The 72,089-nt window shown below is 39.5% G+C and overlaps 2 protein-coding genes across 5 annotated transcripts; one reads left to right on the forward strand and one right to left on the reverse strand.

Annotated features, from left to right (window-relative positions):
* Positions 1-30,526: 30,526 nt before the first annotated feature.
* On the reverse strand, positions 30,527-49,681 carry RPAP3 (RNA polymerase II associated protein 3). Of its 3 annotated transcripts, none has more exons than XM_075148442.1 (17): positions 49,514-49,681; positions 47,087-47,245; positions 46,348-46,488; positions 45,737-45,859; positions 44,413-44,540; positions 43,689-43,810; positions 43,244-43,314; positions 42,173-42,304; positions 40,638-40,765; positions 38,836-38,957; positions 38,344-38,414; positions 38,090-38,206; positions 35,826-36,037; positions 34,364-34,559; positions 33,604-33,701; positions 32,137-32,237; positions 30,527-31,018 (listed from the first exon to the last, which is right to left on the reverse strand). In XM_075148442.1, exons 1-17 carry the CDS (start codon positions 49,679-49,681, stop codon positions 30,924-30,926), a joined length of 2,184 nt encoding a protein of 727 aa, XP_075004543.1. In that variant the 3' UTR covers positions 30,527-30,923. The 3 variants fall into 3 exon arrangements, 2 of the variants coding, with proteins under 2 accessions (XP_075004543.1, XP_075004554.1); XM_075148453.1 differs by lacking the exon at positions 49,514-49,681 and adding an exon at positions 49,016-49,373; XR_012673411.1 differs by lacking the exon at positions 33,604-33,701.
* On the forward strand, positions 49,665-56,285 carry ATP23 (ATP23 metallopeptidase and ATP synthase assembly factor homolog). Of its 2 annotated transcripts, none has more exons than XM_075148468.1 (6): positions 49,665-50,073; positions 50,797-50,842; positions 50,948-51,029; positions 51,311-51,448; positions 54,835-54,918; positions 55,889-56,285. In XM_075148468.1, the coding sequence occupies exons 1-6, from the start codon at positions 49,680-49,682 to the stop codon at positions 56,090-56,092; spliced, it is 948 nt and encodes a 315-aa protein (XP_075004569.1). In that variant the 5' UTR covers positions 49,665-49,679; the 3' UTR covers positions 56,093-56,285. The 2 variants fall into 2 exon arrangements, with proteins under 2 accessions (XP_075004569.1, XP_075004578.1); XM_075148477.1 differs by having other exon boundaries at positions 49,822-50,073; positions 50,744-50,842.
* Positions 56,286-72,089: the final 15,804 nt, after the last annotated feature.

A 72,089-nucleotide genomic window follows, 5' to 3' on the forward strand; every position in this document is an offset into this window, starting at 1 on the left:
ACTGGCTGGGCATCAGTCAGTTGGTGGTGAGCAATTGTTTTTCATTTGCATTACTCGTCTTTCTTGGGTTTTATTTCTCTCTCTTTTTGTTATTTTCCTTTTCATTACTTCTTCTTCTTCTTCTTCTTCTTCTTCTTCTTCTTCTTCTCCTCCTCCTTCTCCTCCTCCTCCTCCTCATCATTATCATTATTATTATATTTTATTTCAATTCTTAAACTGTTCTTATCTCAACCCATAAGTGTTCTCATTTTTACTCTTCCGATCTCTCCCCCATCCCACTGCAGGGGGGAGTGAGCAAGTGGCTGTGTGGTGTTTAGCTGCCTGCTGGGTTAAACCACGACAATTTGTCTGGCTATTATTTCTCTGTGTCCAGGTCCTGGACAGACAGTCCTGTGTCCAGTCTGACTAAAGATCTGAATAAAATATATTCCAGATCCTGCACAATCTGGAATAAAAATGCTCTGCAGAGAAAGATAAAGCTAACATCAAAAAATATCCTGAAGAGCCTCACATACAAAGCAGATAGGGCTCTTTCAATGCTTTTTAAAGAATACGTTGACATCCACTCCTAGGCCCCTGATTTTCTCTACGTGATAGCTGAGGGAGCGAAGGAACCTCACTTCAGGCTCCAAATGATGAAAGACCAGCAGCTGTATCCAAAGTTTTTCTGGAATTAATTAAACATTCTTTGGTTTGCACATACACTCTTTCAGTAAATTAGTGATATCATGATGAGCGATACAGTGATGTTGTTATATTCCAGTTCATGTGGACTCATTTCCTTGATTTGCAGCCTTATCTTTTTATCTCTAAGTTGAAGTTGAAACAATTCCTCCTGCCCCCTTAATATCTAGACTGTTTATTCTCTGTAAGGTTTTGCTGGGGGAAAAAAAATCCTTTCCTCTGAGAACAGCAATAATGTAAGAGTTTGATAGGGTCTCAAAGACCCAAATTGACCAAAGTTGCTTCTTGATGAGACAGCTCTGCAACCCATTTTATCTTCAGTTTGCAGGAGCTAATTAAACTAATTTGAAGGCAGAGAAGACAGCTCCAAAATGCACAGACAGACATGATTGTTCCCAGAGGAGAAGAGATAATATTCACAACGTCTTCAGCCAAACTTTGGTAATATTCAGATTGAAGCTTTGATTCAGACCCACCTAGAAATAACTAATTATTTCCAGAAAGTCTCTGCTTGAATACTGATGAAGGTGTCACTTTGTAAAAAGCCTTATGTTTTCGATTGAATTTCTTAACAATTGATTAACATTGTAGAAACTGTACACATAATAACAATTGATTCACAGAAGATTAATTTCTTTTATTGTATATTACTTCCTTGAATCAAATGTTCCAGTTGTGTGGGCCATGTCAGGCTAACAACATCTCCATTTTCTGAACTCAGTATTTTTTTATTTACCATAATTGATACACAGGTAATTGATTTCTGCCGAGAACAGACGTCAGCTTCAGAAATCCTCCAGTTGTCATTGGTCGCCATTGCCTTAAAGCAGTCATTAGCTTAGTAATATTGATGCTTGAAGACAATGGGAATCTTTCTATTCATGTCAGTAATCTCTTCATTAGACCTCTCTGTAAGTGATGAATACTGTGGATATTAAATCAACATTTTTGCATAATGTTGCAGCTTTTACATTTCCACATAACAATGAACATCTTCTCCTAAAATATGCTTTTGAGAAAATTACCTCAGCACGTTCAGTTGCACAAAAAGGAAAGAACATTTTGGTGACCCCCATCACACACCCTCCAGAGTGTTTCTGTTCAACATATACGTGACACCATACACAAAGGCAGCGAGGGATTCCTTTGCTTTCTGTGCCTGTTAGAGATCCCAGAGTCATTAAAATGCTAACTTAATACCCGTTTATTTTGTACTCCCATGCACAGCACACAGCAAACTTACATGCTGAGTAGGTGGGCAGGTGGCATTTCGAATCCACCCCAAGCAATCTTCCATGACTGGCACAAAGTGCTGTGATTAGACTCTGAATGAGAAAACGCGTATGTCACCCCAAGCACCTGTATGGTTATAAAACAAGCAGCCACTCTTTCTCCAGGGTCATTTTTTTCCCCCTAGAGGTTTCAACAACATGTGTTTTAATGTATTTGCTTTTCCATTTACAGGGAAGCCTCTGTAAAAGCTGTCACATGAGAGGGTCACGGTGTCGGGTTTGGAACAAAAAGATTGGGGCACTGTCTTGAAATATATCAGGAACTGGAAAATGGGGAACCAGTCAAGAGCACAGTACAACTGTGAGACAGATTCCCAAATTCCAGGGTGAGGGTGATACAGAACCGCATCTATCTAGATATCTGCTGTATAGTTAGGGCTAAACTGCACCATGAATTTTATAGATAAATAATTATTCTCAGTTGCACTCAGAAGTAAAAACAGAGCACAGATGTAATCTTCCTGCAAGACACTTGCTAATAAAGCAAGATATCTTGTTCAGCAGAGGAAGAGCTTCTGAATCGTCTATGAGCTTGACACACTGAAAAAGAAACATAACCCTCTTGCTCTGTGACCGTCCCTATCATGGGTTCAGCTGTCTGTCTTCCTATGGCTCAGGCCTATTTCTGACATGTCCCCCTTGTATAGACTTGTCCCAGACTTCTGAGCAAGTAACTAAGCTCTGAAAAAGGCCATAGGAAAACCTGTAGGGAGAACCATGCAAGATAAGAAGGGTAAAATTGCAGATAGGGATAGGGGATGATGTTTGTTGGCAGCTGACAGATTCAAAAGGAAAAATACCAACATAGAAAGGTATAAAACCCTAAATGGAGAAGGGTGGAGTCAGCAGATGACAACTCATCAGCATGGAGGATCCAATCCAGAGGCAGAGGCCAGCTCTTTCCTTCCCAACTGGCACCTTCTGACTAGCAAAGCCTCTTCAGGTGTCTCTTCAGGGAGGTGAGCACACTAAAGCTTAGACTTGTAGCATTTGGGAGTGATAGCCAACAATTGCTTTACACTACAAATTTGTGCATATCTTGCTTGCAGGGTCTCTTTGCACACAGCTCTTTAGCTGGCTCCTTCAAGCTTTTCTGAGCCTGAGCAAGATGACCCAAGAGAGGGTTGCAGAGGTGCAAAGTGAAATCTTGAGATAAATCCATCAAAGCTAGTTCACCACTAAGAAGGATGTATAGGAAGAGGAGACAAACATTTTTGAAGAATAGGTTGCTTCAAGTTTCTGCCATTAATCCTTGCCTCTTCTTTATCACGATTCATCCCTTTTCATTGACTGACCCTCACAAATGCTTGGTTCAAGCCTTTTTCTCACCCCAGAGGTCCATAAGGAGAACTTAAGCTATGACAGTCAGTAATGGGGTAATTTAGGTTGGAGAACTAGAACCTCTTGTGACTGTGGTTCAGGTGTAAAAATACTCCGGGCCAAAGTGTCAGGTATGAGTCTGCTACTGCTTTGACTGGGTCTGTAGAGAGTTTAGTCTCCTGCTGATCATGCAGCTAGTCCTTACCCAGGAGACACCTGGCAGTACGAGCCTGATGGAGAATAAAACTCCTTATATACTAAGATGTGACAAAATGGGTATATCAGAAGCACAGAGCCACTAAAAAAGCAATCTCCCCCTCTCTTTCTCTTCAGGAGTACTCCTAGGTACACAGCACTAACACAGATGGCAAGCCACAATCTGCAACCAAAGTCATGCTGTTTTCTAAACATTGAAAATATTCATGGCTTTTAATTTTTTTTTTTTTTAGTACCATTAAGAAAACGACAACCATGTCCAGTAAGTCTCTTGATAGTTATTTATATTTTCTTTTCTGTTCCAGTTACATGAATTAAAATGCATGACATGCCAAAGATATATAATTGGAAGGTCTTTTGAACGAAGTATTGTTAGCAGTGGGAGATTGTTGATATATTCACACAGCTCAGCTAGGTGTTATTAGACGTTTTTTTTTTTGTTATGAGTATTTAGTCATATGCCATTTTGTGAATCTCTGCTATGTCTTGAACATTTCATGACTTCCACTAGCTGAAGAGCTTCTGATTTTTCAGTCTTATTATTTGCAGCCTATGAGGTTGAAATGACATTCAGTGGCAATTAAAAGAAAGTTCATGTATCAAAAATTATGACTAATGGAGACAAATTAGACATTGTGTAGAGCTTTAAAATTAAAACCCACCAATATTAGTATAATCAATATTGTTTATAGAAAAATTACTTGCATACTACAAAAACCCCAACTTACAATAAGAGACATTTTCCTGGGGCAAATGAACTGTATATCAATAGACAAAACAATTGCATATAAAATATGCTACTGAAATGGCATTTTCACCATGAAAGAATAATTCAAGAACAAACAATTTTCACAAAACTCCCACTAACAGCAGTGGTTCATTATAATCAGTAAGTCAAACATTTACTTAGCATCACTAATGCTGACAATTAGTCTTTTGTCTTTTTTGCATCTGGTGCTTTTAGCAAGATTCATTTAATCAAGAAGTTTATCCAGATACTAATTTATTTACTGATACCCTCTTGGTTTATTTTGCAACTTCCATTCATGATCAGAAGATCCTAATTCTTTCCTTTTTAAGAGACTTTAATAATGACTGTATGATTTAAATAAGTAAGTACATGGATATACTAAATACATACATAAATTAAGAATAAAGGTTTGTTTACACTCACTTTAAAATAAGTGATATTAGGAATATATTGCAGGATGTGATTTTTAATTATTTTTCTCACAGATCAGAGCAAAACTCAATACAGATTTACAGGAGCAAAACAAGGTATGTCTTGATTAAGGACCAGATGTTGTTCTGCCTCATTAACTTGGAAAATAGCACGACTATGGGTGAAAGACTTAGGCTCATTATCAGTGCTAGTATTGTGAACAAATTTTTTTAATCAATGGCAGAAGAAAAATGCTTTAACATGAAGAGATTTCTTCTCTTTTTCTTATAAAATATCTTCTCTCTTCTCCCTGCCCCCTGGAAAATAATGATCAGGTTGAAAATGAATTGTCCATGGTTGCATAATTGAAATATCTTTTGCATTTTTCATAGTTATATTTAATTAGATTCAATTAAACAGGTTTTTAAAATGCAGCATCAAAAATATTGAATAAAATGTTTTGACTTTAAAAAAAAAAAACACTTTTTTCCTTCCCAATTAATAGAACTCAGCTCAATTGTATGAAATTTTGATGCAGACTGTATTGTACCAAGCAAGCTGTTTGTCCAGTGCATATTGCCAGTTCATCATCTGCAAAACTTTTCAGAATCGCTAATTCTCATGTCTGCCATTCTCCTAGCAGTGCCCCTTCAGAACACTATGCAGCAACACCTCTCCAGTAAGTGTGCAGAAACATTTTCTGCACTTACCCAAATTGCTTACTGCAGACTCCCAACAATGGTGGTAACCTGGACATCTCAAAATGTATCCTTTGAGTTTATATAGAACTTCACACAAATAACTACCTTTCATGATCAATAGTGCTGTAGTTTCCTTTATAAGAAAGCAATTTATGTAATTCAAGAAACTCAAGTGAAAATAAGCTTCCTTTAAAAGAAACACGTTGTTTGTAAGCCACAAAAGAAATAGAAATTGAAAGTCAATCTTCTTTTATTTGGTGCAATATCATTGATGCAGCTTTTGCTAGCAACTGGAATTATGGACTGAGACAGGAAATAAAAAGAGGAAAAAACTAAGCTTCTGAATAAGATGGTCCTCTCCAAATCCTAACGGTTCAAAGGCAGGAATAACTTCTCCAGACACGTCCGTTTTGCTGAGTGATTCTCATGCATATTAGGCAGGATAGGTGATTTTTTGTCAAGAGAGAAGAATTTTAGTTGAAAACAAACCAAAAAAGTCTGACAACCACCCTCGTGCTTGACATTTATCTATTCTATCACCTAGTAAAATTCCCAGTAAGATGTTATGTTCATTTATGGCAGTGAGATTTAAATTACCATGAGAAGAGATTAGGGCCTGTCCTGTAGCTTGGGTCTGTAGGACTACAGCTATAAATCTGCTTTAGTAAAACAGCAGCAAGGAGTAGGTGCTGTTAGACAGCGAGCATTGCTCCCGGCATGGTTTTGGTGCAGACACGGTAACTTCCATTGTCCCAAGACAGCACTGAAGAGAGCTGGCAATGGCAGCCTGCCTGCAGCCAGGCTACTGGGGAGAGGAAGGGAATTTAGCTGTCAAGTCGCAGTATCACCTGGCTGCACTGCAGGGAACAGTCTCCAGCTTATATTATTTAGTAACGTAGCTGTAACTTTCACCTCTGGCACGTGCTTGGAGTTTTAAACCGATAGGCTCTGCCCAGCTCCCTTTCAGGCTTCTGAATCCTACTCAACATAAACAGACTTTTCCTATACTTCACCACCCCTCAGGCACAGCAAAGTGAATTTTGTTTTATTTTCACCTGAAGAGGTATCCAGTTCTCAAAGGACAAAGCAAAATCTGTAAAGGAAAAAAAAAACAACTTTGGAAATGCTGTACTTGATTACCCTCCCTGGACATGCAGGAAGGTAGATGGAAGGTAGGTTGCTTTCTCTTTGAGTGCCAGAAGTCCCTAATGGGAGCTCTAGCAACAGAAGTATTATTGTGAAGCCAGCTCATATAACAGCTGCTATTTCTAAGGGTCCAGAGAGCAAAAGAGAGAGCTTAGCCTTGCCTCTTTTCTTAAAAAAAAAAAAAAAAGGAAAATAATGTTAGTTTTGTACTGACTTGCAGCCGTCATCACAAGGGTAACTTTTCGTTGCTGCCTAACTTAACTTACTCTTTCAAAACAGTAATGTAGACATCTAATTTTGGGGTCTGTAAGTTTGTATGTAGTATTTCATGGCATTCTTTTCTCAGGCATATTTCTTGTGTCAAAGAGGAAATGCCTTATGTACCTTGTGGCTATGTAAATGTGTTTTCTTAGTCATGTTGAGACTACGCACATATTCATACATTAAAAAATTAATTCCCCCAACATTGGCATAAACAAATGTAGGAAATGTATTCTGGGTGTTATAATGAGATATTCTTATCAGGATGATTCTTTTAAGAAGCTAATAGATGTTACATGAGACAGAAGAGGGTGTATGAAACGACTCATTTTCAGGGTTGGAAGGCTTAAAAAATAAAATTATCTGGGTATCCACAGGTTTCATGAATAAAGACAAATAACTTGTAAATTAGAAAAGTTTCAGAAAAGTGACTCCATTAACTTAAAGATTTCAGTGAAGTGTAATGAATTGGCTTTCTTCACAGTAAATAGAATTTGTAAATTGTAACCTGACAGATGCCCTTATAAAAGCTAGAGGAAGATTTAAAAATCACATAGCGAAATAATGTCTATATTGCAGTATCTTAAATTATATGAAAGCAATAGCACAACATTTACAGTTATTTAGATAATGACAGCTTATTAGGGAAAAACTGCCATTCTCTTTATCACATCTTAACTTGCTCCAAAAGTGTTAAGGAGCTTGTTTAATATTGACACAAAGCAGTAAAAAATAAATCACAGCAGAAGACATGAGCATATCTCTGGCTGGACAGGGCTGGGATTTTGAATGAAGACACATCTTGCAGAGCTGATACACATAGCGGGAGTACAAGAATGAATAATCACAATTTTAGGCAAAAAGTCTTCCATTAGATCAATCCCTCTATTAAATAATGGCTCTCGATTGCTTTTTTCAGTGAGTTCATGTCATGACATAGCAGAATAGATGCAATCCAGCCCGCATGCTGATTTAACTCTGTAAGAGCAATCAGCAATTTGCACAGAAGCGATGGAGGGCTTCCTCCTCTGTTGCCATCAGGTCTTGCACGGTGCTAGGCATGTCCCAGCAGATGGGAAAAAACTAAGGATCTCACTCTAAAAGTGCAATTTTCCTTCTTCTTTTTCTCTTCATTCTGTGGCTGTGGGTGGCGATTTGCACACACACAAGCAGATTAAAATGAGATGGCTGCGTACTGTGCCTGTTTACCCACCACCCCCTCTCACGGCCATGCCACCCCCTCTGTGGCAACAAATGAACCATGTGTGTAGTTCCTGACTGTCAGCCCACACAACGAAATCAAAGCTGCTTCTGGGCTGTGTGAACGTGCCATGCTGTAGGCTGAAGAGGTTCAGGAGCTGCTTCTTGTATGATGAAATGCTTCTGCTGCAAGACAACTTAGTCTAATAGCTTCTGGACAGATTAAAGCCTCCCATCATTATCTGAAGGCCTTTAGAAATAAGTTCTCCATCCTATAACTGTTGATAGTCACAAAGGTATCACAGATGTTGTCTGCATTCATAGAATCATAGAATCATAGAATGGCTTGGGTTAGAAGGGACCTTAAAGATCATCTAGTTCCAACCGCGCTGCCATGGGCAGGGACACCTTCCACCAGACCAGGTTGCTCAAAGCCCCATCCAACCTGGCCTTTAACATTTCCAGGGATGGGGCATCCACAACTTTTCTGGGCAACCTGTTCCAGTGCCTCACTACCCTCCTAATGAAGAATTTCTTCCTTATATCTAATCTAAATCTACCATCTTTCAGTTTAAATCCATTACCCCTTGTCCTATCACTACAGGCCCTCGTAGAAAGTCCCTCTCCAGTTTTCTTGGAGGCTCCCTTCAGGTACTGGAAGGCTGCTATAAGGTCTCCTTGGAGCATTCTCTTCGTTTGAACCAAGAGTTTAGTAGTTTGACAGCTCTGGTGATCTGACTGGAAGAAGTTTGGTATCGCATATAAAGTTTTCTGGTCTCATTTCTCACACTTTACAGGAGTGATATCCAAATATATTTTGTGTTGGCACAGCTATACATTACTTGAGAGCAAACCTGTTCCCCCTGAGACCATTAAAAATTCTGAGGTGTGGGGAGCAACTCAGGAATGACCTTTACTCCTTCAATAATAAGTTAAAGAAATTGCAATAAGAGGGAAATAACTTTTACAAAGTCAAATAAATGGCTATGACATTGCTCAGGTGTTTTTGGCTAATGTTGCAGATTTTCCATCTAGAAAACATACCGATTTTATTAAACCTTGCAGATAGTTTAAGGAATTATATAACAAGTTTTCAGTTTTCGCAGCACACTATTTCAGAATAATTTCTGTAAGATTCCCTTCACAATTTATTTTTGCAAGAATTAATTTTGCCATTAAAATATTATACAGAGCAGGTGTGTCTCTGATATGTTTTGGGAGCTGTTTATTCCACTCTGCAATGTGAAAATTGCTCATGAAGTGATCTAGCTATTATCACATATAACAGCAATGCAAAAACACATAAAATGGGTAAACTACATCTCATTGGTGAAGGGAAAGAGGTAAGAATCAGATTTGGTGACAAATATGAGCCTGTTCTCTGGTTTATTTTTATACCATTTATTGCTTGATCTGTGTCTGCTGTTCCAAATTATGTTATTTTAATTAAGCAGAGCTGTTCTGCCAGAAAGCAGAGAGTCCTCAGCTTTTCTTACAAACATCAGACCTAAAATAATTGAGGATGGCATGAGGATAGCAGGATGTTTTTTGAAAATACTCTCATGAATCATTTTCCTTTAGTGAGATTTTTTGGTCATTACTATATTATAGCACTAACCATATGGAGATGTCTTAGTGAGAAATTTGCTGTTGGAAGAAGACTTGAGCAAACGTATTCAGTGTTCACGTCTGGTCAGGGTGTAGTGGAACTTCTGACTGCAGAAATGCTTCAACCAGGTTGGGAACTATGCAAAAATGCACCTTATTTTTTTTTATTCAGTAGCTCCTTAATGAGAGGAGTCAATCAGCACGTGAAATCTCTAGGCTACTCCCTCTTTTCTCTGAGGAAGTTCAGTCTCCATATCTCACCTGATCACTGAACTATGAGCCACCCTAACAAACCGGGCAGAGAAAGAGGCTCTTTTGGTAACTGCATCCCATTTCGAACAGACTAATTGAAGCTTTATTAAATGAAAGGAAGAGAGAACAGTTCGACAACAGCTAGGACATCGGCCTGGGAAGTATGAGATATGACTTTCCATCCCTGCTTCTCAGACCAAAGGAAAGATTTGAACTTCTTCTCTACTCCTTGTTAAGCTGCTCCAGCCGTTAAAAGACTGTGTCTTTGCCTTTGGCGTGTCTTGTGGGAAAACTGCCATAGGCTCAGGGTGATGAACCCAAACCTTCGAACAGAGGAGAGCGGTTCAGAAGGGAAAACTCTTCTTGGTCTTTTCTGTGGTTCATGAGGCTCCCAACCAACCCTGTCTGTCCCATTTGTCCTTTTCCAGGCACTGCATAATAAACCCTGATTAGAAATAGGCTGTAGGTTTTTCTGATGCTAGCACAGATCCCAGTAAAGTGCTGTCTTTTTCTCGGTTGGTTCATGGCATCCGTAGGCTGTTTAATTGATACAGAATGTGTGTAACTTTCCAGTGCTATTTTCAGAAAGAGAGGCTGAAGGCAAAACTGCCACTTGTTATACTGCTTGTTTTATGGATAGGCAAAGTTAGGGTTACTAGAAATGTGCCTGCAGCGTGCAGGTTTTGTGCCTCACTTATTTAGTTTCCAAAAGGAAAAGGAGATTGCCAAGGAGGAACAGAGCTATGTAAACACAACTTTGGCTTTTGCAGTGCTCCCAAGGAAGATACAGAAAGAAGCCAAACAAGTCAAAGATGATAATGGATTACTTGTAGCAACTCACACTTCCACTTGTCAAGAGCACTCCAAACCGAGCTCTTGAATGAGCACAGCTGCTCTTTCTTGGACCATCACCTAAACCCAGGAGCACCTGAATTCAGAAACACCCCAGCCAGCACCAGCCCAGCTCAACACATCCACATCCATGTGGCACTCTGCAGTCAGACAGATTTCAGTCAGAACACTGTGTCCGTGCCAGCCGGCCGTTCTTGTCAGTGAAGTCAGTGGTCTGGGATGCAGAGGCAGCGCTACACAGTTTTGGTGTTTGCTCAGTCTCTGCTAACACGGGACTTGCTGTCCTGCCCTGGAACTTAGTGAACATTGTGAAATGGGCTGTGAAAATCTCTCCAGTAAAAAGGGAGCAAGCATTTTAACATATCCTTATATATCTGATAAGGTGGGGATAACTGTCAGTCACCCTCATACATACCCAAAGCTTTTCCTAATAGCTATTCACAGAAACAACATCCACAATTGTGAGATTTTTATGGACAGGAGACTATCACTCAAAGGCTGGGAACAGGAATTATCTCTGAATATGTAGGGCTGGTATTAAACTCATGAAGTTCAGGCGTGGACGCTTATGCCATCAGGTGTGGAAACAGACACCAGGGCTCTCTGTCTCCCAGAAACTGTCCTGGTTTCGGCTGGGATAGGGTCAAGTTTCTTCCTAGTGCTGTGTTTTGCATTCAGTATGAGAAGAATGTTGATAACACACTGATGTTTTCAGTTGTTACTAAGTACCCTCTTAGTTAAGGACAGCTCCCATGCTCTACCGACTGAGTTAGGTACACAAGATGGGAGGGAACATAGCCAGGACAGCTGGCCCAGCTGGCCAACAGGGTATTCCATACCATATGATGTCATGCTCAGTATATGAATGGTAGGCATGTTCCAGGAAGTAGCAATCATTACTTGGTTATCGGTCAGCGCGGGTGGTGAGCAATTGCATTGTGCATCACTCATTTTGTATTATTTTCTATTTTCTATTATTATTATTATTTTCCCTTTTCTCTTCTATTAAACTGTCTTTATCTTAACCCACGAGTTTTTCTCACTCTCACTCTTCCGATTCTCTCCCCGTCCCGCTGCGGGGGCGGGGGGAGTGAGTGAGCGGCTGCGTGGTATTTGGCTGCCTGCCACGTTAAACCACGACACTCTCTCAGGGAAAGTTTTGAGCATTACATTAAGAATTCAGGTTTTCTGTTGCCTACCTTCTCTCTTGGGTTCTATGAATCATAAAATCATAGAAAAAAAATCAACTTGTAAGGGAGCTCTGAAGGTCTTAAAGCCAGGCCAGATTTTAAGCTAGGTCAGGATGCTCAAGGCCATGTCTTGTCAGCTTTTGAGTATCTCTTGGGATGGAGCTTTCACAACCTCTCTGGGCAACTGGCTTTGGTGTTTAACCACCTTCGTTGTGAACATGTTTTTCAATATATGCAGTTGAAATTTCCCTTGTTACAACTTGTGTCCATTGCCTCTTACCCTATTAGGGAAGAGAACCTTCTTTGTGCAGCTATGAGAAGAGTATGGCTCTATCTTTTCTACAACTACCTTTTAGGCAGCTGAAGGCAGCAATTAAGTGCCCCCAAAGCCGCCTCTCCTCCAGGTGAACCAGCCCAGGTCCTTCAGCTTCTCCTCACAGGTCAAGTGCTCCAGCCCCAGCCAGCCTGGGAGCCTTCTGTTGAACTCGCTCCAGTTTGTTGATGTTTCTTGTACTTTACAGCCCACAAATGAACCCAGTAGGACACACGCAACCCTATAACTGCTAAATAGAGATGAAGAATCATTCCCTCGACCTCTGGCTGCATTCTTGCTAATACCTTATGAGACTGGCCTTCTTCACCACAAGGGCACACTGCTGACTCAAGGTTCAACTCGTTGTCCATCAGGACAACAATTCACAGGTCCTTTTCTGCAAAGTGCTTTCTAGCCAGCCAATGCAGAGTCTGTGCATAGGCTTATTCCATTCCAGGGGCTTTACATTTGTCATTGCTTAACTTCATGAGGTTCCTGCCAGTCCATTCTTCCAGCTTGTTGAGGTGTCTTCAAACAGCAGCTTTGCCCTTCAGTGTGTCAACTGCTATCCCCATTTTGTGCCATTCACTATCCTGTTGATTGTGCATTCCACCGTGTTGTCCAGGTGAAGACACTGAATAGTATTGGCCCCACTATCAGCTGTGGAGAAGAATTCTGGAATCGGGAGTTTCGGATAGGACTTTGGCAATGCTACAAAATCATAAACAAAAAAGGGGGAGATGTGGAGAAGAATTAAGAGGTGGCCTAATGAGTACCAGCTGATTCAAGAGCAGAAACAGGTGAAGGGAATTGTGAGCAGACGTGTGATCGTTGCCGGAAGGAAGATATAAGAGAGGCAATGGAGAGAGGTGCAATGGAGAGAGAGATGGTAGGGCTGCCCTGTTATGATAAAGGCTGTGCATGTATGCCACAACAATCAGCCACTGAGGAACACCAGCCACTCAGTAGACTTCAAGTGATTTATCACTACTTTTGAAACTTGAAGGCCCATCCAGTTATTCACCTATCTTGTAGCCTCCCTGTCCAGTCTACACCTCCTGAGTTTGGCTTCAAGGAATTTTGCATCCTTCCACATAAGGAAACCTGGCTTGAAGAGGAAGAATGGAAATTGCTTCCTTCCTCCTTTAATTTCTCCTGTTCCTTTCTGTCTTTACTGCAGATCTCTCACGGTGGGTGAGTGTTGTAGCCTCCCGTCTTATATAAAAGGTGAGTGGCAACACAGATTTTTGCTATAATTTTTGAATGAAAAAGACTGTAATTCTATACTGTTGCTGTGAATCCAGGGAGGTCTAAGTATGCCTACTGTAGTAAAGACATCTGCTCGCTGTGCTATATTTGAGCTGGCATTGAGGCTCTCCCACGCATTGAACGTGGCTTTGATGCCAAGGCATTTTCTCTCTGATAATTTATGTCTGTGCATGGATTCCTACTGTGCCTAAAAACACATTGGGCAACACATACTCTTGTCCCCAGCACATTGTCGGTTTTCTGTCAACCCTGTTCCTTCTCTGTTATCAGAGATAGATGTGGGAATCTACCCTGGGAATGTGGACTTTGTGCTACAACACAAGTGGAGACCTCAGCGATTTCCCTAAGAAAATTATTTATTTTAACAGGCTCTCCAGCAGAGGACCACCACAACCTGGTAGTTTGGGATTTGACCATCCAGACTGGAGATCTGCCTGGAAGCTGCTGTATGTTCTTTTTCCCCTGAATCTGGGTTTTATTTCCACAGGAGGAAGAAGGAGTGAGATGGGAGGGAAAGAGAGTGTGATACACAGCCAAGCCAGAAAGCCAGCATGCACACCAAGATCAACTGCTGCAGCTACAGCTAATATTGGGCAAGGGGATGTTCTGCAGGTAACATCATGTTTTGTTTTCCATCAGCAGCCTCATTTTTAGCACAGGACTTTACACGTGATATGGGGCCCACATGCTGGAGACTGCTGCTGTAGCAATCAATCTAGTATTTATGCAGTTGTAAACTAGTTATGAAACTTGTTCTCAGCAGCTGGACAGAGATCAAGTTTTGTATCTTTGTATTCTACCATATTCTTCCACATCTTTTCAAAATAGACAATGATCTATGCCCTGAACGTGCTTGAGGTGACTGGTAGTCCTATCTTCTTGTAAATTTGAATTGTAATGCACAATTTCCCCATGCAGACAGTATTTTCTGTGTTGTCTATTAGATGAGTATATACCAGTCTGTGTCCTGTCTGGGCAGCAAGAGAAGAGAAACTTCTCAAACAACTATTAAAAAGTGTAGAAAGTGGCACATCTTAAGCTCCACTTCCTTGAAGGCAGCACCACCTAACACTGCACTTGGTTGAGATTCCTGTCTCTGCCTGGGATTTACAATCATTATTTTCCTGCTAACGCTCAGTGCCTTTAAACCACCTTTATAGGGGTTCTTTCTCATTCTAAAAAGATGTCAGGGTAGGACGTCTTCTGTTTGACATAGTAAATAAGCCAATAGTCAGGGCAAACCTACCAGGGATGGTATAAAGCTGAAATCAGGTTTTCCATCTGCCCAAGTTTACACTTTCTGCTCTACCCCACCAGACTGTACAGTAATCTTCAGGTGGCAGGAGGAGAAAGGTGGCTCCAACAGTATTGCTTATTGAAGGTGCTGCCCTTTGCATGCAAAAATGTGAGTAAGAGAAATTCCTTTTACCAAATGGTAAGGAGGAGATCTGGGGCATTTCAATTCCTATTTTAACATAAACCAGGAATTTGATTGTAAAACATGACCTCTAATTAGGTCATGCAAAGTGGAATTTTCAGAGGGATTTAGGACCCACTGTCCCAGGATGTTCTAGGGCACTGGCTTGTGCTATATGGATGGAAAAAGGAACTTGAACCAGGATTTCCCATTTCGATGCTCATCCGCTGTGATCTTAGGGAGTACATAGGGGCATCAAGTTTTCCCTCGAGGTACGGTTAAACTAAAGGATCAGACCCTATTGGTAGGAGAGATGAAGGAATATCCCAAACTGATTTCAGCATCAGGTAAGTGCAACTCTATCCTGCCCAGGTTTTGGTGGTCTGCATGTATCCACTGTGAGGAACTTAAGATGATTGTGAAAATTCAGTAACAGAAAGTGATGTGAAGAAATTCTGCCTCGTAGGGGGGAAGAGAAGAAGAGGATCTGATACAGTAATTTGGGTCCCAAATCCTCTTTGGGTTGTTAGACCTCCAGAAAACCTTTCTCCCCATCATTGTTTTATGTGGAGGAGCCAACATGACTGATGACTGTTTATGTTTCCTCTACTGCTGAGAATACACATACATCACACCCTTCAAATCACCAACAAGCTGCTGCACTTACTGAATGTAGATTGCAATCTTTTCAATAATTAAACCACAGAATTATTAAACAACTTGAGAGACTCCAGCAGGAATATTGGAATTTTAATGCCTTGGGATAAAAAGCCCTCTTAAATAAGAATGTAAAATAGCAATAGTTGTGCTCACAAGTGCAAGTTGTACAAGTCGAGAAGGCTGAGTGTAGAACAGTTTGAAAAGGAAAAAGCCAGACTTTGTTTTTACCCTAATTTACTTTCAAAGCCTTGGCTATTGGGCACACTGCACTGTGCTCAGCCTGATTTACTTTTATTATTTTTGTTGCTGTTTTTGTTATGTCAGTTTTTCTGTGGGCGCTTTTATCCTTTTTTTTTTTTCATACTTTTTGTATATTTCTTGTTCTTAAAGATTATTTAGAAAAAAATTACAGGCTACAGATGTAATCATGAGGCTGGCAGTCAGGTTATTCTGACTAGATATTCCTCCCTATGTGTTTCTTTTCTAAATCAGGTTTAATGCTGGCTTTTGCAGCACAGCCTACCAATCAAACAGAAAGGCACAGTGTACTTTTTGGTGTGACCACACACTCTTAACCTCATCTTTCTTTTTTTCTTTGGCATAAAGACCCCTTTGGTGGAAGCTATTCTATAAAGCTATTTATCGCTTTGCTTTTCTTCCATTTGTGTTCACAGGAAAAATCAGTGTTGCTCTAACCTTGTTTTGCTTTGTGTCATGAACAAGAATGTAGTGTAAAGTCCAAAGAAGCACCGAAGAATCATGAAAGATTCATATTTGTCATGTTTTCACAAGGTGGATTTAACTGAGGAAAAGCGATTTTGAAACCACAGACGGGAAATACGTGTGTTGCATATGCTATTGGATACTCTCAGCTGGTGAGGGGAATGTGTGACATACAGCTCTGTGCCTGAAAGCCGTGTTTTTCATTCATTCTTTGTGTTTAGCAAACTCGCCTTTCCACAGGAAGAATCGCTGTGATTTCAACAAGTGTGGGGGTACAAAAAGTCAGACACTGGTCTGACAGCCAAGGAGGGGGTCCCGGTGCTCCTTTATACCCCACCAGCTCTCCCTTTCCCTCCTTGCTGCTGCATGGCACAGCTGCTGCTCTCCATACTGAAGAGCGAGCTCAGCCTGAGAGATGCTGTTTCTGGGTTTCTTCCAGGTCCTGTTCTGCAGGCAAAGTGGAAGAAACGGAGAAATTTAGGAAAGGCATTTTTCAGCCCCATGCAGCTTCATTCTTGCAGCTTTCCCCTAACCTATGCCTATTTTCATAGAATCGTTTAGGTTGGAAAAGACCTCTAAGATCATCAAGTACAACTGTTAACCTAGCACTGCCAAGCCCACCACTAAACCGTGTCCCTAAGCGCCTCATCCACACGTCTTTTAAATACCTCCAGGGACGGTGACTCAACCACTTCCCTGGGCAGCCTGTTCCAAGGCCTGACCGCTCTTTCAGGAAAGAAATTTCTCCTAATGTCCAATGAAAACCTCCCTTGGCGCAACTTGAGGCCATTTCCTCTCGTCCTATCGCTGGTTACTTGGGAGAAGAGACCAACACCCACCTCGCTACAACCTCCTTTCAGGTAGCTGTAGAGCGCGATGAGGTCTCCCCTCAGCCTCCTCTTCTCCAGACTAAACAACCCCAGTTCCCTCAGCCGCTCCTCATAAGACTTGTGCTCCAGGCCCTTCACCAGCTTTGTTGCCCTCCTCTGGACATGCTCCAGCACCTCCATGTCCTTCTTGTAGCGAGGGGCCCAAAACTGAACACAGTATTCGAGGTGCGGCCTCACCAGTGCCGAGTACAGGGGCACGATCACCTCCCTGCTCCTGCTGGCCACACTATTTCTGATACAGGCCAGGATGCCATTGGCCTTCTTGGCCACCTGGGCACACTGCCAGTCCATGTCCAGCCAGCTGTCAACCAGCACCCCCAGGTCCTTTTCCGACGGTTTTTACATAACATTCATTCTTGCTGCATGTCTCATTTAGCCTCTGGGCTAAATGGAGTGCATAATAGTTCAAGCCAGTTGAAGATTGTTCCTTCATGCAATAAAACTGCATTTGCTTCTTTTGCCATGAAGGATAAGCAGGAACTTCTGCAAATCAAACATCCTTTTTTTTCTTCTCTGTTACACATTGATCCATAACAACAATTCCACTTGGTATTATATTAAAAGATTTTAATTTATCCAAATGAAAGTCAATTTCTATTCTCTCTTTCCCATTACTTGTATTTATGCTAACACTGTAAAGACAGTCCAACATGGGGCCTTTCATCAAAAATGCATAAAAAGTAAGGAAACAGCATGAATTAGATTATTTCTTCCTAGTGCCATTTTTGGCTATTATGTTGCAGAATGTAAAAGAGCTATTTTGGTTTTGACTCTGCCTACAAAAGAAGGGATGGAAATGCAGACCCATCTCATTCGCTGTTAGTGTGGAGGCATTTCTCCCATTTTGCCTTTTCCCAGAAAGGACTAATCCTTCCTCTCCATTTAAAGTCTCCTTCATCTGAAGGCACTCCTATGCACCTCCGATTACATTAACTCCACATATTCCTGTTGAGCTGGCTCTTCCCTGCAACATTTTCCTATGACTCTGTCCTCAGACATTTTTCTTTTTTCTTGAATGTGGTGTATTTTCAGGCAAGGTCAGAGGACGATGTTGTGAGTTGGAGTCGGTGCAGCTTCAGCAGGTTCCTGGGAAGCACCTCTCCTCCTGGCACGCTCTCACCTGCGTAGCTCGCAGCAAGGCACTCGCCCCCTCGCTGCTGCCACGGCTGAGCACCGAAACGTTGCTGCTTGCAGGCTTTCTTTTAATTGCACAGCATCGGCAGCTCTCCAAAAGGCTGTTAAACGAAGCTGCTCTCTCCCTGTCTGGCTGACACGAGGGGATGTGCTGGGTTTGGCTCAGCTGGAAGCGGTTCTTTCCATGTCTTTTGAGGTACTTTCACAAAACCCATAGCTTGTTCATTAGGAAAGTGTTACAGCTCGTAGGCACAGTTAATTAGCACTTATGAATAAAAGTAGGAAGGAAAATTAGAGGAGTAAGAACAACAAAAATTGAACTGGAAGAAAAACAATATAAGTCTGTAAGAGCAAAGCACTCAAAAAATTAATAAAAAAATATATTGATGCTGTAGGTTTTACAGTTATTTTTCATTCCCAGTCTGTCCAACATAAAGCAAATACTATGTGGCGTGAAGTCCAGCTGAACCAGCACACCAGAGGTATGTCTGTCTGTCATACAGCTGCCTCTCTGGTGCCAAACAGCCAGGAAACAGAAGAGTACTTCAACAGGGAGAACAGAGTAACTGTGTGTGTGGGTGTCATCGATGCTATCGTGAAATTTTTAACAACCAGCTGAACAAGAGGCACTAGTCTCACTTTACTTTCCTCCCTGTGGCTGCAATTCATTGTTAGATTTTTTTTTTTGCGCAGCTGTATTATGAAAAGCTTAAAAGCATGAACCGTGCTGCAGAAGTGACAGGTTGCCCTCTCGACAGCTAAATACTGGCACCAAAAATCTTCCTGGAAAAAAGTTATAGTCTTTGAAAGAACCCACTGACTACAGGAGGATAAATACATTTTGAGTCCTGCTGCTAGAAGGTAAGAAATTGGGTGTAGCATGTAATTAAAGATTATACCATGATACGAAAAATACAGAAATGGGCTGAATAAAGGCTAAGTACCACTTAGGGCATAACTGCCATTTTGAGCCTTTTGAGTGCTCGACTTTGCAATTCTGCTCATACTCTGTTAAGAAAGAGCATTGTTTCCATGATTGAAGGATGATCCCAGAGGCTCAGGACAGCCAATGCATCCCATTTATCCATTAATCAATACACACACTTTACATTTTCTAAGAGGATGAATCAGTAATCAGAAAAAATCTCTGCATCGGCTATCGTGGCATCTCAATGATTCTGGGATAAATCAGGGCAGAAACAGCAAGGCGTTGTGGCAAACTTTGCTCTTCCTGTTGGAGCAGAAGGCTGTGGCTGCCTTTTAACTTTTTTTATTTCCTTTGACTCTGAATAGTGCCAGCAAGTCATTTCAGGGAAGAAAAGCTGCCCATGAGCCAAGGGTTGGCCACTACTGTCTCTTTCTATCTATCTGTTTATGCTGGTGTTCACACTCTCCAAGTGCCTAACCGTCTTGTGCTACTCTTTAATAGCAACAGCGGTGTCCCAAGGCATGTTAGCCTGGAAGACCTATTTCCAGTTTGTGCCCTAGCTGTCAGGGGTGATCATTTGCCCCTGATATTGGATTTCATGGCAATTCTGTGCCGTTCCAAAATTTCTTGTCAAAACACGCCTTGTCAGTAGGCTGTCGGGCAAGGAGGGGAGTTGAGCTTCTCATTTTTAGCATTAGGTTGAAGAGGAAAAGCAACCATGATTCTGTATGACAAGTCAGATGATCCAGGACTAGGTGATAGGAAATAAACATCAGGCTGGGACTGAAATAATTGAAGAGCCAAAGGTTTTCTTTGCTAGCAGAAATAATTCAGTGAAGATAAAGGCCTTGTGCTCTCTTTCCCTGCCAGCATTTCTTTGCCCCTGAGCTGGGTCAGACTCAAAGCTTGTCAAATAAATTAAACAAATCAAATACAGTTCATAGCTTTGCCTTCACAAAATTCACTTCATAAATAGTCTGTAGATATTCTTGAATCATTATACCAACTCTATAATTAGGAAGGGAAAAGGATATTTCATGCAAATTTCATGAAATACAATCATCTTCAATGAGTAGCACTCTTAGCTATAACATGAGCCCAGAAGTTGTCTGAGGTTTGTCCCTCTTAATTCTCAGTTTTCTGGCTCCTACGAGAACCTCCTGCCCCACTGAGAGGTTCAGCACACCTCCTTCCACCACAATTCTCCCCCAGACCTACAGCTGCCTTCCCCATCAGGAGAAAACATTTTTACCTTCTCTGGCTAATGAAGAGAATCTCATCTTTAAAGTCAGGCAACAGTCCTCCTAATTATCTCTGAAAGCCTCAGATGCTCCACCTCCTGTGTAGGGCAGAGACTCCAGCTCCACCATTGCATTGCAATTTCACACGCTGACGATTTGTTTCTTGGGCAGCAGTGACAGGACATGAGTGAGGGGTACAGGCATGTGACATGGTGACATGACAGAGGCTTCACATCAGCTTGACGCCCCGCACCAGTCCTCACTTTGGGAAACTTTTGATCATGTTTATCTTTCTGAGTGCCAGCAGCTATAGACCGAAGTGAGGAACTTAACGTGGAGAAAGACTTAAATTTGGGCTTGCACCTAAACAAACACTTGAGGTCTGTAAAAGGAAACTAATTTTATTTTTTTTTAAACCAAGCCTAGTCAAATTTGACGTGCTTAATAAAGATAAGTGTGTAGGGTGATGAGAACAAGAGACATAAAGAGGGTGAAAGGAGGCATCCCCCATCCAGTATGGAAGTGCATGTGTGCACAGCCTGGGAAACAATCCAGAGGGATGAGCTCTCCTGTGGGGTCACGGGGCTGTGGCATGACTGCAGGACTGGAGAGCTGCTGGGACTGCCCGCACGGGTATCAGCTCTGCAGGTAAGACAGGCAGTGAAGAAGAGGAGAGGAGATGCCCTCTGTGCAAAGCAGCAGCTCAGAGGTGCAAAGCGTTTCCATGGGATGGGTGATGGGCCGGGTGCAGGCTCATGGGTCAGGATCAGGAGAGACTGGTGAGGGTGGCATCACAGTGGGAGGGTGCCACCTCACCTGATCAGGGTGAGGGCAAACACAAAGACTTCTTTAAACAGCTCAACCTTCTGTATCACAGACCCTTGTTCTTTGGGGCAACACAGCAGGACACAAGGGTTGAAGAAGATTTCTGGAGGTGTCAGGGAGAACTTCTTGATACAGGTGCTAGGTGGGCCAAGCAGGGCAATGCTCTCCAGCATCTGCTATTCACCAACAAGGAAGAGCTGGCTGGGGATGTGACAGCCAGTGGCAGCCATGGCTGTAGTGACCACACAATAGTGGGGTCCAAGATCCTATGGGGAAGGAGAAAGGAGTGCAACACAGCACAGACCCGGAACTCCAGGCAAGCAGACTGCTGCTTGTTCAGGGAATTGGTAGGTGGAATCCTGTGGGGCAGCTCTGAAAGATACTCAGGAGAGCTGGCAAGCCTTTAAAGGACAGCATCCTCCAACTACAGGTGAGGCCCATTTCGATATTCTGAAAGACAGGTGGGTGTATCAGGAAATGCCTTGGCTAAGCAGGAGACTCATGGCAGAGCTCCAGTGCAGAAAGGCAGCATACAGGCGGTGGAAGAAGGGACAGGCTAAAAAAGAGAGCAATTATGGGAAAGAATGTATTTATTGGAAATATTAACTCTCTTTTCTCTAGCAAAGAGAGTATTTATAAAAATCTAGAAAGACACACAGGGTTGTCACATATCAGTCTATCTTCAGGCAGAATTATCTGAAAAATACTTCCTGAGGGAAATCACGTTCTCTCTTAAATGTCTCAAGTCATAGATGGCATATGGGAGCTCTTCTAATAATTCTTGGCCTGAGACACTGGGGTGGCAAACCCAGAATGCTTTCAATAAAAACAAAAAACTAACAAACTATCAACATTTGCAAATTAGCTCTTTGAGAAAGGTTTTATAGTTAGCAGAGTGACACAGCCAATTTCTGTTGAGAGAGAGACCTTCTGTGATGGTGTCTTTTCAATTTTCCACATGGCTTTCAAACTAATCAAATGTGCTTTGCTCCTTCATGAACGTAAGAGTTAGAGGAGGAAAAGCCTAAGCAGAAGGATAAAACAGCACAGCTATATCTTACCAATAAAGTTGAAAACAAATTCCAAATGTTGAATTTACAGGACAACTAATTTCTAGGAAGGAACTTGCCTGAGGCGTGGGGTTATGCACAAAAGTGGGGCAATTCTCAACATGGGATAATTCATTATAATCATGGAAGATAACAATAGAAGGGCTTGATCTTGTCACTCACTTCATCGCCTGGTTTCCCTTCTTTTCCCAAGCACCGATTAGTCCAAGTGTCCCTGCCGTCTGTAATAAAGCTGTATCTAGCACTGCTCCCGTAGGCTGTATAATGCAGCTGTTTTTTCCCCGATTCAGAGGCATATGGGCATCTAATTGTCACTTGTGTCTTTGGCAACCTCCCAACAGATGTTCATCAGTTTGGAAATAGCCAGTTTGTTAAGTTTTGAAATTTGTCAGTGTGCAGTACTGCACCTGGGGAAATCCTGTACACAGGGAGGTCAAATACATTGAGGCGCCTGAAAATGCTGTTTTGGTCTATTATTGTGATTTAATTCAACCCATTTAAAATGTCCCTCTTGCTCTGACAAACGCATGGGCTATATTCAGCCAGGAACTGGCAACGACAGAGAGCACAGCAGGCTGAAGGATGGCAAATATCAGCCTAGAGGAGGGAAAGGGAATGAAGATTAGAACAAGCTCTGTTTTATGCATTAGGCAACTGGGAATGATAAACAAACTTCCTTTATCAAGCTCTAAGGCTTGAGAGTCTTAAGATGAAGAGCCCTATATTGTTACCCCAGGCAGCTGAACAGGAACAAACAAGACCCCTAGTCAGACTCCAAACACAGCAGCTGATCCCTATAATGTTATTTTGCATTGGCATTACGCAGTTGGAGAAAGAAGCCTTATGAAATGACTTGAGGCTGGAGCTCTGGCGGTGTGGTACAGTGGCTTCATGATTCTATCAGCACAAACCAGGTAGGAATAGAGCTGAAGAGACTCTGGGTGTTTCATATGCAGCACATGGGTATCCTGATCAAGCCAAATTTCTTCTTTGCTTCTGAACCAGCAGAGCTGTTCTGACAAAATCTGATAATGGGAACATTGACCGCAGGAATCTCTCCTTAGTACAGCTAGCTTCACATAAACCCAGTACGTGACAGGCAAAAGCATGAAAGGACAAACACAAGGACAAAATTCTGAGAGAGGAAAGCTAGCTGAAGTTACTAAAAACAGACCTAGGGCTCAAAAAAGGGCAAGTGGGGTTTGTTCAGTTCCTAGCTTCTCCAAATCTCATGTTAAACATTAATGAATATTTTTAGATTTTACTGAAGAAGAAAGAAATGTTGAAAACACTGAATATTGAAATTGAGATATTGAAAGTCTTAAAAAACACGCTGATTTTGAGTCCTGTGAAATGGAAATTCATGTCTCCTACTCTTCACCCCCCAGTCACTGAGTTCCTGCATTACACTGGGAACGAGCTGGCACTCACACTGGTAAAACACATCCTCTTCTGCATCCCAGATGACATGATGTGTCAGCTGATGGCCCTGTCTCCATCACAGCCCAGACAGATGTACCACCTCTCATCCCTCTCAGCTGGGCTTCCCACTCCCCTTCAGGGAAAAATCATCAAGTCAGTTCAGACCACCCACTGAAAGGGTTTTACCGCAAAAAGGGAAGTCTCTCCTCAGCCTCTCCAGGCATTCAGTCCCACATCTCTAACAGTGGGGAGACTATGCTAAATGTCTATTTAGTTGTCTATTTAGATTGCAAACCCCTGGAGGGAGGACTTACTCTGTGCCACCACAAGTCTGTGACCACAAGCCGTTGGTACGAGTCCCTGTACAAGACCCACAGGGCGTTTGCCTCACTCGGGGCTCTGTGAAAGCCAGGAAGGCAACCAGAAAGCAGAGCCCCAGGGACTACCAGGGCTCTGTACTTCAAACCGCGCAACACAGGTACAGTTTGAACAAAGCAGGCGAACAGTTAATCAAGCTGCACAGCATTTGTTTTATCCAGATATCATCTTTGAAATTTAAGACAGAAATAAAGTAGAGGTTGCTCCTCAGCTCCTCAAAAAGGCTCCAGCCACGTAGGACCCCACTTGCTGTGGTCTGTACTCATTTTCAGGCAGCATCAAGTCAGTCGCAGCAGTATTTTAAGTGCAACTGGGTGTGGGATGCAGGACAAGGGCTCTCAAGGTCAGATCAAGCCAAAGCTTGACAGTTGCAAACCAGTGCAAAAAGTGAATCTACTTCTCTCTCTTACTTTAATTTTAAAGTCTAGGGATGATAAAAATTTAAACAAAGATGATGTTCTCCTTAAGCTCAATTAATGCTTGCAGATTTTTGGGTGAGATATGACAGCTTTACCAATCAATCATACAAGCTTGTCCATAGAAGAATGAAAGATGAAGCAGAAGAAAGTCTCAGAGATCTGGCAAATTCTTAAGCATTTCTTTCATGTCCGTCCTTTGTTACAGATTGTATGGAAAAATATTCCCTAAAATGTTTTTATCCATCTGTTGAAAACACACAGACATTTTCACTTAAATACTGCATTTAGTAATTTGTAACCGTGTAACAGCCTTCCTAGTTTTCACAACCACCAGAACCCAATCACAAAATGCAAAGAAATCTCAACACCAAGGACAGAACTGGACTCCTCAAGGCTCATGTGCTACATGGTGTTACACACAAGCTTCAGCATACAGCAGTAGCTCATTACTTATTTCAACAATCTGAACTCCAGGCTATTTTAGAAAAAGTTGGCAGCATTTCCACTTCCCAATGAAGACTCTGGAGTACACTTTTCTGAAGTCAGCAAAGTGTTCCTGATTTTTCTAAAAGTGATAGCAATTCATTATAAACCAAGTTCAAGCACCACTTGTCAAACTGAGTACTCAGCCTGGTATAGCCAGAAAGACACCAGACTTCAACTTAAGGAGTCAGATACTATTCTCCCATCACAATCACAGCCAGGCAAATCAACCATTTAACCCTTCTCTGCTTTTTGGTGATAGTCGTACAGACTGCTGATTCTTTAGGGAGGAAGCTGCCTCTGAGTATATGCCTTTGCAACCTGAAGTACAAGCAGTCATTCCTGTAATAAATATAAAAGCAAAAAATCTGGGGGTTTTTGCTTGGTTTTTGTTTATTTGGGTTTTTTTTGCGGGTTTCCTCACTTAGTCTCTGATCTGCTGCTCAGCTCATTGTGACAGACCTGTCCAAGTATGTAGCCGCAAAACAGGACTTTAAATTAATAGTTTATACATAAGATTAACCTGTCCTATCTCAGGCATCAGGACAAGGAAGACTTTCGTATACTCAGTTGTTGGTTAATGTATTCAGTATTTGTGCCTAATGGTACATCTCTTAATTTAAAACCCAGGACTTAACTTGGTATGAAGGAACAAGGAACCACATTTATCTTATACCCCATCACCTTAAACTTTATTAATGGAATAACTGTCGGAAGAGAGACTGGAAGGTCTGAAGTTTGAAGAGAAGTCTGGAAAGCAAACACTACTTTCTGCTACTATTAAGAAAGCAAAAGATTCCAGTGTATCTAACCACAACTGAACTCAGCAACCACTTGAATAGGAAGCAAGGAGAAAAAAAGAAAAAAAAAAAGAATTCCCTTGGTTTCTATGCTGTACTCGCTTTAGTTTATAAAGTCAGATATTAGAGTAGATTATTCCTACAAAATGGAGCCTGAAGACGCAGATCTGTTGGAAGGAGCCTTCGGAAACAAAGAGCCTCGAGCAGGAATTTTCAGAAAACTAAAAGGAGCCTTCAAATGACACTTTTAGAGGCTGAGCTGCTTGCAACTAATGACAGGGGAGAGAAGGCAGTGGAGAATACAATGTTTTGAACCTGATGGAAAACAGAAAGGGCACATTGAAAAGGAAGACTGAAATTCAGAGAGAGGGAATCGGCACATGGTGACACATGTAATGAGAAAGATCTGATACAAATGGTTCATGTGAAATAGTACAAAGAAAAAGGAACAGACAGATGCATAAAACCCACACAACTTGACTGCTGCAATCAGGCTGAACTGCATACTTAAGAAATGTGACAACAGTGCAAAATAGAATTTCACCTTTTATTCCAAAAGTTGTATCTTCCCTAAGTCTAACCAGCAAAGCAGATAAGGTCAGATTAATCGCTAATGCAATTCCAGGTCATTTGGCAGACTTGTACCTGCCAATATTAAATGAAGACTAGATTCAAACTTAGGATGTGTTCCTGAGAGGTCAGGCTAGTTTCCTGCTCTCTCAAGGATAATCAGTAACAAAGGATTTCGCAGAGTAATTTTGTCCTCTGAATAACACAACCCTTAGAAATAAACCTTAAGGAAGTTACGAAAGCATTACACAAAGGCAGCGGTGATACAATGCAGTTCATAACACCATTGGCTCTGTAAGATCCAAGAAAGAAAAATATAGTGTGATTGACAGCTGCTATGAAAGAAAAGCTACAGGGTGAATCTTACCCTGGGGGAAAATCAGAGTCAACAAGTGTGCAGCCCTACACTTTTATTACGGCCCTTCTTGCTACTGCTAGAAAAGCACTAATTTACTGAAAGCAAAAAGAAAAAACCTAGTGGTAGAAGACTGGCACAGCCTTACATTTGCCATCAGATGGGACATAGGTGGAGGAGAGAAAGGAGAATGTATATTTAATGCTCTAAATTCTTAGTTTCTAATACTGACAGCAGAGCAATCTCAAGCTGCCTAGACATCACAGCACCTAAACGCAACTTTGAAAGCTTCATGCACTTAGTCTTCCCTCTACTTTTCCTCTGTTCTAACACTGCTCTGTAAGGTTTCATGGGAGGAAAATCTAACGGTGGAAAAGGGTACAAGAGACCTGGCAGTTCCCAAATAAATGGTATCATGATAACAAGTTCAAATTATGCCAATGGAAAGAAAGGATAGAAAGTGTAAAAAGGGACCAACCTGACCAACAAAGAGCTCTTCAACGATCTCAGAATAGAAAAGCATATAAGTAATGGAAATGAGGACAGATTATTTAAGAATTATTAAGTAGGAGCAACAAGAGAACACAGGGACCATAACAGAACCAAAAGAGGAAAACAAAATAACCAGCAAGTTGACAAGAGTAAGAGATTGTTCTGTAAGTGCACCTGCATTGAAAGAAAAAAACCAAGGGAACTGTTAGTTATGCAAGATGGAAGAAAAACAACTGATGACGTTAGAAATGAACTGTTCAATGGATGTTTTCACTGCAGTATTACCTAGTGATGGCAACTACAAGCAACTGTATTCACATCGTTGACAAAGAAAGATCTCTGCCTAGTAAAAGAAAAGAATGGGTTAGAAGGTAAGTTTCCTGAAGTTCGATGTTCACAGGTTCTCTAGGCCTCAAAGACTTCTCTATAGGATATGTTAAAAATTGGTATGTTAATCTTATATTAATATGATGTGTTAACAAGTAGCCTCAAAAACAGTAATAGTAGTTATATTTGAGAATTGGCAAGCTGAAATGCCCATTTTTAAACAGAAAGACAGGGAAGAAGAGAAGCAGCAAAAACTTCTTGACCAGAATCAAGACCATGAATTTTTAATTCTAAAAAATATTTTGGAACAAGTACTCAAACTATACTTATTTATGCCTTCCACAGTAAGCGACACAAATCAGCCAAGAACAAGTTATGTTAAAATCCTTTCTTCCACAGTAGTGTAATGAAAAAGCAGTAGAAGTAGTAATCTTTATCTTGACATTTGACTATCACAGGACATTCTTATAAGCAAGACAAACGCAGCTCACATGTAACTATTACTGTATGAATGCAGAGCTAGCTAGAGTTATCAGAAAGGAAAAAAATAAAATAAAATAAAAAAAAGTCTACTGTTAAAACAGAAAGATGTAAGGATGTTCTGCAGAAGTGTATCCTAGGATCAGTTCCATCGATATTCTAACCACCTAGATGATGAAATCCATAGACAACATGGAGTTTTGAGTGTCTCCCATATCTACTGGAGGACAATATGCAAATTAAAAAATTATCTTGACAAGTTAAGAAGTCATCTAGAAAAATATCACATTTAATACTGATAAGTAAAGAAATCATTCAAAACTCAAGTCTGAATCAGTCACTGCAGCAAACATGACCTTAGATTTTTGACACCTTGAATGCCATAACATAGCAAAGGGCTATAAAGTATTCCACAGTTTAATTGCCTCACACTATTTACCTTAGACTGTTTTCCCCTGACACAACAGGGATAGAACCATTGAGAGGGTGTTGGATTTAAAAAAAAAATAATCCCCTTCTCTCCCCAAAAAGAATTCTTGACTTACTTCAGATCTATGAATTTTTTCCATGTTTCATTAAACTCTTCAATTCAGAGATCTGGCAATCTTCAACAGTTTAGAAGGGAAAGACACTGCCATCTCCTGGAGCAAGTAAAGCTAGCAGTTCTCTGAATGCCTGCTTTCTGCTCTCCATCTTGCGTTGTTTTCCATGCACTGAAAAGTAACCTCAGGAACTTAGCAAGTCACCATCAGATGTTGCATTTAGAAATAAAAGCAAAAGGCTACAGTAGCGTACCACTTGCAAGATAAATCTTGGTGGCCTAAGTTCAGTAGCAACATGAATCGGGTCCACCCATGCACCCCACCAAATTGTACATACTTGAACAGCTTCCTTTCAATCAGCCCTAAGTACAAATCCTGAACAGAAATCTTCGTAAAAGCAGGAGTGAGACCAGAAACCAAATATAGCAGTTTATTCTCATTAAAAGCACAGCAGACTAGATGAAGTGGAGTTGTACGTGACTCTTGGCCTACAGTTTTCAAATCCTTCTGCTATGATCTTGCTTTTACTGTCAAGGATCCATATTACAATCACCTGTTTTCATCCAACAGCCTTCAAGCAGCAGCTTCTGAGAATGTACCAAATGTTCTATTACTATAACCTAGTCAGGCATACACCTCTGCTCTACGCTGAAGAGCTCATAACAGTCCATAAGAAGGTATGCTGTACCTACAAAGATGTATAAAATTACTTCGGTAACTACTCCCCCCCGCTTCTATTAGTTACAGCGGTATCCCTGATACGTTATCAGAAGTGCTTTACAAGAAGGGGAAGAAATAGCCAGTTATCAACTAATTCGGGACACACCTAGTAGTAACAGATCATATTGTAGGTAAGCTGCAAGCAGTGTTTTATAAAGGCTCTTCCATCTCTCCAGTAACACTGGCTATTCTCCTAGCGCTCAGTTCCAGGGCTAATTGGAAGCTACCTTAGGGATCTAGTGCTCCATTCATGTCAGTTGCTACCCAGCCCAAACATGTAGCTCAGTTACATTTCTTTTCTAACCTGATTATACTTGAACTAGAACATTACACAGCTGCAAATGTTTTAAAATTAGTTTTCTAATACTGGCTACATACAAGGTAACATTCATACCTTTTCCTATTAATCCATCTTGGAAGTTTGAAGTCTTTTTGAATGCTATAGCTGTTTAATCATTCCTCTGAAAAAGAGCCCAACTACCAAAACAAAAGCATTAATGTCAGAAGGCTTCCATAGTCAGAGAAGCATCAGTAAAGCACAAGGGCTGAATCAGGATGAAAGCAAACTGACAGAATATTAGTATCAGCAGGATGAAAGAGACAGCAGTCAAGCCTAGAGACACAGGCAAATTTTTAGATGCCACTACTTGGATACTACAGTTAAATCTTACAGTATACTTGACAAGTGCTGTTATTTCCTTCTTCTGGTCATGTGAACAGTATGAATAGTTTATTATGCCTAACGCTATTTCTTATCTCAGTTTCAGGTGATTTCATGCCTTTCTCTTCTTCATACTGGAAAGGTATTCTGCTTAGCTTCCTGAGGCTTCTCAAGGGCTTTACCTGGTTAGGAACAACGAACCCAAAAGATAAGTTTCATCAAATTATTTTAAAAGTACTCTCCAAATAAGACAAAAAGTGTTTTTTCCTATACTTTTAGTTTAATTCTACAGTGTTTGGCTTCCTTCTGTTCTGCAATTACAGTTGAGGTTCACAGGAGTATCTCAGCTGTCAATGCTAAAACTCAGCTTTTGGGTAAACTCAAGTAAAGAATTCTGGAATTTTTTGGCCATCATACCTCAGGTTCGCTTTGCACATTACATGTTCTGATTTTGTGTATCCTTATAGAAGAATGATTTAGGCACCTTAATAATAATAAAAAAAATCCTTAAAAATTTAGTATCTTCAATTCAACATTCAGTTTATTTTCTAAAATAAAAACCATGCACATTTGTAATATACACCATTTGATTCTTACCAAAGACATGTTTATAAATATTTTTTTTTTCTTTTTAATAAAGATCTTTATCTACAGTTCAAATCCTGAATGCCAATCTGCCCAATTGTTTTTTAGGCAGATTCCACTGAAGACAATGCAGATCTGTATTGTTTCAGGTGCTAGAAAGCAAATGTACCTGCAGAACTATATAATTATCTCTTCAGGCACTTGCCATTTGGCTAAATCAAGTTTAAGAGTTCCATTACTTATACAAAGGCAACAAAATTCCAGTCTTTATAGGCTTCTTCAGCTGATTTCCACATGAAAGAAGTAGGGAAACAGAAATTTACATGTCAGTCATCTCACTGAGAGAAAATGCCATATTTCTTCTCCAATTCTTCAACAGAAGTACCTTTCAATCCCATGTGGTTCATGTGATTGAACAACACCTGTGTAACTGTAAAAGAAAATCCCAACACAAACTGTTATTTTTGTGATTCACACTCGTAAGGTAAATTAGTCTAACTCCTTCCTCCGTGAGAGTAAGGGTTGGATTATATAGCTGAAATAGGAGTAAATTTTTAGAACTACTAAGAGGATGGGAAAAAAGTCGCAAAGGGAAGCTCTCACTTTGTTTTGATGCCCACAAGCTGCCTAACAACATTTCCTTAAACAGGTATATAATCCTGACAACATAAAAAGACAGCTTTTATTTTGTTTACTATCCTGGCACTATGCCATTAAATGCAAAAGATAAACATTAATGCCAGATCACAGATAAAGCTTACATCAGGTTAAAAGCGTGAATGCAATTCATAAGTGAAATTTACTTGCACTTCAGTAAGTCCAACAAGCAACCTTATTTTAAGGAGATTCACATCAAAATTTTGAAAGTATTAGTGAAACTCAGCTGTAGAAAGTAAATTTGACATTATTTGGTCCCAGAGAAATGTTTTGCTTGTAAGTGTCTCACTGTTACATAGTCTGTCTGGTGTGCTAAATAAAGAAAATGTCTGAGACAGAAAACACTTTTATAAACCATGAACTCAAGCCAATGTCAACCTGAATTGCAAACTAATCTAAGTCATGCCTTTAGAACAGGACAGAGACAAACAGGCTGAGTGGTTTAGAGACATTTGCATTCTTTTTGCCAACAGTGAAGTCAGAATTGCCAAGAAATGGTCGTAAATTGTGAAAAATGTCTAATTTGGATACTTTGCATGTCAGTTATAAGGTTTCATACAAATTCATAAATTTGTAACATTACCAGCTACAAATTGAAATGCTACTGAACCTTACTTTATCAGAGTAAAATGCAGTGGTATCACTGATAAAAACAAAAGCATTTAGCTGTAGTTTTCAAGTCTTAACAATTAATAAGGAATCAAAAGACTAAGAAAAATTACTTGACATTCATATTAACTTCCAAAACAATCAAAAAGCTAGACAACTAACTAACCTTAACTGATTATTACATGGAATAAACAACAAGAATAGCACTAAATTTTACGTATTTCTTGCTAGATTCTACGCTATCACAAACTAAGTTTAAAAAGACCCTACTGAATTACTTACTTTTTTTCTCTGAGCCTGACATAAACATTACTGCCATATCAAATCTTTTTAGTTCAGATAGCCTCTGGAGGATTTCAAGGATGAGCGATGGCTCCTCTTTCCTGAAAAAGATTATTAGAAATATAAAAATAACTACTGCTAATTAGAAAGATTCAGTAGCTGCAAGCAATATTAAAGACTTCAGGAACATGAAATTAAAGGACCAATGGAACTCCCTTCTCTGTCTCTCTCACGTTCCCTGCCTTTCTCACCTTTCCTGTTCATTCTTCCACCCATGAAGCAAAAAGTCAACATCCAGAAATCTTTATGCAAGTATCTTTCTGATACAGAGCAAGAGTGAAGAAATATAACAACCTAGATTGATGCAAACTGACTGCTGTTCATGTACAGAATAGCTATTGTATGATTTAATGCTTACACCTTGCCGTAACTTCACCATTTTTATACATATCGAGGTGTGTGAGGGGAAGCAGCACCTGTGGTCATAGGAATGCTCAGCAAAAAGCACCACATTACAGTTGCCATCATTTTTATCCATACAGAAAATTCCTGGATTGTATTTGTGTTACATTCTTCAGGTCAACAGTAAACAGGCACTGTCTTTGTTACAAATACTAACAATAAATAGTATTTTTCTTTCATAACTTGTCCTGTCTCCCTCCAGAAGAAATGTATTTTACCTTACTGCAAACAATTTCAACTTCCTAGCCTTTACATGTCATACCACCAAATGTAGGACCCACATGATGGATATTTTCTTTTAAAGAAAAAAAAAGAAAGGCTAACATTTATTTACATTTGCTTTTCTCCATAAAACAACACCCTAAAAACATTCTGAGTGTGTGCTCTCAGGTAGAGTAATTCGGAGAAGCAGCACACTGCCTCTGACTGGCAAAATGAACTTTAAAGCTCAAATGGTAGCATGGATAGAAATTTCAAAAATAATTGTCAGGTCCTGTCTTATGAGAACTTCTAGCTCCAATACACATTTACTACTGGCTACTGTAAAATGCTAGCAGGTAATGAAAAATAAAAGTTGGAATGCATCGCAATAAGCATTACACAAAAATGAAATCCTCTGTATTTCTCCACTTTAGAAAGTTAATATAGAAAGCTAATATCGTGCAATTATATGTGATAACAGAATACACAGTAATATGAACAAAAATTATTTCATACAGTCTAATATTCAGCTTCTGATGCTATTTAGCAGAACTGAATTCAACAACATACAGTAAAACATATTTATTTTTTTACCTCTTTTCTATCTGATTTTTCAAGATATGTTTAATTTCTTAAGAAGGAACAATTGAATCATTCCAATTATTGCATCATGTTCACGTAATGCTGCATGCTGGAAATAATTTTTCAAGCCCAAGAGTGGAGCTAGGGAGGAAAAAAAAACCCCAACAAACAAAAACCAGAATAGCAATAAGCAATGTAAAACAAAGGAGGAGTTAAACTTACTCAATGTAGAAATCATGTAGAATTTTCAGTATCTGGTTAAACAAGTCTGGATCTAAGGATTTCTGGAACAGTTTTGGATAAAGCGAAGGCTCTATTTGCTTTGGAAAAAATAAAGTTATTTTTAAGCAAAAAAATACAGTTGAGTTTTGAGAATTAGAAATGAGTTTTTAGGACGTCTTGGACAATGATGAAGTGCATGAAAGAAGAAAGTGCATGCAAAAACCAAAAACAAATCACTTGCACTATTTGACGTTGAACATTAATTTGGGGGTTTTTTTGTTTGGTGTTTTTTTTGTGATGGTGATTGCTAACTTTTTTTAAAAGGGTTCTAAGCAATTTTTTTGGTTAATATATATAAGCAGAAGTACACATTAAGTAGACTGATGTGTTTCTAGCATTTCTTCAGTTTAAAGAGGTAAGAATGCTGCTATGTCTAATTACCCTAGAAGCATTCATTTGAAAATTTAGAATTTAACATTACTAATGTTTTTAAGTGTTTACAGAATCAGGGCCTATGTTTGAAAGAAGAGACAGATTATGCAGAGACTGCACTCAAAGTGAGGTAAGTGAAAAGTCAGGCACAAGAGGAGAAATACTCAGATGTGGATCAAGTTACTTAGTATTATGTGAAGGCAATCAAAGAAAGGGACTATTGTACGTGGTTAAAGACACTCTAAACATAGCTACCTTTTCCACCAAAGTTTGTGCTGTTTCTTCAATGTCAGTTTAAGAAACTGTCTGTCAATACTACGTGTCATACCTTCAGGTACAAGTACATATTTTCCGGGCAGTCCTTCAACTTCCTGAAGTCAGACTCAAGCTGGAAAGAATTTGCAGGAATGGTGGGGACTGGAGAAGCAGATCTAAATGACCTTTTGATTTCTTTTTCTCTCTGTTTGTTCACAGGTAAGGATGGATGCAACACTGACGAAATTCCTTTCACACCAGCAGGAAGCCTGCAGAGAGATTTTGAAACATAATCAAGAAAACATTTAAGGAAATCCTACACTGAGACTTAACTAGCGATCTTTTAATTCCTTAAAAATCTAAAATATTATCAAAATTTTTTAAAAATAATGTATTTTAGTGCAAGCAGGTATCTAAAAAAACCTTCAAATTATGGAAGCTTTATACTTGATTCACCTTTTCTAAAAAAAAAAAACCAAAACAAAAAAACAACAACAACAACAAAAACACACACAATAAACCACCACCACCACATCTGCAAATACTTACAAATATACTCAGCCTTTCTCTACTTTGTTTCTGGAAATAACTGCATTTTATGGTACAGATTTCTACCGTACACAGCTGCAAAAAAATATTACATTTTCCACAATTTCACGATGCAAAACAGTAACCATGTCAAATGAACAAACTATTTTCAACACTGATTACAGTGGAGCTATTTTTTATCCTATAATTTGTCAGTTAAGTCCATTTATTTTTTAGAAGTTATAAAATGGCTAAGAAATATACTTTCTTCTTCAACACTTCACAGTAAATCCATCTGACTGAGCTGGAAAAGGTGCGTGTGTGATGGTGTTTCTCATAGAAATTCTTCAATCAGAATTCCCTAAAAAGTATTTACTATTAACACAATGAGATGATGCCAATGCATACAGAGCTTTCCTAAGCAGACAACAAGTAGAGTTTCAACACTTAGTAGGGATAAAGTTAGGATAGTGGCTTGTATACTTCAGCGTGGTTTCAGCCAGCCAGGTTTTGAGTCTTCCTACCTAACACAGTGGAACATGGGAACTGTGAGGAAGCCTGAAGTTATTGGCTGCCTGCTCAGCAGAGGAAAAAGTGGTAACACTCTCATCTGCTCCTTTTCTCTCACACAACTGGTGTGCAAAGAATGTTTGAACTCCACTCAGAATCTGTCTAAAATATTACAAATAAAGATCACAGCTAGGGAAGATGAAGTGCACAAGGAAGACAGTATGGCATACAGGAAAATATTATGAATTTCTTTATATTTGAAATGTAAGAACAAGACTAGTTTTCCATCTGACACTAGAGAGATCACACTTGTCCCAACCACTACATGATCAAAGAGGCAGACGTGCAAGAACTGCAGTTTCCTTCAATATTTTCTTTTTAATTCAAATTCTCCACAATATGTTTGATATCTCATCAAATGTAGTAATCTGAAAATAAAGATTACATTTCAACTACATTTACCTTTCAAAAAGAGGATCAGAATTTTTTATACTTACTGTAATGGTGATGTATCACTGATTTCTTCTATTTTCAAGTGCTTTGCTTTTGGAATGTCCATTGTAGTCAACTGATCATCCTGATCTAGATTCTCTGTTGTTTCAACACTCATTGAATTCCTCCAGTTATTGACTAAAGAAGTAGCGCTTGGCAAATCACTATTTGGTGTGTCATCATCAATTTCTTCAATGGCTATTCTTCGCAAAGGTTTCTAAACAGAACACATACCTCATCTCATGTGTGTAGCCTCAACATCAGTGTATATACAGGCCCCAGATAAACAGCTGTGTTTAATATTAGATAATCTCATGATAACCAGTTTCATCTGTGGTGGTGCACATGGAAGATACTTTCAGAAAAGGAAACTTCATGATATTCTACGGGAAGCCTTATATGATCGTTTTATTGCTTCACCCTCATAAACCAGTGTATCCTTACTCTAGAGGATCTCAGAATTTGCATTTTGTTTTCCCAGTAACAAAAAAAAAAAAAAAATTAGTTTGTTTTCTTTCCCCTACTAAGGTTGAATAGGCAAGGACTGCCATATATTTTGACCAATGACCTGGTCAAGCTTTGTAATTTAGCTGAACAAGTTAAGTATCCAGCAACACAGGCCTTGACCCTCAACTTAAAATTTAGAGATAATAAATATTTGTAACTCAGCCCTGCTGGTTGACCAAGTTACATACATCATAAGGTAATTAAATCCACCACTAGAGGACATGCTAACTAAAATGCTTCAGCTTGTTTAATCTCTGCATGATCACCATTATTTTTGACCATCACCTAGCACCACCTTCACAGGTCTCACAAGGAAGCACCATTTACAGGGGGAAAAAAAAAAATAAAGAAAAAAAATTCATCACCTTTTACTTTGGAATTTCATTTGCTGAACATGAACATAGTGTATATTGCTCTAGAAATACAGATGCAAATACACACGATTAAACATACACAACAATTTAGACTTCTAGAAATGGCAGATTTCTCTGTCCAACTCTAACACAATCCCGTCATAAGTCTTCACAGCAGTTTGCAAACTGCTTTAAATCACGCCCAAAAAACCTGTCTTGTTGGTGTATTGACAGACAATACACGGTTTGCTTTGACAATATACCATCTCATCATTGTGCTAAGACTGGGAGGATGCCTGATGGATATGAAACAACATTACAGTTCTCCCTGCAATCTTTGGGCAGTACTAAAAGAACAGATGCTCAATCTACAGTTGTTCTACCTTAACAGAATAACAAGGAAGAAAAACCAAATCAACTAGTATCTCCACTTAATTTAGCAGCCAAACTGAAAACTGAATATAATTGTCTATAGTATTTCAGCTACTTCACAACAAATCCATTTAGATTTCTGAAAATATTGTATCTGATTATACATAGCATATACTACTTCCCCCCGTCCCAAAAAAAGGATCAAAATAATCACACATTTTCTACTAAAACTATCCATCTGAATTATATATTTAATCGAGGTAAACAAACATTTTAAAATCATCACGAGCAGAACACTACGGTACTCCATACAAAGTATGAGCACGCTTTGTATTTACACAACTCACTGCTGAATGTATAAAGATTAAATGTACTAAAAGAGGAAGCCTAATACATAAAGAAAGCTGATATTACTCTCTTTGTTATTGTATTTTGTCATATATAATTCATTAATCTGACTATAACCACTGATAATTCATAGTCCAAAACTATTGCTTCTTGAAAACCAATACCCAGCTATTCTACAGTTTATGTGGATGAAAATGCAGGCTCAAGGCTCTTGCAGTAGCCCTACGTGACAGCAGCATATGACATGGGTAGGCAACATCTCGTTACCACTACAGCTGCTATAGAAACTGTAAACAGCAGATGAAAAGAAGGGAATTTTACCCAGCGCGTTCTCAAGTCTGCAATCAAACGTGGAGACCCTTTTACTCTCAACTGCAATGTTAGCTACGGACCCAGGAGAAGGTTGTGGGGTTGCCTCCCCATTTAATATTATAGATATACGCATACACCATGTTTCCTGTGTGTGGTACTGTAAGCTGAATGCTTACATCATGGCTACTGTTACACACATGGAAATGCTGAAGTTATGTTCTTGAAAAATATCAAGAGTAAATCTGTAAATTTTGGGCTTTCCACAGGAAAATGTATCTATCAAGAGTTAGTCTACAAAAATAAGCAAGAAGTGGTTTTTAACTTTAAGCTCTACTTTTCCCATTATTTTAGAAAGCAACTCACAAAAAACAACTTACTGTTGATTTCAGGTGTAATGGATTATCAATCAGTTTCACTATATTTTTTATTTCTGTTTCTTTTATCAATACTGCAGGATATTCTTGATGAGTCCACTGTTCTTTCTCAGCCAATTCCTGAAAAAAATGGTAAGTTGTCCAAAACATCAAAAGTTTGAGGAATATTTATAAGATATTTTAAAAGTTACATAATAAAGAATGAAAACATTCTATTACTATAGGCTTACAAAAAAAAAAGTCACAAGTATACATACATTCCTTATTTTAGTGAGTTCATTTATTGCTTGTTTATTTCCAGGTTCCAACTTCAGAACAGCTTCAAAATCTGAGTGGAGAAACAACGTACGAAAACTGTAGACATTTCAAGTTACAAAGTATTGCTGGCAAATTTTTGTTTTCTTTTCACAGCTCTAAAATAATTAAAGGCACCTGACTTACCTAAGTCATTATAATGCTTATATCATGACCTAGTTTTAAGCACATTTTTCAAACTATTTCTTACTACTTATCATAAGCAACAATAGTTGTAATTTCACACAAAACTGTCTTCCGATCACGTGGATACCAACACAAAAGGCTTTATATTTATTCAATGAAATACAACAAAACCCCACCATTCTTAACTTTTGCACTGATAACCTCCATTAGTCAGCAATTGATTTAATTGCTATTAGAAGATAAAAAAAACCGGGATGTCCTTATACTCATCTCTTACCTATCACACTTAGGCTAATTCAAAGTCTCACCTTGCATAGCTTCTTTCAGCTTTCCAAGAGCAACTCTGGCAGCTCCTCTTCTGGCAAAGGCTTTAGAATAGGAGGCATCCAAGAGCAGAGCTTGTGTACAGTCATTTTCTGCCTCTTCATATCTCAGCAGAAGAGAAGTACAAAATTAATAATCAGTTTTAAAAGAGGTGGTTTCAATTGAAAAGACAGAGCTACCCAAAACAATTAAAATATGAAGACAGACCTTAATTACCTATATACATGTAAATACACACCACTGAGCTAAAATGTAAAATAAAAGTAAACATATAAATATGACTTCTCAGCACCTTGAAATTTCAGCCAAATCTTTTGGTATCTCATGTCACACTGCTGACTCTCTTTTTATTATCACAGAGAAACTCACTTCCTCTGTGAAAATTAATGCTTAAAGCCTGTCAGACCAGAGTCCATTTTTAACATTAAATAGCCTTAAAACGAAAGTCAGCATCATAGCTTTGTACTTCTGAAAAACAGAAATACCATTACAAACAAACAAAAAAACCAACAAGACAGGAGAAGCAAGCATATATGAGAATTAATTTCTCTACATCTGAGTTTCTGTGACTTGTCCTTAACTATTTCAGAATGAGAAGTCAGTATATCCTTGCATTAAAGTAATTTGCTTCATTGTAAGATCAAATTTCCTCATCCCAGTTATATTTAGTTATATTAGATCATGATTCTACTATGTGCATATTAAAGTATTTTCATTTATTCTTCTCCTCCTTCAATCTATCATTAAATTTATGGAAACTTTTTCCCCCCCCCCCCCAGTTCTTGTCAGTTCTAGAGGTTTATAAGAATACCAATAATCTTCTGTTGCATTTTATGTTTGGGTCCCCTTTGAAATGTAAAGACCCATGATACTCTGATTTATCATACAGAATCGATTTTCTTGCTTGGTCACTCAATTAAAGTATCACTTCCTCTGATTCTCTGAGAACATTATTTGCATTATGATGTCCTCTATGGCTTTAGTACTAAATTACAAGTGGTGTGTCAGAAATACTACCTGTGCAACCTATTTTACAATCTCATAATTTGAGATCAATGTATTGTCTCTACAGATACCCAGACACATCATGTTAGAACAGATGACCACCATAATGCTCAGCTCTCTGCTTCTCATGCTACCAGTTTAAAAGGTTTAAACTACCACACCATCAGGGAGTCGAAAAAAAATCTGGACTTCAAAAATGATCATATGGAATTTCTCTCATTTACTAGAAAGCATGCATTTCCTACTGTTACTGGATTATTTGAATAAAGCTTAATTAAAAATAAACTAACTACACATACATGTCTCCATTAGTGGAGTTAAAGAAAAATATTTTAAAAGATGACGATTTCCAGAAAAAGCTTCTATCCACTCCCTTTAAAGTCAGAAGTTATAATCCACTTCTTTTTACAGTGCAACATTTAGTAGCTGACCGGGTTTTATAGTCAAAAAAGGCATAAAGTTTTGGGCAGGTCCTTTGAGAAAGGTGAATTCTACAATTTTACACACATGAAAGAATGAAAATCAAACTTTAGAAACTATAATTTCATACTGATGCTATTTTATTTTCTCAGAACTTCTTTCTCATGAAATTCATTGTAAGATCACACATATTGAGTTGTTTTCTCTCCCTTACTCCCATGTTTTCAACATGATTTATTCTATACTGAATACTAGAATTAGGAGTGACAGTAACTGAGCTTGAGTGAAAGTCTACTGGATCATTCTTCCGTCTAGTTCACAGCAAAGAAAGACACAGTATAGCACAGGCAATTCTACTTACTTTTCAATTTTTAGATAGGCCATGGCTCTGTTAGCTGGCAGAAGCGCATTGGTGCCATCTGCTGCTATACCACGGGTGTAACAGTCTATTGCAGCCTCATACTTTCCTTCTTTGAAATAACCATTACCCTGTAAGGTTAGAAAACAAGAGCGTTGAGAAAGATCTAGTGCCATGAGTTTTTCTTATCCTTTTTAGTAGACAGGGTCACAATATCAAGGTGGATCACAAAGAACACCCACATCAGAGCAGACATTTATGGCATATTTCTTCATATCTAAGCTTGGAGGCAGACCACAAAAAAAAGAAAAAAATCTTAACTTTTTCTAGTACTTCAAGGATTAAAAAAAAAATTGCTACACGCATAGTTAAAGTGCAGACTTTTAAGTCTGTAACTTGTGATTTTTCTTTACTCTTGATGTGCAGGATAAGCCACCCTGTACCTCCTGAATTTAAACACAAGCCGAAACCTTTACAACTCCCCTTTCAAGATGACTTTCTGCGCTGCACAAATCCTTCTTTATCCTGCTACATCCATGAAACTGTTATCCTCAAATATTACTTGGGCCCGAATGTTGCCGTTGTTTTCTAATTAATGCTCCATAAAACAAAATTACATTACTTTTTTGTTTGTTTCCAAGAGACTAAAGTAATCTTTTGCTTCTCAGCACTAATATAAAGCCACGTGTTATCCGTTACTACTCTACTCACTGGCAAAAAAGCAAAGGCCACAGTTCAGACTTGACAGGATCCATGTTGCCAGGAACAGGCCTACAGTGCATCAACTCTGCTGCCAATAAAGTATTGCACTAGATTGAAATTTCTTTTCTGTGGCCTCTTCAAACTTTTGTTCCTTTTACCTACTTAATGTATGCTTTCATTCTTTTCCTATTAATTACCTCCTACAACTAGTATAGGAAACCTGAATATTGGTAAAAAGTCAGAAGTTAAATAGCTAGGTAAGAGAACAGAAAGAAAATGATGGTTTAGTTGATAATGTTACTTCTTAATTGCAACAGTGGGGAGAGGGAGAAATCAATAAGCCAACCGTGAGTCAAGACCATGTATCTAGAAATACATTTTTATTGTCATTGTTGCTTGCTCTCCCTGAAGTCCTTTTTATAACTACTTTTCACCATGTAATCAGAAGTTTGGAAACACAAGAAATAGTCCACAACTCTACTTGGACATGCAGGGGTCAAGATACCTGGATATAATACTAGAGAAATGGGATCTTTGTAAAATATAGTTCGAGTTTTACTTATCTTACTACATATTTGAAATTTATCATGTACAATTTGGGCTGTAAAAGCTACCTTGTATAATTATTCCTCCAGAAGAGTCCAAACAGAACTCACTATCCCCCTCCACTCCCTATAGAGCACAAAATGGGAAACAATTAAGGTTGTATCAAGGACATTGCATTTAGAAAGTTCAAGACATTATCAAGTTTAATTTACACATTCACATAGCTAGTATCACAACACAACACTTTTCTTTGCTAATTCTCTCCTGTTCCACCAGAACCTGTGACTTACCAGATCTTTTTCTGTAATAGCCTTCTGCTTGAGCTGCTGGTCTTCAATGCATTTCTTCTCTTCATCTGTTAATTCTGGTCTGACTGCATCTTCAAACTCTTTCTGTTCTGAACTTTCTTTTGATGACAAAGCCTGCAAAGATGTAATTTTTTTCCTCAATAAGTATCTCCCCCACTTATACATTTTCGTAACATAAATGACAATAAATTCTAAACTTTTAAGATGCAAAAATCTGCCAAGCATTTTAACAGAAGTCCTTGTGTTGTAAGTTGAATGCAAATTGAAAAGATCATTCTAAACTGTTCTTGAAAATGTATTTCTATAAGGGACTGCAAGTCAGAATATTACTTGGTAAATAAAAGGTATGTAATTTCTGAAGCACAATGTAAAATGACTCATGGAATCTGTCTGTATATATTCCAATTTACATATCATTTATTTCTTCAATTACTGGAGACTTTGGGTCTTCATTCTGAAAATAAATTTTTCAAGCACTTTCAAAACTACAGTTGAAGAGGTATAAGCATATTCACACAGTAATGACAGGTGAGCTTATATTTATTAAGGTTATCATAATCAACATTCTCGCCCCGTCATGAGTATTATGTTCTGCTAGGCTTAAACCTACTTTCTGGTTTCGCAGACCACAGCAATCAGTGGGACTACAAGCAGGCTAGCAGTTCAGCTTTACAGAGAAGAAAACACACGTTTTCTCATATGTAGTGCTACCTTGTACCAAAATACTAGGCAAGACTGAAAAACACATTAGCACAGGAGACAGAAAAAACACCTGAGGGAAGATTTTAAAAAAAAAAACCCACCACGGATGTTGATTGAATGTTGGCACACATTCAGTCTTAGTCTGCCAATCCACTATTATACTAATGTTTGCATACATCCTAGTTAATCCAGAAGAAACTCAATTACAGATTTTGACCTCGGTGAACTTCAAATGCCAGAAAAAGCACATGAGATTTTGTTGAATTCAGTTCTTGTTATAAATATAAGTTGATATAGATATAAACTAAACAGGGTGTATTAATTTATGTAAGCACCTATTAATCTCATTACCTGATCAATTTTCTTCAGTTCATTTTTTGCTTCAAAGTTGTTTGCATCCAGCTCTAAAACTTTTTCATAATCTATCAGAAGATCAGAAAACAGTGTTTCAGGTAGGAACTAGAGGCTAGTAACCAGAGTATAAAATAAGAGCATTCTTTTGAGATAACCCTTTTTTGTAGTTACCTAAGAAGCCTGAGATATTGCAAGGAACACATTATTCTAAGACATTTAAACTGAATTATTCTAGAACTACTAATACCTACAGCAATCATTTGGACTTCCTGCTTGAATTTTACCTTGCCAGAAGAACATGCAATATGGTATTTCATTTCTTTGTCTACAGGAAATGCAAATTAAATTCCTACACCAAATAAGCAAATCACACAAGCTTTAATCAAGCAGATAGATTAACAGTTTGTATGTATTTTAAGGAAAGAATTTTAAAAAGACCCACCTTCTTTAGCACCTTGAAGATTTTTCAAAGCAAAGCGAGCAGCCCCTCTTCTGGCATAAGCCTTTATGTAATTTTTATCTAAAGCAAGTGCTAAATTGCAGTCAGATTCTGCAACAGAAAACCTATCAAAAATATGAATGAGTTAGTTTGGATACATCTAGGCAACAAACCCCAAAACTTCAGTGATTCAGCTTACTCTCAAGCTTTACAGATTCTCTCTGAAGCGGAAATCTTACATGCTTCAGAAGGGGCATAGAACAAGTATTTAAACATCTCTAGATTCAGAATACATCAAAACAGGAAAGGAAAAAGAGGTCAACAATCTCTACTGCAACAGAAAGAATAACCAACTCCCCTGGACCCTTTCTTCCCCCAAAACAAATTAAAGTCTTAGAAATAGAGATCACTAAATCGGAAAGGCAAATTAGATAGTGAACTTTCTCCTCCTCTTTTTTCTTTTTTTGAAGTCTTACACTGTAACACAGAAGATGGTGAGCTTCTAGCATGAAAGCAGAGGAAAAAAAGATGAGAGAGACTGCCAGATTCCTTATCCTGGCGATTCCTATTTTACTTTGAAAATGCAAAGTAGGTTGCAACAACAATCTTTCATAGATTGTATCACAGCATGATAAATAATATAATCAATACTTAGAACCAGACAAAAAAATCTGAAGGTAGCATTTCAAAGAAGAAAGTATTACCGATTTAACAATACAAGTCTTACTTTTTCATTCTATAAAAAGCAGATGCTCTATTTGTGGGCAATACTGGATTGTATGGATCAGAATGCATCCCTCTAGTGTAGCATTTTATAGCTTCATCAAAGTTCCCTTGTTTAAAGTAGTTATTACCCTGTGAATAGAAAAAAGTCTTTCTAGCAAATTACTGTACATTGACAGAAACATTACTAATTTTTGATGAAAAAATTCCGTATTTTAGAATGTTCAAACATTTTTGTTTAACATTTCTCACAAAATACTGCTTTACTATGAAACATTTCTTTTAACTAAAATATTCTAAGTATCCCATATTAAATATTTCTCATGATTTATGCAATAATATGGTTTTAATATATACTGATTTTCAGTATCTATAGGTCATTTCCAGAAACCTGTAACAAGCACATCACACAGCTGCCTAAATTGCCATAGAGAATTACTGAAGTTTTTTTGAGTTTTTAGTAACTAGATTTGGCATCTTTGCTTTCCAAGGTAAATATTCTCGTTTCTACCTCCTTTGGGACACAACTTTTACCTCGTGTGCCCTCAACTGCTTCACTGCAGCCAAGATGATAATGGTCAAAGACATCTCCATTTCTCTGTGTAGACTGCAAATTATACATCAAGGAATTTCCACAGCAGCAGGGAAAGAACACAGATGTCACCCATGCAGACAATAAAAAAAACCCCTAAGAAACTCTACTGAAGAAAAGTACGCACTGACAGATGGTGTTAGGTGATTGTTTGTAAACAAAGAAGTTTCTCAGAACCACAGAAGTTGCTATACAACTTAGCCTATCTATCTCACATGGCAATGAAGCATGAGATAGGTCTTGCTCCATTCTACTTGCAAAAGAAGGTAAAACTGAACTAGTACCAACTTGCCATTACCAAGGCAAGGAAGACACACAAGTTCACCCATCACTCCCAGATGTACTGGCCTCATAAAGGGACTAATCTTAAATTCTTAGGGATTTCGTTTGGGGCACTCAGACCTTGTGTTCACGTAAACACCAGTTTGATCCATATGGCAATTCTATACAGCAAACCAACTTCTCAAAGCAAAAAACCACCAATACATTAATCATCATAAGCATACATTAAGCAGATTCTGACAGGCTTTGCTGCAATCAGTGATGAGAAGAAATAGAAAATTCACACTGCATTTCTCTTTTGGAATAATGGGCAGGAAAACAGACAAAAAATTCCAAACGGGCAATTCTTCCACCAGAAGCGTGGTCTCAGTGGACAATCTTTTAAAAGAAACTACAAATGCTCCTACGTCTAAATTGCTACTTTGCAAATAACACATATTTATAATGCTATAACCTTTTCCTTCTCTGCAAGAGCCTTTTCCGTATCTATACGAATTCCATCTTCTTCGGAGTCTGATTCTGGAGATACAGAATCATGAGTACTATCTTCTTTATCAAGTTCTTCAAGTATTTTATCCTGAAATCAGATAAAATAAACTATCACCTTCATTATAATGTAACGATGCAAAATAGTACAAATAAAACTTTAGGAGAATTAGTAGTGTGTTTTTAAAAATCGCTACTGCTAAAGTCCTCTTTACTAAGGAGTATTCCACACTTCAAAAGTGACAGATCTATCCTCTACTACTGCCAGCTGTGTTTAGTCTTACATTCTACTAGAATTATGACCTTTTAATAGACCTATTGTTAAACCATTTTTTTTCCTTAAAGTCAAATTCAATCTGCTGGATGAGATCACAGTCAATAGAAAACTCAAGGATTTCTCAATATTCCAGATTTTAAACACAACCTTTTTGGGAGAAAGCTACTTTCTATGTTCATACAGTACCCAGCACAGTAAGATACTGACTTGTGGACTGAACTCTCAGCACTACAACAAAATCTTATTTAAAACAGAATCAACTGTGGACAAGACTCAGTTAAAAAGCAAATACTCTGACTCACCACATCAAGTTTTCCCCATGCTTCATAATCGTAAGACTTGATTTTGTTTTTCTTGTTTTCCTCCGTGGTTATCTTTGAAGGGACTTTACTTTTGCTTTTCTTCTTTTTCTTAAAAGCCTTGTTTCGAATTGGTGGCAAATTCTAAATTGAAATAAGTAATTTATTATAAAACAGATATGTGAAAGTCACTTGTATTGAAGAATCTATAGTACCTATATCTAGACATAGTGTCTATCTACTGGCTAGTTTTATTTTAGAAATCCATCCAGCAAGCTGTTCTCAGGAACTCTACAAAACAACTAAGGACAGCAAGTATAAATCTTTCAATACATAATAATAGCAAATATTACATGTATAATAAAAAGTTAAGTTTTAGAAGACAACTCTCTGCAGAGTATCACTGGAGAATAACATCAATACATTAAAAGTCAGCAATAAATAAGTAATACTGATACTGCAGACAGAAATATTCTCCTAGATCTACCTGGAACTAATTAAAAATTTACTGGCCTCATCACCTCCAGATGCTACTGTCCCACAGCTCTCTCGGTGGAACAGTTTACAGAGGAATCTTTGGTGTACTTCGGATGAGGAACAAGTCAGCGGGTTGGCTCATACCTTCTATTCCGGTATTTTAAGTCAATACATGTAATTTTGCTGAAGCAAAAAGCAATTATTACAAACACTATCACATTATGAATAGCTGAGTTAATATTGACACTGGACTTGTGATTTTTACCTCTTCTGGGACACCACTCTGTTTCCTTAGTTCAGAATCCACTTCTTTGATATCTTTTTCCCAGCTCTCCAATTCTCTCATAAAATCCTGCAGCTCTTCAGCATTTTGCTTCATTTGCAGCTGTAGTTCTAGCGCTTTATTTGGTGCACTCATTGTAATCTGCCAAATTTCAAGGAAAAAACTTTCTAAAGAGAACTTGAAAGTACGTATTGAAGGAAGCTAGCTACTTGAAAATGAAGAAGTCTGACTTACATGCAAGCCAGGCTTCTCAATAGCATAGTAGGAACATTAAATACTAATAGACTAAAACGAAATACAATTTAAATGTCTTTGAAAAAATGAAAGGAAGCCATGTTATTCAGATAAAAAAGTATCTCATAAAAAAGAACAAGTCATGCTTTCTTAACTAAGCATAAGGTAAGGGGCCCAAGAAGTCAAAGAAAATCCTGAAAGCGGTAACAAGGTGATCTTAGTTTAAAGCAATTTCTGCAGTGTTTCCCAGACAACAGAATGTAGAAAACTTTAACACGTTAACATTTAAGTTTTAACTAAAAAAAACCCAATTAAGATATACATGCTGCCTTGTATCCGAACAGAAACAAGACATCTGACAAACCAACCCCCAAAAGCACTTTCGGCCCCTACAAGTAAGTACTCTTCAATTATGCACACATTTTTAGCACAGGAACGAGTAAACACATAAGGTGTTCTATTATGAAGTGTAGTGAATCACAGGTCCAGAATATTCTTTGAATGTGCTCTTTGTACACATCTGTAGCCCTCCAAGTCCCTAAAATACTGTTTAAGAATTATTAATACTTAATAGTCTTCATAAATTTTGTTGTCTTAATTTTAGTATCTTAAGTGAGAGACATTTTATTATCACAGAAATATCAAGTCATGAGTAAAAAGTAACCTTAAAAAAAATTCTTGGTTACAATTCAGAAAAAAACCCCGCATTTGTACAGTCCATAGCACAAAAAGCTGAAAGGATGAAGTAAACATATTTCGAAAACAATCCTGATTAAGTAATTCATGATGAACTAAATACAAACTTAGACAAAGAAAGTTATGAATGGTTGATAACTATAACCTCAGGACTGAAAGCTTCAGCATCAGTTACAATCCTCGCGTAAGGATAAGCTATGTATAGAAATAGTACACACAAAATTTTTAAGGGAGAAAAATGACTAGATTTTTTATTTATTTTTAACATCCAGTAAGACAATAACCTAATAGCACGGAAATATAAAAAATTATGGGCCAAATGAAGCTAATGACTACTGCAATACAACATGCTGTCCATAATTATGGACAAAAATCTCATAAAAGACGGAAAAAACACACTGCATGATTACTAGTAATGCTACCAAAGCAGAAGTGTTTTTTTCATCCTCAGGAGTAAGCAGAGTAGATGCTCTGATGCACCAATTGTGCTTCTCCCTAGTTACCTCCTATACATAGGTGGTAACATACTTACCCTTAGCAAGATATTTTTCCTAAAATCTTCTAAATATTTGGTCAATTTGAAACTAATTGGAAAGAAACTTTAGGTGAAGCCAAAAAATGGGTATTTTTCATCGTATTTCCAATTCAAGTGGTTTTCATATTTTTTTTCCACCTACAACTGTTGCCCCATACTGAACTGTCTCTGCAATATTCAGCCAGTTCATTTCATGAAACCTGAGCACGGCCACACCAAATATTCCATACAGCCTAGCACACCCTGGCCAACGGTAGCTACAACAAGATGCTTCAAAAGGTGCAAGAAACTACACTGTGATCTGCTGAGCTTTTCCTCATGTTACCACTGACTGAGATACCATTCTTACACACGTGAAAATCTAACATTAGGCCTACCTGTTTGTTTTCTGGCATTCTAAAGCACCTTGCACAAGCATGTAACGTAAGCCCGCTCCCGTTACCCACCCGCCTACCGCCGCTTGCCGCACACCGCTGAGCAAGGGCCTTAATCCAGGCGCCGACGGCGGGCTCTTTGCAGGACGGCTCCCGCATCCCGTAAGACGGCTTTACGTGAGCCTCAGCGCTCGGACCTTCCTTCGCCTTGCCCAACACCCGCGGGCTGCCTCGTCCCAGCCACTCCACGCGGGAGCAGCCGCGTTACCCCAGAGGCCTGGCCCACAGCCCGCAGAGCGGGCCAGCACCCAGCGCCACCGCAAACCCGCCCCGTGGGAGCGAGCCCCACGCCAGCCCCGAGGCCGCGCCGCAGGTCGCCCGGGCTCAGGCCGAAGAGGCTCCCGAGGCGAAATTTCGACACCCGCCTCTCCACCGCCTTAGAGTTACCAACGAGCGGCTAGGCCGCCTGTGGGTCACGGGGAGGCGGCACGGGACCGGCTGCGCCGCGGGCCGGGCCGGGCCGGGCCGGACGCCGCACACCCCTCCCGTCCCGTCCCGCCGCGGTCTCACCTGCGCCGGGTCCTGCCTCTTTCTCCCGCCGCCGGACGCCCTCCCCGCGCGGCCGAGCCTCCTCCCAGAATGCAGTGCGGCCCCGCGGCCCCGCAGCGGGACGGGCCTCGCGCCCCGGCGGCCCCGCGGCGGCACGGGCAGAGGGAGCGGCAGGGGCAGACAGCGCATGCGCCCGCGCTCCGCCGCGCTTCGTCTCACGGCCCGCGGTCCGCGGCCCTCCGCGCTGCCTGGCCACGCCCCCTCCGCCTCACGTGGCGGGGAGCTGGCCCGGCGATTGGCGCTGCCGTGCCTTTTGCCCTTTGCCCCGCCGCCGGGGACGGTGGCCGGCAGGCGCGGGGAGGGGCAGGGGTCGGCCATGGAGCAAGGGGAGGCTGCCTCGTCGCCGGCGGCTGAGGAGAAGGCGGCGGCGGCGGCGGGGGAGGAGGCGGAGGAGGAGGAGGATGACTTCGGCTACCAGCTCTTCCCGGACCGGAACAAGAAACCGCAGAGCTTCTTGGTCCGCAGCCTCTTCACCTTCCACAACAGGTGCCAGCTGATGCTGAGGATGACCCTGGACACGAGTAAGCGCTTCCCCCTCCCCCGGCGGGCCCGGGCCTGGGCCCGGCCCTGGCGCAGCGGAGGGCGCCCCGGGTGGAACCGGGGACGTCCGTGTCCCCCGCTGGAACGACCTGTCGTGGCTTGCGGTGGTGACCTGGGCCGCGGGGTCTCGGGGCGGGAGCTGCTCTCCTTCCGCTGCCGCTGTCCCCCCACCTGGGGCGGCTGGACGGGCCCTAACAGTTGGCGGGATGGGGCTGCTGCTTGATGGGCACGCCGATTTCGGTTAAGACAAAGAAAATACAGTTTCAAAAGTGGCTGTGTGCTTTTTTTTCCTTTCAGAAGGTCCTTCTCTACCTCTTTCTCTTGAAAATTTGAGAGGATTTGTCAATTTCTGGTTCATTTGTGCCCTTTTCACTATGTAATGTTGACTCTGAATGTTACTGAAAACAATGGTCACTATAGGCCACTCTATTTAATGTCTGCTATTAATAAAATAGTGTTAGAAGTGACTTGATTCCAGAATAGCTTTGTATGTATCATGATTCTATATCGTGATTCTATATCACTTTATGTAGCCTGAGCTGTAACAGATGCCAGTTGCATTGCATTAGGGTTAAATACTGCAAAGTATGAATTTGCATGTGTAGTGCTTTTTCTTTTTTTTTTTTGATTGTCTTTATATTTTGATTATAGATGACTTTCAAAACTTTTGTCTAGAGAAATTGATTGCAGCAATGTTTTTCTAGATCCATATGCTCAACTTCTTCTTGAGGCTATGAAGCAATCTGGCTGGTATGTAAACTTCATCTTGTTCTGTGTAGTAACATCACTGCTATATGGAGTTACTGGTCTTTTTCAAATTCTTCCCTATAACTGTTTTTTGCTTGGGCCTTTCAGCACTGTCTTCAATGACCGGCACTTTTCTTGTGAAAACTGTGATGGCTGTGTCAGTGGAGGTTTTGATTCTGCCACATCTCAGGTAGGCACTGGGCATTGTCCTCTTTCAAGGGACTACAATTATTTTTTGTGTTTCATTACTAGGATTAAATCTACTAATGCTGATATCTGAATTTGTTATGAAAACAAGATAAATGAAAGATGTTCCATGGTATTGGAACTGTACGCTGCAGAATGATGAGGCTGTTAATGTTGGAAAACACTGATCTAAAGAGTTTAAATGCTGTAGGTGATGTGTGCTGGGTTTCTGAGAAGTAAGGGACATGTTGAAACTTGGTGAAAAGACTATCTTTTCTTCTACAGATTGTTCTTTGTCAGAACAACATTCGCCACCAATCCCATATGAACCGGGTGGTCACACATGAATTGATTCATGCTTTTGATCACTGCCGTGCACATGTTGACTGGTTTAAAAACGTCAAACACTTAGCATGTTCAGAGGTAAGTTAAAATGCTTCTAATGTTGTCATTATATTAATTACACCAGCTGTAATTAATATTATTAGGGATGCTTCATGTATAAATAGGCATGGTGTTACACAGACTTCATTTGGTTTAATCCTGTTAATACATTTTGTCCTTTCTGTCAAGTCAACCTAAACAGTTTCATTTAGAAAACAAATACTTAGTTTTCACAAATATTAATAAGTCAGTGTCATACTAAGTAGAATGTGATCACTGTGAGTGTAACCATAACAAGAAGTAGTTATTAACAAGTGAGATTAGTTAGAGATGTGTCGTGGTTTAACCCCAGCCAGCAAATAAACTCCACGCAGCTGCTCACTCACCCCTCCCTCCGGTGGGATGGGGGAGAGAATCGGGAGGGCACAAGTAGGAAAGCTCCCGGGTTGAGCTAAAAACAGTTTAATAATTGAAATAAAACGAAGTAGAACAGTAATAATAACAATGAGAACAACAACAATAACAGAATATACAAAACAGGTGATGCACAGTGCATCTGCTCACCGACCACGTGTCATGAACGGGGGGGCGAGCCCCCCTCGCCCCTGCCCTGGTTTTTATACTAAGCATGATGTCACATGGTATAGAATACCCCATTGGCCAGATGAAAAAACATTCACGCATTAATCAAATGCTTATAGGGTTCTTTTTCTCTATACATACCAAATCTTGGTACATTGGGTGGTTACCATAGTAGTATGAAAATGTTATTTTTGTTTAAATTTTTTTGGTTGACAACAAACTTGTCTTTTCCTATAACATACATTTTTTGATTAACTGTGATGTTGCTAATAGTACACTTTAGTTATGACTCCATGTCCATTTCAGAGGACATAGGAATTTGCTGCTTGAAAGGCCTTAAAGATTGATGCATTAGGAGGTGAAATTAAACTGAGCACAGGCTAGTAAAGATTCCTCTTGTGTATATGACTCGTGTGTATTCTCATGCTTTTAGTTGATTTCTGATATAATCCATATCATTTGACCACAGAAAAACTTACCCTTATGATTAATATTATGAAAGTACATTCTTGTGACTGTGTGAATTAGGTGGCTTTATAACTGTTTTTTAAAAATATATAAAATTATATAAAAACGTTATAGTAGTTTTGTTTTGAGGTTTTTTTTTTTTTGGTTGTGGCGTTTTTTTGTTTGTTTTTAATGAGAACATATTTGATTCCAGACTTAAGATGTGCACAGGTTTCACCTATAAACAGTATGTGAGAGAACCAAAATTTGGTTTGGTACAGAACAAAAAGTTTTGGTACAGAACAAAAAGTTTGGTACAGAACAAATTAGATTTCATAAAAATTAATTTTAATTCATTAATTGAATTCATATTTGCTGTGGAAGAGAGTCACAGTCACGTATTATCTTTTTTTATAGATAAAACTTAATGAAGAAACCTTATGTGGTATCAGCCATTCTGTATTACTGTGGGGGGTTGACCTTGGCTGGCTGCCAGGCACCCACCCACCAAGCCATTCTCCGACTTCCCCTCCTCAGTAGGATGGGGGAGAAAAATAAGATTAAAAAGCTCATGGATCAAGATAAGGACATGGAGGTCACTCACCAGTTACCTTCATGGGCAAAATACATTTGACTTGGGGAAGATTAATTTAATTTATTGCCTATTAATGACAGAGTAGGAGAGTGAGAAATAAAACTAAAAATACCTTCCCCCCCACCTCCCCTTCTTCCCAGGCTCAACTTCGCTCCTTCATTCCTGACTCTTCTATGTCCTTCCCTCAAAAGCCGCACAGGGGGATGGGGAACGGGGGCTGCGGTCAGTTCACAACACTTTGCTGCTCTTTCCTCCTCACGCTGTTCCCCTGCTCCAGTGTGAGGTCCCTCCTATGCGATGCAGTCCTTCATGAACTGCTCCAATGTGGGTCTTTCCTGTGGGCTGCTGTTCTTCAAGACCTGCTCCAGCTTGGGTCCTTTCCACAGCGTACAGACTTTGAGGAATGGACTGCTCCAGCCTCAGTTCCCCACAGGCCACAGTTCCTGCCAGAAAACCTGCTCCTGTGTGGGCTTCCCATGGGCTGCAGCTTCTTTCAGAGCATGTCCGTCTGCTCTGGCGTGGGGTCTTCCTCAGACTGCAGTGTGGATATCTGCTCCACTGTGTTCCTTCCCAGGCTGCAGGGAGACAACCTGTGTCACGATGGTTTTCTCCACAGGTGGCAGGGGACTTTCTGCTCTGGTGCCTGCAGCACCTCCTCCCCCTCCTTCTTCACTATCTTGGTGTCTGTGGGGCTGTTTCTCTCACTCTTATTTTTCTCACTCCTCTCTCTCACAGGTGCCATGTAGTGGTTTTTATGCTTTCTTAAGTATATCAACACAGAGGTACCACTGGCACTGCTGATGGGCTCAGCTTTGACCAGTGTTGGGTCCATTTTAGAGCCAGCTGAAACTGGCTCTGTCCAACATGGACACAGTCCCTTGTCTCGTCTCACAGAAGCCACCCTGGCAGGCCCCCCACTGCCAACATCTTGCCGTGTAAACCCAATACAATAATTCAGAATTACTAACTATCATCTACTTTTTTTTGTCTAAGCATTTACACAGTGCAGAATAAAGCATGTAAGCCTCAAACATAAAACTAGAGAACATATATAAAACAAGATCGTGCTTGTTCTTGCTCTTGTTGAGATTATTTGTTTGCTTCAGGTCTTCTGATACTTATTTTATTATATGGTGTTTACAATTTTTATTGCCAGCTTTTTAATTCTTACATTTCTTGTTTTCCATGCATTTATTCTCACTCTGGTACCTGATTGTAGGAAATCTAGTTTTAGTTATATTTCATAACAGAGGGGGTAAGGTGTGGAACAGTTGGCAGACAAAAGAAATTACAGTGCACAGGACAAGATGGTTAACAAGCTAAAACATACATACTCATTTAAATGTGGCTTTTCCTAAAGCAGGTGGGTTACTGCTCTTCTGGGTATTGCAGCTGTAGCCTTTGAAAGGTATCTGCCTTTCTTCCTGATTCTTGTATCAGCTTCTGATACAGACTGGGGAGAAATTGCTTTCCATATTCTTTTAGCAGTTCATATATGCATATATGCATACACACACATACATATACGTATGATCTCTTCTGCTCATTCATGTAAGCTTTGGGAGTATGTGAGACTTGGTCCCCGGAGAAACGTACAGGTTCTGTAGTAATACTTTGCAGTTCATTGAGGCTGAGAGAGTGGATATAAAGGGTAATAGGTACTTAATAAGTAGAAGTGGCCCTGGGAATATTCTCTACCAGCAGTCACCAGAAAGATACTGAAGAAAAGAATTTGTTACAGCTTTTTTGACTTTGTATTTCCATGTGTTTCTCTGATCATGTGGCTTTTTTTTCTCAATAGATTCGAGCTGCTAATCTCAGTGGAGACTGTACACTGATGAATGAAATAGCCAGGTTTAAATTTGGATTAAAAGGACACCATCAGGTAAAGACTGTAGATGTTAAAGTCTACTGATTTGTTATGAGCCATCTTTACCTACTTGATCTCAGCCTTCTACAGTTTCATAGCTGAAAACGTCAGAGAAAGAAGTGGATGCCATGGACTTGCTACTTTCTCTTAACCTTTAATAACCTTTAATGACTCATGATAAATTTTTTTCCCACCTTGTTATTTTTGTTGGAGTGAAATTTCTAAGTATTTAGTCATATTGTAGAGCATTACCACTAACAATGGATGGTTAATAAGAACCAAACAAAAAACAGGATTTGCAGGAAATGTAGTGGGAATACCTTACCCACTATAAATGGGTAAAACTCTAAAAAGTTTGTGAAAACTGGAGCAAGGAGAATGAGAAGGGTTCTAAATAACAACATATGGTAAGTCTTATAGGAATTAATTTTTTTAATAATAATGAAGACTATGGGTTGAGTCCCAAGTAGTTGCTCATGTTAGAGTGGCAGTTAGCTTGTAGCTGGGGATGTTTACATCTTTTTTTAATCTTTTAGTAGACAAACTGTGTAAGCAAAAGTTGCCATAAAGAGAGGTATCAAAATGAAGGCCAGTAGAGGAGTCATTCCTTTATGTTTTATAGCATTTCAGTTGGAAAAGTACGGACTGATATTTATGTCTGTTTCTTTCTGACATATTTTCTCCTGTGTCCAAGTCAAGTTGTACAAATACTTGATACCTACAACAAATGCCAAATTGTATTTTAATTCCTGTTTTAAGGAATGTCTTCTACTTACCTGATGATTTATTTGCACGTGGAAAAGTAAAACGCATAGTTAACACAGGATGGAACAAAAATGTACTTTAATGCTTATTAAGTATTGTTTGACTCTTCTGTGATACAAAATTATTGTGTATTTAGTAGGAGTTAATACTTGACAAAATCTGGAAAAAAATTATTTATACTAATAATGACAGATTTTTCTTTATCTAATTCCCACTTTAGACTTGTGTACGGGACAGAGCAATTCGTTCCATTCTGGCTGTTAGAAAAGTTAGCAAAGAAACGGCAGAAAAAGCTGTGGATGAAGTTTTTGATGCCTGCTTCAATGATCTGGAACCTTTTGGAAGAATCCCGCACAGTAAAACAGATGCAAAACGCGCTTACAGAGACTTTCAGAACAGAGATCGCTATAATGCTAATTTGTAAAGGAAAAAAACGTGAAAAATTATGTTAATATCTGACTGTTCTGTAACATCTGGAGTTACAGCCTATACACACAGCGCTGGTGGAAAGGGCAATTCTATCAAATGTATCAATTAATTTTGTAAACTTTTTCCAGCAGCCAACTTCCATGGAAGTAAACAAAGTAAATGAACAAGATAAAAACAGTGTTTCCTCACCTGTTACTCCAGCAAGATAATTTAGTACACCAAATGACTTGTCAAATAATGATCGGCACATTTAATCCTGCTCAGTCTGACTAGGACTTGGTTTCTAAAAGTTTTGTTGTTACTGAGTTAATCTTTTCATAAAATCTTTACATTTCCACCATCTTTGATACACAGTTATAAACTTGATGATCTCCATCACTCCATTTTAAAAGATGGGCACCTGAACTACAGCTCTTGGGTCTAGTTTTAATAACTATGGCTAAACCCAAAATTTAATAAACTGCCACATTTGTTTTTGAGCACCTCCTGAAATTCTTGGAATTCCAGCTCATCTAATGTTAGCTTTACAGGTATATTAAACCCTTTGGGTTTTTAGGAATTTGACTGACAATTCTACTTACCAGATCAAACCTACAGGCTGGAGAAGTATTAGCAAGAGTCTGTCCACCAGGTTGAGCTTTGCTCAGAATGTTGGTGTAGCTTATGGACTTCTTCCTGTACTTGTTAGGTGGCTAAGTCCATCTGAGGAAAGCAAGAAGCTACCTTCATCCTAAGTCTGAGAGAAGCTGTCTCATTCCTCTATTATTTCCAAATATGAGGTATTCTAGTCATTGTCATGGATGCAAGAGAGCCACGTTTTCTTCCCTTTATTAAAATTAAAGGTGCGATTCAACCACAGGTATGATTCCCTGATGTGATGGAGATGTCGGTCTCCAGTTAAAGGTTTGTAGGCATAGCTGCTGTAACAGTTACTGGATCCAGGCTCAAGTGGGAAATTCAGTTCCACAAAAGTTGAAATGGTGTGCTGATTGTTACTGTTCATACGAATTGCAAAACATTTTAGACAGGCTTTCAACTTCATAGTATGTCAAGGTCTGAGTAGTGGTGGTGGTGTCGGTTTTCCTGTGTAAAGTTGTTCACAACTGCAGAAGCATAGATTTGCTGAGGTTGTGAAGGAACCTCTCGAGACACTACTGTTTCAATCACACCGCACAGAGCGGGGTCAACTAAAGCATGTTGCTGAGGAGCGTGTCTAGTTGGGTTTTGAATATCTCAAAGGACGGAGACTCTACAGCCTCTCAGGATAACCTGTTCCAGCGTTTGATAGCCCTTGCAGGTTTGTTTAGGTTTTTTTCCTGCTTGTGTGTAAATGGAGTTTCCTGTATTTCACTTTGTGCCAATTTCCTCTTGTCCTTTCCTTGGGCACTACTGAGAAGCCTCTGGCTGAGTCTTCTCTGCTTCTACCCTTACCCCATCAGGTATTTATGCACATTGATAAGATCTCCCTGAACTTTCTCTTCTCCAGGCTGAAGAGTCCCAGCTCTCGATCTCTCTTTGTAGGGCAGATGTTCTGATCCATTTATCATCTTCATGGCAGTTTGCTGGACTCGCTCTACTATGTCCATGCCTCTCTTGTACTGGGAAGCCCAGAACTGGACCCAGCACTCCAGATGTCTCACTAGCATGCTGAGTGGAAAATCGCCTCCCTCAACCTGCTGACAACACTTCCTAATGCAGCTCAGGAGGCTGTTGGCCTTGTTTGCTGCAAGGCTGTGTTGCTTGCATACAAATTGGTGTCCACCAGCACTGCCAGGGCCTTTTCTGCCAAGCTTCTTTCCAGCTAGCTGATCAGCCCATGTTGTGTGCTGGTACCTGTGGTTATTCCTCCCCAGGTGCAGGAGTTGGCATATCCCTTTGAACTTTATGAGGTTCCTCTCTGCTATGTCGAGGTCTCTCTGAATGGCAGCGCAAACCTCTGGTGTATCGACCATTCCCCTGTGTTGCATTGTCTGTAAACAAGCAGAAGTTGCACTACTCCTATCTTCCAGGTTGTTAATGAAGAGGTTAAACAGCATTGGCCCTGATACCAATACCTGGGGCACATCACTAATGTCTGGCCTTACTGTGTACGTAAGCCCCAGACATGGTTAAAGAATCAACATGAACTTGGGAACATCTCAGCTAGATAGTTTGCACACATGCACTCCGGAGATTTAAAAAGTTTGAAAATATCAATGTGAATTGTTCTCTTCACTTAAGTGTCAGAAAACCATTCCGGGCATGTTTAATTTATTGCTGTAGGTGTAATGATAGGTCAAGTACCTGGAACTTGGGTCCTAAGCACAAAAATCTGCCAATCATGTTTTGTTCACATTGAATTCAGTCAGGCAAAAAACCGCTGTGCTCTGCTACTTGTTGAGGTAAAACTATCTGGAAATAGCAGTAGAATGCCACCTGCTACCTGGACGGGCTTAGACAGCGTGTAAGGTCACCATGCAAACTTGTAGTTTGAACCCAGAGCTCAGGCTTAATCACTTGGAAGAATAGCTGCACGTGCACAGGCATTTTATTTGTTCTCTGTTTATTTTAAAATGCAAAAGCGGTCCTGGGAGACCTGGACATTCAGGTCCTGTGGCCAAGGTTCTCACTCACCCACTCCCAAGAGAATGTTCCTATCACAGGGCCACAATTTTGTGGTTCTGCTCTTGCTTTCCTTCTGTTCTGTGCCCCTATGTATTTTGTGACGACGAGACTGTCAGTGTATGAAGCTTTTCCAGGCAATACATAACTGCGAGATTTGGCTGCTGTGGGGCAGCAGGCTCCCTGGTGAGACTTGAGCAGGAGTGAGGCGCTGAACTGCTCAGGTGAGAGAAGGTCAGGACATGCACAAATTTCAAGTGGCTGCCAGACTCGAAGGCTGGAAGGGGAAGGTCCTCCCAAGTACCTCCAGAATTAGGCAGCCTCTGAGGGACTTTTGCTTGACTGCAGCTTTGGGCTCCTGCAATCTACCTATTTATTTCACACGCCTACATCCTTTGGATCTGACTGTCATTCTGTAATGTCCTCCTGAGAAGTATTCAGTTATGTAATTAATCTCCACTCCAATGGGCCTGCTCCTAAGGTGTCACTCAAGAACAAGCTGCATGAAGAAGGTGATAGCAAAGGCAGCCGCTTCCCCTGTCCCCTGAGCAGAGCCAGGAGCATGTCGCCATTTCCTGAACAGTAGCAAACGCTTTGAAAAGATTCAAATGTGAGCACTGTCCTCACAAAGGGCAAAGCAACGCATCCAAACAATGCCTGAGAGATCTGATCAAGCCTGAGTTGTCCGAGGTGTTCTGTTCATGTTGGACTACGGGTGGACTGCATTTATTCCCAGGTGTAGCATAATACATACCCACAGGTACCATTGCTTCTGGGGCTAAGCATTAATACAAATCCCTCGGAAAGTCATCCTAGTTGTCTTGGAGGAATTAACGTCTTGGCCAAGATACCCCAAACCTGTGCTTTTAATAGTTTTGCAGAATTTCAAATGGAGATTTCATAATCTTATTTTCTTGGGGTAATTCCATCAGTGACTGACATAATCACATGGATGAATATCCAAACAGAAAAAAATGGATATAATACCCTACATACCTATGGAGAAAATTACACATTGAATTGTAAGCTTCCTATCTTTGATGTAATCTAGATAGACCTTCTGGGTTTTCTAAAATCCCCTGAGGATCAGAGATGCCTTGGAACAGGATAATCTTGTGTGTTAATATTCCCTTAACCTTTACTGCTTTTCAAATCCCCATTTTAGTCAGTATGATGTATGATGCTGAGGTTTTTATAATACTTCTCACACATATTCTGGCAGATAATTCCTTCCCTTCATTATACCTTATTAACCAAAGTTCTACTTTAATGAATGTGCGTGTGTGTGTTTGTGTGGTTTGCATTTATATTGCATTTTGACCAACACATTGTTTGAATATATACAGTTGTCTGCTATCTGGGATAAGCTTTATCAAGTCTATTTAGAAATGGAAAATATGGCAATAAGGGCTAGAATATACAAGCATACAAGCTGCTGCTTCTTTTCTTTAGCATTGTTCATAGATGAACACCATCAAAATCTGGGAAAGAAAGTATTTGTGATAAAGAGTACACTGAGCTATACAAAGAGATAATTATTTAAAAAAAAAGATCAGCATAACCAGGAAATGTCTGCTTAAGCAACAGATACATTCCAGTTACACCAACTGAAATTGTAATGGCAGAATATATGCACTACAAGTCACCAGAAAGCAATCAGAAGAGTCCCACGGGCTTTTTGTCATTCCCTGAGAAAAGGAGGGACAATAATTACATGAAACTTTGCACACACTGTTTATCAATTCAAGCAATCATTTCATTGCTTTAGGCACAATTTTAATCTGCACCATTTTTTCTCATCAAAACAGAGGTTAAAAAAAATGAGTAAAAGCTCATTGCAAATATGGGACTCGATTAAGCAGCAGAGGGAGCTGAAGGGCCGCGGAAGAGCGTGCTGCTGGGGAAAGCCACCTGCAGACCCTACACAGCTGCTGCTCAGTGTGCAGTTCAGTTTTGGTTTAAATCTCGGTTTTAATCAAATTTGCATAACTCCAATGTTAAAATAGGTTAAAAATCAAACATATTTCAATCGCATTATTCTGCTTCTGCAGAATATTTTCTTCCTTTAGAAGACCACCTCAACACATTTATGGGAATACTTTTGTGGTCTGTGCTGTTTTTGGAGTGTGACTGTGTTTGCAGGGGCAGTTAGATAAATGCTGGGGTGCATGTGGCAGACCAAACCGTCAAGCTGCGTCAACCATCATCAGCAATAAGAATCATGCAAATTACATTAGCTCAATTCCTTATTCTTCATGATTGATTTTTCTCTTATAACTGAAAGATTTTGAAGTTTTGACAAAACCAAAAAGAAGGAAAAAAAGAGCATCATTGTCCAAATAGTAAAAAGATATAATTTTACAAAGGAGAGTAATTTAATAAAGAGTCTTTAGGTGTTTTCTTAGGGAAGAAGTGCTAGCCATGACATATCTCACTGAATAGTTCTTTGGCAGAAGTGTTTTTAAGATTTGTAGTACCTAGCTCTCAGTTGCATGGATGTGTTTTAGCTACCACAGGAGCCCTCATGTGTTTGTTGTAATTTTTCAAAACTGTTTTAGAGAACAGTAGCAATTATAAGTGAAACCAACAAAAATCATCAGCAAGCAGAAAAATCCAACTCTGATATAATGAAAAGTTCAGAAATTTTCAGGGCATGTGCAGGGAGTCTTACCTCTTGCTAGAACTGAAGAGTTCAGCACCAAGAGGTTATTATCCACCAGAACTCCATCCAAATTCACTAACAAGCATTCCTCCTCTAGCTTGCCTGTAAGCCTGATTAAAAAGAAAACTAGAAAACAAAGATTTCCATCATCTTTTTATTCAATAGGGGGTTTTTGTTGTAGCTCTCTAATGGGACATGAGAAATTCGTTCAGAGCGTGGGAGAGAGTGAAACCGTTACTCTTACTTTCATTGAAAAGAAGATGGAAAGAAGAAAAAGGAGAAGAAGGGCATGCACAAAGGACTCTGTGCTGGTGGGTAAGGAACCAATACATGAAGAGAGATCTTAGTCAGCTTCTGCTATAGTGAATGCTATAGTGAAGCAAAAAGTATTGAAGTGCTTACTGGATTTACACCCATGGTCCCCACTCGCAGGCATCAGCTGGCCACTAACTGAAGAGGACTGGATATTATTTCAACTATTTCTGGTTCCCACACACTTTCACTTACTCCATGCAAAAAAAATATACCCTGGGTGTCCCCTTCCTTCTCTTCAGAGTACCAATAGTCTGATAGGACATTCCGCAAGAGGTGGGAAATCTAGATTCAAACCTCCTCAGACTTTTGCTCAGAAAGGAAGAAATGTTCTGTATTTTAGACACAGGGGCTGAGGAAACCTTCCTGGGTTCAGTCAATGAATCCTAGGTAGCTGAGTCCTTGATGCGGTTAGGTTTTTAGAAATCACACTGTTCACAGTCCTTTTTGATTGCCTATCTTGGGTAGAAAATGGGTTTTTCTGAAGACATTTTCTAGAAATCCACTAACCCCTCCCAGACAGGCGTGTAACACTGCATATATCACCATGAAGTAAAGCACCTATTGCATGTGCAGTGCTACAGTCTTAAAGAGTGTGTCTTAACCTGGGAAAAAAAAGTAAATGTCAACGCTTCTTTTAACATTTCTTTCAGATTTGACTTTAGGAAGTATTACGAGTTTAGGTTGCTTTTGTCTTGCCATGCTGGCCTTTATAGATGCTTTTTGAGACACATAATTATCACCTTTCATGACATGTTTAACATAAGCAACCTAACTCCAATCCAAATGCTGACTAAAAGGCAGCAGATGTGGTCCCAGAGATTGGGTGTCTGAGGACAGATGGTCCAAGGTTGTCCAAGGATGACTGAGGCATCTGTGAGTGAACTTTAGGAAAACAGCGGGATAATAGATTTTCCTATTCAAAATCACCCTTCCCTGTGGTGACCCTCCCTCTTTCTTCAAGACTCTTGGACATGCTCCTTAACTCCTGAGAGTCTCATCAGACTGCTGCCTGCTCTCTCTCCCCATTCACCGTCAGCAGCCGTGGCTGCAGCAGCTATCAATCCTCAGGCACATTTGCCTCCATCTGAGAAACTCTTAAACTAGTGCTTACGGTAGAGCTCCCTCTTGCACAATCTTTGCTGCAGCACTGGAGATGTCTATAGAAATGGGCATCTCTACAGTTAAGTTAACAACTGTGTAGAAGTTTTTGAGAGACCTAGGTTTTGTCTAAATTTCTTCTGATATATTTTAGTCCTTTTTTTTTTTTTAAACAGAACCATTGTCCTCTTCAGCTGTAGCCTCATAAAGCAAATTCTCAAGGAATGGGTGAAAGAAAGGATTTTGAGGGGAATTACCTATTTCTGTCCTTGTAAACTGGGCCAGTGAAAAATACCAACCCCTCTCACTGCTTCTGTTTCTCTCTTTCAGGAATCCTGCTTTCAAGATGTGAACGTTGGGCTCTCAGGGACACAGACTCTTTTATACAGCTCTGGAAGTTCTGATCAGTAAAGCACTTAAGTACTTACTTACATTTAATCATGCCATTTTTACAGACTTACCATTTGTTGTCTTGTGAACCACAGTACTCGGCACCTTGAAGAACTGTAGTCTAAGTGCATCAAGTGCACTTGGACTTGCTCAATGAGTTATTGGATGTATGGTCCTCTCAAAACACAAAAGGTAGGTCATTAAATCGATGTGCCACACTTCCTAAGTAGTATGTTAACTTCAGTGGTCTCTTTGCATTTCCATTTGAAGTGTTATTGTCAGCCTGCTGAGCCTCTTCCTGCTTTATAGTAGTCATATCGTGTTCTGAAGTGAACTAGACTTTACGGTGCAGTTAAAAATCTTTCGCAACAGAGGCTGCTGAAATTCAGTGGTGAATGGTAAAATTCATGTATGTAATTTGTCAAGTTTTTAAAGCATTTGGGCGTCCTTTGGCATGAAAACCACTCTACAAATGTAAGATCATTATGATTGCAACTTGTGTCCTTGGAGAGAGAAAAATTTGACTGCTCTAACAAATCTTAGCAGCATCGTCATCCCATTAAAGCCTTAGGTTTTGTTCATTCAAGTCACAAATTTCTGAGCAGAAGTGGAAATAATAGGATACTGATATAGCAAATTGTTTTTTTCCACATCATGACTATAAATAAGTTACCTAAGCCAACTTTTCTAATCCAATTTCAATATAAAAGTTTACACCTAAGTTCAATGGAAGGAATGATGCAGAAATCATGCAGAGCAAGAGTGGCTATTGTTCCTTAATGCTGTTCTTTGAATAATACTCAGATCCCATATCTAAAAATAACCAATATTTCACACAGATTCAGAGTTACGAAGAAGGCAGATACATAAACTTTAGATTGTAAGACCTACATCAAGAGCAGGGGGGGAAATCACTAGTAGGACAAGAGGCATGCTAATAGTAAGGCAATGTATTTGTAGAAATTCTTTTGTCTTCTAAAACAAGTTTTTGCTTCTGATATATTCATAACTCTTCTTATGTTCTCCTTTCTTCTATTTTTTTTCCATAAAATTAATATTTACAATGTTATATTTGTGAAGGTTTATCTTTATGAAGCAAGAGAGATTTTAGGTGAGGAGGTTGTGGAAGGTTAGGTCAGCTACTGAAAGAACAGAAGTAACAAAATGTGCTTTGAGTGACCAGTCACACAAGCTCAGGCTCTGAAACGCACACATGAAACGCATGGAGAAAATGTTGATGAGCATCCCAGAAGCCAAAGTTTGTTTGCACAAAACATTTCTTGAAGAATTTCAAACAGAAAATATTTTTCTTAAAAACTGCTCTCTGTTTGTCAAAGTACATCTTTTATCACTTGTGAATGTAGAATACTTTTTACTTACATGCAAGTACTGATGGCGTGCTGTAGTCTCTGGTCTTGCAATGAAATGCTCACAGTAAGACCCTGCTTCTTGCCGTGGACCAAGGATATGGTGGAACTTCAGGAGCTGCTCACCACATTTGTTGTCAGTCTTGTCCTCTCCCTGTTATTTCACATTCCTTCCATAAAGGGAAGAATGGGTGACACAGATTTGATTCTTTGCCTGAATATTTTCCTATTTGTAGCTGTTTTGTGAGATTGAGGTAAAGAGATTAGCTGGGGATTTGGTTTAGAATATGATATAACGTGTAACTATTGTCAGAATTCCCTTTTGAAAAGCATATTACATATATGTTGTTATGTAGTAGAGTTTATAACACAAATGAACTTTGCTTGGAAATCTATTTCCTTCTCTTTAAGACAATTACATATTTGAAATGCATAATTTTTCTTTTTTCTTTATTAACCCTGCAGTTGAATGGTTAAAAACTCACAGCTGTTAAATTTTTCCTGACTCCTACACATGAGTAAGATCAAAGCATTTAGCATGATGAAACCCAAATTGAGAACCAAAAAACTTCATGTACTAATGAAAAATATACCTTATGTTTGTATATTTTCTAAAATCAAAATTACACACCAGTGATGTATCTAATTGAATGTCACAATACCAGTAATTGTGCTGTCTGTGAAAGAAATTTGTTCCAAAGTCAAAGTGTCACCTTGCTGTCAAATAATCCCATAGATTACCATAAACAGAGCTAGCGAAATTGTACTGTGACTGAAAAGATATGTGATGTGAATCCTAGTCATTACCAAAGACATGACTTCCATTGTAATTATCTGCCTATCACAATAGCTTCCTTCTGCCAGCTCTTGCTTACCTGCTGCCACACAAACTCATTAACATTTTTGTCGATGCAGTACCATTTGTACAGTTAACCTTTGTGCAAAGTGGGGTCATTTCTTCATTATGATGGATTCTGTAATACCACAACAACTTGCATTGAGGATTAATATTTCTCTTTTCTTCATTTATGGTTAAATTAGAAATTAGTCTAACACCTGGGTTCCATTATACTGAGTTGCCTTGTCATCTGTGGAAAATGCAATTTGGTTTACAGGTAGCTTCAGTGTTCTCCATCTAAGAAGGGATTACTGCTGTTGCTCAAAGCTACTTTTAAAGGCAGATAAATCCATCAAAAACATTTCAGCTGTTCTTTGATGGAAAATAAAAATATTTTTCAAAGTAAATTAAAGAATTATGGCTTTCACTTTTAGATATCACACTTTAGAAACTGCAAAACTCTTGCTATATCTAGACTTTATAACAATAATGTCACAATCACTTTTCTAGATGACGCTAGGCTAAGGATTGATTTTATATCAATATTTCAAATTCACAGTAGCAATCTTAAGTTTTTACTTCATTTTTATGGTCTGCAAGCATAGCCTCTTGTTGCATTTGTTGGACCATTGTAAACTATGAACGGTTTCTGCAATACCTATAGAACACTTTCCATAAGTAGTTACTTGATCCTTGTAAATTTAGATTAGAATTATTACTGCCTGACGATTTTAAGATTGAAAGTAAATACATTTTTTAAATTCACCAGTGCTGAGAAATATAAAGAAAGGGTTAGTGCTAGCCAGGGGAAATCTATTATGTTTTAGGTCTTGGGTGGATCTGTAGGTGATAAATCTGACATTTCATCTAGCCATTTCATGACGACTATTAGGCATCTGGTATTTGAATTAACGCTATACTTCTCACAGTGATGTGGTTTGTGAAGCTGAAGGTGAACATGCTGCTAATTCTACATTTATGAGTTCTCTCCCTCGCATGTAACAGACACTGAGCTGCTTTCTTGCTGATCATGTCTCTTCCTCTCCTGCGAGCTCAGACTCTTTGCCACCTCCTCTTCTTCCCACTATCCCATTCCTAAAACCTGCTTAATCCCTTTTTCTGTCCTATTTCTGCCCTACATCAGTTCCTTTTTAATTCTTTCCTAAGGTTGCCTGGAGTATGTGTCTTCACTTTACTGTGCAAATTTCTAGTCCTAGTTGATGCAGCAGCAGGGAGGCAGGTCTGTCACAGGCTGCATATTGGAGATAGAAGAGGACCCTAGGCAGCAACGGGGTGTGTTAGATCAGGATGCGTTTTGCACATTGATCAGAAGAGCTCTGTTAAAACCCAGAGTGTGAAAGTTTGCGAGACAATAATTCAGCAGGAGAATTTGATACAATGCAGAGTGATCTGAGGCAACTGCCATGACGCAAAATGAAAATAAGCTCTGGTGGGTTTTCATGAGATATGGTTATAGTTACAAAACATGCACTTAACTCTGTGACCTTGTAGACCTATAATACAGTATTGACATTGCTAGTATCTGGCCACAGGCTTTGAACTGAGTTTGCAAGGCCCAGGACAGAGGTGTGTCAGGCTTGCCCTGTCTGAACTGGTTTTGTTTTACCTGGGTTAGCTTTAACAGCAATTTTCCTAACGACTAGGTGGTTGTCGCTAATTTGTTCTACTTTCCTTTATCTTTGTAGAGTATGATCATAGTGTTATTGAAATAACAATCATAAGCAGTTGTTCTATGTAGAATGAGTTATTTATGACTGCCATAAAGACATAGTATACAGAAATACTGGCCTGGTAGAACAGCAGCAGCATCGAGAAGTGGAGACACAGGATGCAGCACAGAGGAGGGCGGACATGGGATGATAAGAGATGGGCACAGGCTGGCACTGGAGACCCCAGTGGGCTGGGCTATAAACAACTCACCAGTGGTCAGCTAAAGAAATGAAGGTCTTGAGCTGGATAAAACTGCTTTTAGGAGTAACAAAGAGAACAAATAACTAGTATCTGACATTGGTAAAAGGCACCGTATATAGTAAATTTGACTGTAACATGGAGCTTCATATTGGTGGAGGAAGGACAAAGCGTAAAATTGTGTTAGCAAACATACAAAAATGTCCCCAGGTATATCGTAGAGCAAGGACGAAGACACCACCAACATGAACATCACATTCCTCCTGGTGAAGGACTCCAGATACTGACACTCATCATAACACCCACCACTGCCACCAGGCTGAAATCACTGACCTCAGGACCTGCAGGAGCAGGGAGAGGTGCGTGTAATACAGGGAAAAGGGATAAAAAGCAAGTGTATAAAAAATGTTAACGTTCTTATTCTTATTCTTATTCTTATTCTTATTCTTATTCTTATTATTACAACAGAGACTTTTCCCAATAGAAAAGTAGTCTTTCTGTTTCTGCAATAATTAGATCTAAACCCAATAATGTTTCTTGGATTATACTGTTACGGTTCTGAGCAAATTCTTGGCTTTCTATTTTTTTGTTTTCCCTTTGCTTGTAGACAAAATTTTGAGCATAACAACATTAATTACTGGAAATGGAAAAAGATCATAGGCAGAATTCAAGGAAATTAAGAAGTTTTATCCCCTTATTCCTGTAGCTTGCTAAGCTTTCAGAAGCCCTTCCACAGACCAGCTTCAAGTGGAGGGACAGAGCCTTTTTCCATGGGCTTATCCATTTGCTGGAGCACACTGCGTTTTCATTAACCTGTATTGTAGTGGTCAACCATAACCTCACTCGGGCCATACATCCTCATTCAAAACCATACTCACGTGAGCACTTGAAACCCAAGGAAATAACCTGGATTTAGGTATAGGTTTTCTTAAAATCAGGCCTATTGTCTTGCGCAGGTTATTCATACTCCTAGGAAAGGAGCATTTTGTCTTTTGTGTAACAGGGTGAATGTCTCAAGTGTGTGGTCGCTCTCAGCCAGGAAATTGCTAGAGACCAACACAATTACTGATCATTTTTCAATACAGGCCTTAGTACGTCTTTGAAATGCTATATAATGGATACGTTCACTTTGGTATTTTGAAATAAATGAGACAGAAACAGAAAAAGGAATATTTTACGTGCTATGTTTATATTAAAACAAGAAATGTATCCTATTTCTTGCATAATAAGGCTCCTAATATGGAAGGCTTTCAAGATCTTCCTGAGCATTTGCACCTAGGGTGGGAAATAGACATTCAGTGCCTGGAAAATTCAGCCTTAGGAGTACAGTAGTAACTTTTCACAGTGAAATGAAACAAAAATACTCATAATTACAAGTGAAAAGAAATCTTAATTGCTTCTGATTAAGGGAAAAAAAGTAAAGTAGATATTAATCAAGAGAAAGACATAAAAACATTTTATTGCATGGACAGTTTGAAACACTTTATAATTATGGGTGCAAGGGTTAAACCAGACAGCATACATTTTAAATAGGTGCTACAGCAACATGTCAAATATGTCCATATTTGCATATACTTTATTTTAAAAACATGCCAGCACTGCCTCATGTATTCAGAGCCTGGCAAGTGGAAGTCAAAGAGGTCACCTGTACAGCTGGTGTAGGTAATGGAATTCCCGTCAGGCAGATTTAGAAACTCTGAAGAAATGTGCTGAACACAACACTCCATCTGTTTGTAACCTATTGAGACAAACATGCAATTTACATGCTTTAAAAAATAGATGTTATATCTTTTATTATGTTACCATATTTTGTGTGCTCTCTAATACATTTCAATATGTGTCGTTTATTTGGAGAACATATTAATATGCACATAAACACCTAAGTCATGTATACTAGTGTGTTATGGGGTTTGCCATCCCAGTTCCGCTTCTGATAAAGAAAATAGGAAGCATCATAATGATCTTAATGGTTAACCTAACAAAACAAATGCTGAGAAATATTTTATGGCCATACTGTGCCAGGTGGTTGTTACTAAGACCTGTCTAAGAGTGAGCACTAAATAAAATGATAAAATCAATCTGAAAAGGTGAAACGTTAAGCATGGAGAGCATAAGACAAATACGTGTGAGAGACACAGTAGGCGAAATCCTTCTCTTAGACAGCCGTGAAGAGCTTTAGCTAGATGCTATGTAGTGATTTTGTCACAGAACAGAATTGATGGCAATGTTTCTAGTACCTACTTTAACTTTTAACTACTTTTTTACTCTATAGTGAGAACCACAGTAGCTTGAGACAATGACTGAATACAAGATTTTATATTGTACAGTAATTACTGCGCCGCAGCTTCATAGTGTGTCCCGCCTGTAACTTTACAAGGTTCCTATCCAGGTTGCCCCAGGAGCAGGTGAGGGAATATGCACCTGCTAATGTTACTGCTTTTGGCAGTAGCTGATTGCTTTTATTTCTCACCTCCTGCTCTCCTACCAGATTTAGCCATTTTCTCTGGGATTTCTAGGTGCCCAGCAGTCCACTCAAAACAGTAGCAAGACAAATGACAGCTGTCTACGTTCAGGTCATCTATATTTTGCATGCTTGGTTCGTCCAGTCGACTGCCCTTGGGTCAGTTCACTTGCATTGTGAACGTGTTGACCACTGCGTAGGTGTTGCAGAGCCCTTCTGCTCACACATTGTGGATCTGCTAAAACTGTCCTGTACTAGACTTGTCAGACCTGTGCTGCTTAGCTGCACAGAGCACCCACACACCACTCAGGATGTCCCAGCATATCCGTACTTCAACTTGTGTAACAAATCAGAGAGGAAGCGGACAAATTCATGTCATAACGATACGGTGCAACTTAGTCCCCTTTTCTACTTCAATCTTTTCCCTGGGTGATGTGTTGAATAACGGGATAGTGCAGGTAACATCAGATTTTATTGCAATACACTTATTTGAAAGATACTTATGGGTCTATATGGACAAGAGGAGGTCTGCAAGATGCACACACTGAACTTTGAACCCTGAGTTTTCAGGAGATGCATTGACTGGTGTGGCTGAACTGAGAATCTGGGCGTGTTAAGGAGGCTGCTGGAGGAACTGGATCCATGACTGGACTCTGAGGTACAGCTGGCAACCTCTGTTCTGTGGTAGTGGATGACTCTAAAACATTGAGTGGGCAGTCCCATCCAGCATAATTCACTAAGGAAATATGGCTTATGGGTCCATGCTGCTAATGTGACCATCATCCATCCTATACATTTCCTGTGTTCCCAAAAAGTGCAGGAGAGGGAGAGAACTGAGAACACCAGAAATGGCTGAGAATAAATTTGGATGGGTGACAGAAAAGTGGAGGTATTACACTGAAGGCCTGAGGGTGCTGTAGTGGTGCTGATGGTAGAAGATGAAGAAGCTGAGAGTATTGTACTGAAGGGAGAAGAGAATAAAAGGTTCATGGAAAATGTGAGGAGATACAGATCTGTTGTTGAATATTGTAAAGGACATGACAAATTTTTTGGAAACCAGGCTTCAGCCACTGTGTGCTTTGCATTAGTTATTTTCTTGCTTTACAGACCTTTCAACTTCACTGTTTATGCATACGATGTCTTAATTGAGTGAACGCTTAGTGTCATGTGGATATACAAAGTGGCTAGGACTTCAGTCCTTGTCTGATCTTCTGATCATGCTTTGTTCATTTAACAACTGGATGAGTAAATTTCTTGTCACCAATGAGTTAAATACTCCCACCAATTTGTCTTGCTTCATGGCACCGAGAAAGTAATGGATAAAAGAAATACTCTCAAGGCCAAACACTTGCAATTTGTATTTGTTCATGCATATTAAATCTGTTCTTTTAAGAGTGTCTTTTTAAGACGATCTGAAAGATTTGCCAGTAATTTACTATTGACATAAAAAGCATAAATTAAGAAGATTGTTAATAATGCAGTATTACCTGCCATGTACAGCGGTTTAAGACACATTAAGGTGAAGTATGAATAATTTAGGTATGAACCATGTAACTTGATTCCAAAACTTTTAGCTCAACACACATAACAACACAGTGTTATGTGTTGTGTTATGTTTAGCCTGTACTTAGCCCATTTCTGACACAAATTTACATCTGTTTTTGTACCTTTAATAAAAGTGGATAAGTGTTACTTCATTAAATTTATTAGGCAAATTAGGAAGTGTTTCTGACATCTTCCTTAGAGTGCCTCTCGAAGACGATCCACTGGGCACTCACTGACTGTAATTGTTTCCTCTTTTTTTTTCTTTGAGGAAAATTGTGTCACAAGAAAGATCAATAAAACCAATCTTCTTATATACCGATAGGTACAGTATATATTTCACCTTCCAAAAACTGATTCTTGGGAGGCAGAATGCTTTAGTAAGCAAGGGGTGAGGATGTGGGCTCCAGCTGCGCTGCTACCATGGCCTAGCTCTGCAGATGGGGGGAAGATGATGGCATCCTCTCTGCGTTTCTATTTCCCCAGTAAAGGGAGAGCATAATGATGTTTAACTACTTTTCAAACTGTAGATGAAACATGCTGTGAAAGTGTTCATTATTAGCAAAAAGAAAGCCATATCTTTAAAAGGAGGTCTTCTTTCCTAAACCTGAAATTTAATCAGTGAAAGAAAGAAACATGATTTTTACCCTTGGCTATGATTTTTTGGAGAGTTGCTATGGGCATATTACTTTATTTGGAAAATTTTTGAAGAAATAAGACAGGTTTTACATAATTGATATAATATGGCAAAACATTCCTAATATTCAGTTAAGAATCTGTAAACTCCAG

The sequence above is a fragment of the Calonectris borealis genome, chromosome 1 (genome assembly GCF_964195595.1).
Source record: "Calonectris borealis chromosome 1, bCalBor7.hap1.2, whole genome shotgun sequence".
Taxonomy (NCBI): domain Eukaryota; kingdom Metazoa; phylum Chordata; class Aves; order Procellariiformes; family Procellariidae; genus Calonectris; species Calonectris borealis.

What these genes read in the sequence shown, in the direction of transcription:
- RPAP3 (XM_075148442.1), bottom strand. Translation starts at nt 49,681, where the DNA reads ATGCGCTGTCTGCCCCTGCCGCTCCCTCTGCCCGTGCCGCCGCGGGGC. An exon ending in CTCTTGCAGAGAAGGAAAAG is followed by an intron (nt 44,541 to 45,736) that starts GTTATAGCATTA and finishes TTCTATTCACAG; the next exon opens with GGTAATAACTACTTTAAACA. An exon ending in TCTTCAAGGTGCTAAAGAAG is followed by an intron (nt 43,315 to 43,688) that starts GTGGGTCTTTTT and finishes ATCTTCTGATAG; the next exon opens with ATTATGAAAAAGTTTTAGAG.
- ATP23 (XM_075148468.1), top strand. Translation starts at nt 49,680, where the DNA reads ATGCGCCCGCGCTCCGCCGCGCTTCGTCTCACGGCCCGCGGTCCGCGG. An exon ending in TTGATTCTGCCACATCTCAG is followed by an intron (nt 51,030 to 51,310) that starts GTAGGCACTGGG and finishes TTTCTTCTACAG; the next exon opens with ATTGTTCTTTGTCAGAACAA. An exon ending in GATTAAAAGGACACCATCAG is followed by an intron (nt 54,919 to 55,888) that starts GTAAAGACTGTA and finishes TTCCCACTTTAG; the next exon opens with ACTTGTGTACGGGACAGAGC.